This window comes from Sus scrofa, chromosome X, assembly GCF_054392235.1.
Source record: "Sus scrofa isolate SSC_HxYL_T2T_F1_AM1 chromosome X, Sscrofa_HxYL_maternal_Yorkshire_Landrace_v2.0, whole genome shotgun sequence".
NCBI lineage: Eukaryota > Metazoa > Chordata > Mammalia > Artiodactyla > Suidae > Sus > Sus scrofa.
In genome coordinates this window covers 90963819-91035907 of record NC_139401.1, presented here as the reverse complement: position 1 = coordinate 91035907, position 72089 = coordinate 90963819, and the positions used below count along the sequence as shown (strand labels likewise).

The following is a 72089-nucleotide window of genomic DNA, read 5'->3' as shown; positions in this document are numbered from 1 at the left end:
CAGGAGTGGGATTTCTGGATCATATGCTAGTTCATCATTACTTAACCATTCATATCCTGGGTACCTTTAGAGATGAATTATTAACAGTATTCAATAAGGAGGCTGAAGAATTCTGCTGATTCCCTCAAGAGGTCAGGGGAGCATATTTCAAACTGGGAGTAGGGATGTTAAATCTGTAGTAATAAGGATGCCACTCTTTAGCTTGGCCTTATTTAAGATATATTTTACCAGTTGCTAAAATTAAAACATTTATGATATTCTCCTCATGGGGGAAAAAATGGAGTTGGAGATTTTAACATGCTTACTTGTTCCATAATAATAGACTCAAGTTAAATTTGATATGCAGATACAGTAGAAATAAATGTAGAATCTTACACTTAAACTAGCTGAAGAACTCAAAGGAGAGATAATTGCTTAAAGCAACACTTGCGACTGCCCAAAAAAACAAAACAAAACAAAAAAAAACAAAGAATGTAATCTCAGGCTGCATTCAAGTGAAGTGGTAGGTCTACTCTTGCACTACTCTGTGCTAGAATATTGTGATCATTTACAATTACCATGTTGTAAAGGAGACATTAACACTTAGGAGAGATAAAATAAGGTTTTTTTTCAACAATTGTGACACCCAAGGAGTAGCTGAAAAAACTGAGTACATTATCTTGGAAATGAGGGTGGGCTAGACATGTAGAACAGAAATATTTCATTCAAATATAAGGATCTTCAGATAGAAAACTGTCATATCTCATTTCTCCAAAGAAGATATACAGATGGCCAACAAACACACGAAAAAATGCTCAACATCGCTGATTATAAGAGAAATGCAAATCAAAACTACCATGAGATACCACCTCACACCAGTCAGAATGGCCATCATTAATAAATCGACAAATAACAAGTGCTGGAGGGGCTGTGGAGAAAAGGGAACCCTCCTGCACTGCTGGTGGGAATGTAAACTGGTACAGCCACTATGGAGAACAGTTTGGAGATACCTTAGAAATCTATACGTAGAACTTCCATATGACCCTGCAATTCCACTCTTGGGCATCTATCCGGACAAAGCTCTACTTAAAAGAGACACATGCACCCACATGTTCATTGCAGCACTATTCACAATAGCCAGGACATGGAAACAACCCAAATGTCCATCGACAGAGGATTGGATTCGGAAGAGGTGGTATATATACACAATGGAATACTACTCAGCCATAAAAAAGAATGACATAATGCCATTTGCAGCAACATGGATGGAGCTAGAGAATCTCATCCTGGGTGAAATGAGCCAGAAAGACAAAGACAAATACCATATGATATCACTTATAACTGGAATCTAATATCCAGCACAAATGAACATCTCCTCAGAAAAGAAAATCATGGACTTGGAGAAGAGACTTGTGGTTGCCTGATGGGAGGGGGAGGGAGTGGGAGGGATCGGGAGCTTGGGCTTATCAGACACAACCTAGAATAGATTTACAAGGAGATCCCGCTGAATAGCATTGAGAACTATGTCTAGATACTCATGTCACAACAGAAGAAAGGGTGGGGGAAAAAACTGTAACTGCAATGTATACATCTAAGGATAACCTGACCCCCTTGCTGTACAGTGGGAAAATAAAAAAAAAAAACTGTCATATCTGGGTCTAATGGGTAGAGGTGCAATTGTAGAGGAAAATGCACTAGAAAAAAAAGTGAAAGGAACTAGGTTCTAGTGTCAATGCTTATCATGTTCCTATCACAGAGATTTATTTTATGGATGAAAAATAAGGACATTTATCTTGATGGTTAATATTCCTTTTAGCTATGACTTTTTTGATGTCAGAGAAACAATTTATAATAAGAAAGGGTTTTCTAGCATGATGTTTTTCTGAAAAGTAAATGGGCTACTTCAAGTAACAATGAATTCATTGTCACCAGGGAGGTGTTTATGGTAAAAGAATGTTGAGGAAGAGATTCATGGATTAAATAGATATTTGGACTAGATTACCTATAAATTCTTTGTCTACTCTAGAGTTTATAATGAACAAGAAAAGATGAAAATAAATTTGAAAGAATGGTGCCTCCAGACACAATTATACTTTTCTATATTATCAGAACCTTTACACTTCTTACCATGGTTTCAAAACTTTTCTTTTTCCAAGGAGATTGTGATGGCTAGTTTTGTGTGTCAACCACAGAGTGCACATATATTTGGTTAAAAATCTTTCTGGGTGTTTCTGTTGAGGCTGTTTCTGGATGAGATTAACATTTGGATACATATACTGAGTGAAACAGATTTCATTCTTCAAAGTGAGTGGGCCTCATCTATCCATTGAGGGTTTGAATGGAAAAATAAGGCAGAGGAAGGGAGAAATTGCTCTTTCTGCATGTTTTTGAGCTGGAACATTGATATATTGACTTTAAACTCAGATTTGGATTGAAACTTATGCTATCGGCTCTTTTCTTTTTCAGACCTTTGGAGTCAGCTTTCCTCTGTCTCCAGTCTCCTGTTTGCTCACTGCAGATGTTGGAACATATTAGCCTCCATAATTAAATGAGCCAATTCCTTATAATAAATCTCATATATATATATATATATATATATACACACACACATACATATGCATATATACATATACATATACATATACATATGGATTTGGTGTTCTAAGAGAGGTCTCTAAAATGGAGCCAGGAGGCTACTGAGGAAATATGACTTATGCTTGGCTCTGCTTGGATGGAATCTGAACTTTTAGACATTTACTTTCCTACTCAAAATGTTTCCTGACTTGCAGTCAATCACAGTTCTCACTGGGATACTTTGACAACCTTGTGGATTTTGTCTTTATAAGCCCATGACACTTTCTCTTCCTTGGAGCACTCTTAGTTTTACCCAAATCTGAATTTCCCAAATTACAATTCTTAAGCGTTCCAAATAAAGCCCCTTTTTCTTTTCCAACCTTGATATTATTATTCAATTTATATGTCTATATGTCTATAGGTTCAATTTCTTTGGTGAACCTCGATATAGAGATTCTATGAATACCTTAGAACTATAAATGCTATTATCAGGCCATATGGGAAATTGTATATATTGGTATGTTAAGATATAATAGCATCTATACCATTCAGTGACATTGTGTAGAAGGATCAGGAAACCTAGGTTTAAATCCTGGCCTTATTACTTAATTTCTTCATTAACTTTCTTATATTAATTTCCTTATATGTAAAGTGCCAATAATAATATTCACTTTAGCAGAATATACATGGATTAAATTGCCTAGCATACCATCTAGTGTATAATAGGACTCAAAAAGAAGTGATTGAACTTTGAGTACACTTAGTTTAGACACAGTCCATAGTTTTTATAAACTCTGACTCTGAAGAAAGAAATGGGCTTAAATCACAATTATGTTTCGTATTATCTGTTTTATTTTAGTCAATTTGTATAAGCATTCTTAGCCTCAGTCTCCTAGTCCAGAAAATGAAAATAATGATAATACTTTCTTCATCAAGTTGCTATGAATAGTAAATTACATAATGTACATAATGTTCCTACTAATTTTAGGTGTTCCAAAAACTACAACCCATGAATAACATAAAAGTATGTCTAGTTAACAATTTTTAGGTCCATGTTTTAAGTTTTATATATAGACATCACCCAACAATCCTTATCAAAGGGGAAAAAAAAGCATAGATAATAGAAAATAATGAGTGCTCTCCAAACATGTATACTTGTCTGAAAACACAACCAGACATGCATGTTTTCCATCTGTTCTTCTGCATCTGTCTTCTGTCCCTGTTGCTAGCAGCGCAGCAGCCTGGGGGAGGGAAGACTGAAAGGTGAATGTATGTAATGAGGGGTATTAGGGCCAAAAGAAGGGAGGAGAGTGAGGAGGACAGACTGGATGTGAAGAGCTCTGAGACCTCCTGACTTCATCAGTATATGTCATTTAAAGATACTCATGTTGCAACAGAACAAAGGGTGGGGGAAAAATGTAATTGTAATGTATACATGTAAGGATAACCTGACCCCCTTGCTGTACAGTGGGAAAATTAAAAAAAAAAAAAAAGAACATACACATAATTTCAGAGCAATCTTGTCAGGATTTTCAGAGTGAATCATTTCCATTCTTACCATCTTGCATTTCCCAGAATACAGACCAAGGATTTGTGACAGAGGCACAAGAAAGAATGAGAAATATAATGAAGTTCACACATTAACTCTTTCTATCCCCTAGCTTTTTCAAAGTACCTTCATGTGTAATTGGCTGAAGAACCTGTGCAATGAGGAAGGTCAGGGAGTGGCAAAATGAGTAGCAGAAAGAAATCTGCCAGCATTTGAGAAATGAAGCATAAATAAGAGAGTTATGTCAATCAATGTTTCTGGAATTTCTTTTCCCATTTAAAAACCACCACCAAGCAACAAAATACTTCTGAGTTCAGTTGAGTAGATGAGCTATAAATCCTCTCTTCCACACTGGAGAGCAGAAAAAAACTCCAGTCAAACGACTGTGACAGAAGCTTGAATAAAAACACGGTCAAAGTAAGTTTCTTTAAAAAGGAAAATCATTTGCAGAAAACAAGAAACAAAAGAGAACATAAAGAAGTGGACAAATCCATTAAAAACAATATAATCAAAACTTAGCCGCCTCTCACAGTTTTCTTTGTAAAAGAGATAGTGTATGTGAGGCAAGGGACTCATTATCCTGCCCCTAGCCAGTAATTCATAGAGAACAGAAACTGGTAATGGGGAGGTGCTGCCTAGAGAATTGTAAGTCAGAGAGGAATCCTTTAGTTAGCACGACTTACTGTTTACATAATAGGGAGCCATTTGAAAGATTCCCAGTATGTTTTAGAAGACCTTCCACAGCCCACATACTAAATGCACAATTGACCACAGCAGATTTTCCTTCATTCTTATATGCCTTGCATTTCAGACTCTCAAATTGGGAATGCTTAAAGACAGAGATCACTCCAGAAAGGTGCATAATCTTCAAGTAAAAAAAAAAAAAAAAAGGGAAAACGGAAACAGATGGAAGATGTAACATATTAACCATGGCAAATATTTCAATACAATCGAGACCAGCTTTTTCTTTTTTTTTTTTTTTCAGTGAGCAGAAAGATCATTTGAACTCATTTTTCTAGAGGTAAATTGTCCAAAACCCCATATGGGGATCATCCTTTTCAATGACCTTTTTATTTTTTTCTAAATTAAGAAAAAAACTACATCAATAATAGTAACATACATAATGTTTATTGTGTTTAGTAAGCACCTATAATATGTCAATTTTGGGGCAAGAGGATGTGTGTTCGTGTGTATGTGTGTGTGTGTGTGTGTATACACCTTTCTTTATCCTCACAATACACATATGAGGTAGGTGACATCATTATGCTTTTTTTATCATTTACTTGTATATATATTTTTTTCTACTGTACATCATGGTGACCCAAATACACATACATGTATACATTCTTTTTTCTCACATTATATGTTCCATCATAAATGACTAGACAGAGTTTCCAGTGCTACACAGCAGGATCCCATTGCTAATCCATCCCAAAGGCAACATTCTGTATCTATTTACCCCAAGCTCCCAGTCCCCCCAATTCCCTCCCCTTCCCCCTTGGCAACCACAAGACTATTCTCCAAGTCCATGATTTTATTTTCTGTGGAAAGTTTCATGTGCTGTATATTAGATTCCAAATGTAAGTGATATCGCATGATATTTTTCTTTCTCTTTCTGACTTCACTCAGGATGAGAGTCTCTAGTTCCATTCATGTTGCTGCAAATGGCACTATTTTGTTCTTTTTATGGCTGAGTAGCATTCCATTATGTATAGATACCACATCTTCCTCAACCAATCATCTGTCAATGGACATTTAGGTTGTTTCCATGTCTTGGCTATTGTGAAGAGTGCTGCAATGAACATGTGGGTGCATATGTATTTCTTAAGGAAAGTTTTGCCCAGATATATGCCCAAGAGTGGGATGGCTTGGTCATATGGTAGTTCTATGTATAGTTTTCTAAGGTACCTCTATACTGTTCTCCATAGTGGTTGTACCAGCTTACATTCCCACCAACAGTGCAGGAGGGGTCCCCAGGGGTCCCTTTTCTCCACACTCTCTCCAGCATTTGTTATTTGGGGACTTGTTAATGATGGCCGTTCTGACTGGTGTGAGGCGGTAATCTTGTGGTAGTTTTGATTTGCATTTCTCTAATCATCAGGGATGTTGAGCATTTTTTCATGTGCTTGTTGGCCATCGGTATATCTTCCTTGGAGAAATGTCTGTTCAGGTCCTTTGCCCATTTTTCCATTGGGCTGTTGGCTTTTTTGCTGTTGAGTTGTGTAAGTTGTTTGTATATTTTAGAGATTAGGCCCTTGTCAGTTGTGTCATATGAAACTAGTTTCTCCCATTCTGTAAGGTGTCTTTTTGTTTTCTTGTTGGTTTCCTTTGCCGTGCAAAAGCTTGTCAGTTTGATTAGGTCCCATTGGTTTACTTTTGCTTTTATTTCTGTTGCTTTGGGAGATGGACCTGAGAAAACATTTGTAAGGTGGATGTCAGAGAATGTTTTGCCTATGTTCTCTTCCAGGAGTTTGATGCTGTCTTGGCTTATCTTTAAGTCTTTCAGCCATTTTGAGTTTATTTTCATGCGTGGTGTGAGGGTGTATTCTAGTTTCCTTGATTTGCATGTAGCTGTCCAGGTTTCCCAGCAATACTGGCTGAAAAGACTGTCTTTTCCCCATTTTATGTTCTTGCCTCCTTTGTAAAGGATTAATTGACCATAGATGTCTGTGTTTATTTATGGGATCTCTCTTCCATTCCATTTGTCTGTCTGTCTGTTTTGATACCAGTACCACACTGTCTTGATGACTGTGGCTTTGTAATATGCTTTTTTTCCCCACAGTTGAGCATGCTAATGAAGTGAACATAGCTTATTTAATATCCCTGAAACCACACATTAAGGTAATTGAAGACTTTGAATTTGAACCTGTATCTGTCTGACTCCAAAACTCGTGTTTTTAATTACAACTGCCTCTCCAGCCTGGCTGCTGCAGACATCAGTGTTCACATATTAGTGACCATTAACAACATCTTTTCAGCATGTGCGTGCTTAAAAGATTTCATACTTCCACAACACTTTCACTAAAATAAGTGGCTGTCTTCCTTCTCTCTCCTCCTTTCTGCCAGCTCATGTATGTGGCTCATATACTTATTTAGTAATCCAATCTAAAGTTATCCCAATGGGACTTTCTATTGAGAACCAAGAAGGATTTCTCACAATCTCAGCAGTGTTTTCTCAGATCAGCCATCACATATTTAGCTCTCTCACTTAGTACTATGGAAGCACAGGGATAAAGATGATATCTGTATATGGTACTTTTATTTCTTAGGAATTGAGTAGCCTAGCATGATGAATTTATTTCCTTAATTATTTAATCTGTTCCCATGGAGGAACTCATAAATGGAGAGTCAAGGCCTAATTTTAATCCCATCTTGTCTAAAAGACTGTGAGATCTTTGGAGATCAGGAAACATGCCTTATAATTCTTTTATGTCCTCTTTCCCTTACCTGGCAGGATAGCATTGCACAAGGACTTAACTTGGTTGACTGAGAAACAAAATGATAGAAATGTTGTACCAGTTGGCTTTTGCTGCATGAAATCACTCCAGAATTTAGTGACTTCAGTCAACAACCATTAATTTAGCTCATGACTCTGTATGTTTGGAATTTAGGTTGGGCTTAGCTGAGCAGTTCTTCTGATTTCTGCTGGACTCAGTCATGTATATGCAATCAGCGGCTAGTCAACCAGGAAGTTCTGCTTTGGGGGGGGGGGATTGGTTGGCTGTTGGCTCTGGCAATGTGGGTAACTAGGCTATGTATTTATTATTATCCAGTAGACAGTTATGACAGAACTCTTTAAATGAAAATGAAAGTGTACAGCACTTCTTGAGGTCTAAGATCAAAACTAGCTTTATGCCATATTCTATTGATCAAAGGAAATCAAAAGAATAGCCCAAGAACCAGAGGTGCCTGATATTCACATATTGATGGAAAAAGCTGAAAATTTGTAATCTATAAGAAATGGTTCAAAATGATTGAGCAACTATTTTGTGAAAAATACTTTTAAATCTATATTCATTTTTTTCAGAGTTTCTAAAAAGAATTTATCAGGCTTATAGGTGCTACACTGATGCAGACCCTGAGGCCACCCAAAATATGAAAATGGTAAATATGACTTTCATTGGGCAAAAATGCTCCAGATATAAGAAGGGAATTTCAAATATTAGATGGTGCATATGGAAAGATCCCTTCTTGATTGGTCGATGTTGTTTTTTTTTTCTTTTAAATGATTATTTTTTCCATTTTAGTTGGTTTATGGTGTTCTGTCAAATTTATACATTACAGCAAAGTGATCCAGTCACACATACATATATACATTCTTTTTTTCACCTTATCTTCCATCATGCTCCATCACAAGTGACTAGATATATTTCCGAGTGCTATACAGCAGGATCTTGTTGCTTATCCATTCCAAACGCAATTGTTTGCATCTATTGGCCCAAAATTTCCAGTCCATCCCACTCCCTCCCACTTCCCCTTGGCAACCACAAGTCTGTTCACCAAGTTCATGAGTTTCTTTTCTGTGGAAAGTTTAATTTGTGCTGTATATCTGATTCCAGATATGAGTGTTATCATATGGTATTTGTCTTTCTCTTTCTGACTTACCTCACTTAGTATGAGAGTCTCTAGTTCCATCCATGTTGCTGCAAATGGCATTATTTTGTTCTTTTTTATGGCCCAGTAGTATTCCATTGTGTATGTGTGTGTGTGTGTGTGTGTGTGTGTGTGTGTGTGTGTGTATCTTCTTAATCCAATCATCTGTTGATGGACATTTAGGTTTCCATGTCTTGGCTATTGGGAAGAGTGCTGCAGTGAACATGGGAATGCATGTGTCTTTTTTAAAGAAAGTTTTTTTTTCTAGACATATGCCCAAGAGTGGGATTGCTGGGTCTATATTTAGTTTTCTGAGGTACCTCCATAGAGATATATTCATATAAATTCTTCTTAGAGGACTCAAATAACTTGCCCTAATTCACACAAATTAGTGACTCAGATCTGTTTGAATCTAAATACAGTGTTTTTTCCTCCCACTCAATGCTGTCTTTCAATTAAATACTGAGAGTAAGACAATATAGCTCAGTCAACTTGCTCACATATCATGACATATCATTTTAGGCAACACTTCTTTGGCTACCATAGATTAAAACTTAAATATTTTTCTCCATAATTTTAAATGCATTTTACATCATTTTTCATAGCTTGGCCATTGGCGTTAGATAGACCTAGTTCAAACATTGGCTCCTCACCTACTAGTTCTGGGCAATTAACATCCTTGAGTCTTAGCATCCTTAACTATAAAATGGAGACTGTAATCACACATACCATACAAAGCTACAAAACTTTTATAAAAATTAAACTAATGATTATAGAGTGCCTGGTATAGTATGTGACACAGTACTCTCTCTATATACATATATATGTGTATACATATATATGTGTATATATATATGTATATATACACACACACATACTTAAGCAACATCTTCAAGTAATATACTAATGACTTTTTTCTTTAATAACATCAGAAAACAGCCAATCTATAGAATGATAGAAAATCTTAATGATTGGAAAAAAAAGATGTAATGAATAAATGGCATAAGTTTTGCCTTCCATTCACTATAGACTCAGCACTATCAGGGGATAGGAACTCCCCCTGTTAGAGATGGATTGTGAAAAATAATGCCAAAGGAAATGGAGGTTTTATTTAAATAACTGTATTTTCTGCAGTGAGTCCAGAGAAATGCCTTGGGGCTAAAACTTTGACATTTGGAGAAAGCTGCCTTATTGAATAAATGTAAATGTCTTTACCTTGAAAGGAGGGCTCTATCTTTGGAGTACCCCCTAACTTTAGAATTGTTTCTGTTGGAAGGACAGATATACTAAGAAATTATTTTGACTACTGTCTCATTTATGGACTATTGAATTTTTAGGCTATGTAAATGATTTTTTTTCTGTCCAAATTTAAAGGGTAAGTAAATACTTTTAAATAAATATTTGAAATAAAATTGAAATGCTTCAAGGTTTAAAAACAGTTATCAAAAACATCATAGCCCTTTTTAGAGAAGACATTTCTTAATGTGTGAATGTGTTAGTCTTATTTGCATGTAATATCTCAGCAAGAAACATCCTAGGCTGCCAATGTTAACTTTGTCTCTTGGAACCATAATTTTTAGGTTAATTTTTCTGTACTTTTAAGGTGACAAACATTATTTTAAGATTATTGACAATAACATAACATATTAAGAGTTCCGGCTATAATATTTGCTATAATTGTCCCAAATAAATGGGATATTCATTTAAATTTTTTCAAATTATATTTTATAAGAATTGTTCAAGTAGCCTTCAAAATTCCTCTTATTTTGAGTCTAGTCATGTCACAAGAAAAGCATAAAAAATTTCAAATATGAAAGCACATAATTCTGAGCATCTTTTTGTTACGACAAACATTCTACAACTTCACAAAGAAGAGCAGCAAAATAAAATTGGAGAAAATGATCTCCTAAAATGTGTAAGTTATTCTTGAAGCCCTTCCATATCCACCATCTCATTTCACCCTCCCCTGTATAGTTAATAAAGAAGATATTGATATATTATTATCTATATTTATTCATTTTAATCTGAAAGTTAATATGGAATTTCTAGGTCAAATCAAATTATTTTTACATATATTACTAACTGGATTTGTTCTCTTTTGCCTCAAATATTTTCCTCCCAGTGAAATACAATGAAGGGCCGATGTCACCCTGAACATAATGGAAGGGTATTCTGAAAATAACAATCTGGAATCTTATACACATTTTCCCCCTTATCTGCTGAGAAAGGGAAAGAAATTTAATCTTCCTAATGTAAATAATTCTACTTAGCACTAGGTTTTTGCACTATGAGATATAAATAAATATCTACCAGTGGGGAAGGTAAAACAAATGTCTCATGGTTGAAAACTCCTGGAGTGTCTCCATGACTCTGGGTCTGATCCTTCTTTGAAGTGTAAGCACATATCTTTGAGGAGATAAATTTTTTACTATTTATTCAGTCATCCTTTAAGTTACATGGCATGTCCTTTAACTCGGGTCACAGTAAAATTTTTCAGAAAGCCCTAACTGTGTAATAACATAAATGTATTCTCCCTACAGTCCCACAGGCATTATAACTCCCATTTTGTGGATGGGAAAACAGAGAGGCAAAGAATTTAACTGACATTTCCAATGCCTCATTATTTAGTAGTGAGAGGAAAGGACGTTTAATAAGGGTCATTCTGACTCCAAGTTTCATGGCTTTATTAGCATACTGGGATAAGAAATTTCTATAAAATTTTTAAGCAGTTTGTAAATGGATTGTGAACCTTTCATGCCTATGTTTTATTAATGAGTCAAAATGCTTTCCCCTTAACCAGCAAACACTACAGATCAGTTGTAAAGGCAAAATTGAGAGATCATGGGGTTTGATTGATTTGATGTGAAGAAAAGGGGTTTGAAGTTCATTCTTCAAAGGGTGGGTAGAAATGAGTGGGACACATGTGGAGGGGGGAATGCTTAGAAAAGTGAGAAAAGGAGTTTGCATTGTGTCTCAGCAGTTAGTGAACCTGACTTGTGTCCATGGGAGCATGAGTTCTATCCCTGGCCTTGCTCAATGGGTTGGCGATCCGGCATTGCTGAGAGCTGAGGTGTAGGTAGCAGACACGGCTTGGATCCTATGTTGCTCTGGCTGTGGTGTGGGCTGGTGGCTGCGGCTCTGATTCAACTCCTAGACTGGGAAACTCCAGGTGCCGCGGGTGCGGCCCTAAAAAGACAAAAAAAAAAAAAGAAAAAAAAAGAAAAAGAGAGAAAATATGCACCTATGTTGGTAGAGAAGATTGTAGATATGAGAGAACATTTGAAGACATGGAAATGTTCTCCTAACAAATTTTGCTCACTTTACCATTTTGCCTATAAACAGCCATGCCAATGAAGATCACCTTTGTTAATATGCATTCTATGATTTGCTTAGCATCTGGTAAAATTATGCTATCCATTGATATACTCCTTCAAAAAGCATAATTTCAGGCAATATTATATAGCAAAATAAGCATTTATCAGGAAAAAATTACTGTGCCGATATTTAATATCCAGGACACCACTTCTGTATGTAGAATATGTCAATGGTTTCCACAATTTCGTTCATATACCTCTTTAATTTAACAACAAAAAAAACCCTTTTGTTAATGCATTCACACTCAAATACATGTCTGTTTCTCATTCATTTTCATTCATGTATTACTATGTGTGATTTTATATATATTACAAAAAGCAAAAAATAAAAAATGTTATTAATTAAGTTTAAAAAATAAATAGGAGTTTTAATATTTAGTGATTGTCCACCAGTGAGTTATCCTGTATACCATATAGGCAACCAATGTCCACTTTGAAGATTACAAGAATGTATAATAGTATTTACTGCAGTCCAAATTAAAATATAACATGTACTCTGAATCACTGTCTAAGCTTTTATTTTCTCATTTATTCCATGTGTCTCTTCTACTCTTTCCAGCATTTTCCACCTAATTTTCCTCTCTGGGCTTTTCTATTGAACTGTCTTCCAGTCCACCAATTATCTTTTGCTGCTTTAGTCTTCTATTAAACCTAACTAAAATGTCTTTAATTTCACATACATTACTTCTTTATTTTAAAATTTCCACAGGAGTTCCTGCTGTGGTATAGTGAGTTAGTGATGTGGCTTGTCTCTGTGGAAGTGCTGGTTGAATACCCGGCCTGGCGCAGTGGGTTAAGGATACAGTGTTACGGCAGCTGTGTGTAGGTTGCAGCTCTGGCTTGGATTCGATCCCTGGCCTGGGAACTTTCATATGTGGTGGGGGTGGTCAAAAAAGGAAAAAAAATAACATTTCCATTTGATTTACATTTTTAAGAGATTAAAATTCTATGGTGTAAATTCTCCATATTTTCACCTATTTTTTCCTTTTTGTTATTGGATTTATTAGCCATCATTACTTTGTAGTCTTTTTCTGCTACTGCCAATATCTGCATCATCTATGGGTCTCTTTCTATCATTCTCTTTTGTCCTGGATTTTAATGATTTGTTACTGTTTCTGAGCATGCCTTTTACGTTTTTGTTGAATGTCAGACTTTGTATATAAAAATTTGTAGGTGGGAGGTCTTTCTGTGGCACAGTGCATTAAGACTTCAACTTTAACATTCTATGATGCCACCATCACCCTCATTCCAAAACCAGACAGAGATACCACCAAAAAAGAAAACTATCGGCCAATATCATTGATGAATATACGTGCAAAAATTCTCAACAAAGTCATAGCCAACCAAATCCAACAATATATCAAAAAAATTATACACCATGACCAGGTAGGGTTCATCCCAGGTACACAAGGATGGTTCAACATATGCAAATCAATCAACATCGTACACCACATTAACAAAAGAAAAGTCTAAAATCATATGATCATCTCAATAGATGCAGAAAAAGCATTTGACAACGTCGAACATCCATTCATGGTCAAGACCATCGCCAAAGTGGGTATAGAGGGAACATTCCTGAATATAATCAAAGCCATTTATGATAAACCCACAGCAAATATAATACTCAATGGGGAAAAACTGAAAGCCTTCTCACTCAAATCTGGAACAAGACAGGGGTGCCCACTCTCACCACTGCTCTTCAACATAGATTTGGAAGTCCTATCCACAGCAATTAGACAAACAAAAGAAATAAAAGGCATCCATATAGGAAGAGAAGAGATCAAACTGTCACTGTATGCAGATGACATGATACTATACACAGAAAACCCTAAGGACTCAACCCAAAAACTGCTTGAACTGATTAATAAATTCAGCAAAGTAGCAGGATATAAGATTAACATTCAGAAGTCAGTTGCTTTTCTGTATACCAGCAATGAAATACTAGAAAAGGAATACAAAAATACAATACCTTTTAAAATTGCACCCCAAAAAATTAAATATCTGGGAATAAACCTGACCAAGGATGTGAAAGACTTATATGCTGAGAACTATAAAACTATAATTAAAGAAATCAAACAAGATGTAAAGAAATGGAAAGGTATTCCATGTTCATGGATTGGAAAAACCAATATTGTAAAAATGGCCATACAACCCAAAGCAATCTACAGATTCAATGCAATCCCTATCAAATTACCCAGGACATTTTTCACAGAACTAGAACAAACAATCCAAACATTTATATGGAACCACAAAAGACCCAGAATCGCCAAAGCAATCCTGAGAAACAAAAACCAAGCAGGAGGCATCACTCTCCCAGACTTCAAGCAATACTACAAAGCCACAGTCATCAAAACAGTGTGGTACTGGTATCAAAACAGACAGACCGACCAATGGAACGGAATAGAGAATCCAGAAATAAACCCTGACACCTATGGTCCATTAATCTTTGACAAGGGAGGCAAGAACATCAAATGGGAAAATGAAAGTCTATTCAGCAAGCATTGCTGGGAAACCTGGACAGCTGCATGCAAAGCAATGAAATTAGGACATACCCACACACCATGCTCAAAAATAAACTCAAAATGGCTTAAAGACTTAAATATACGACAGGACACCATCAAACTCTGAGAAGAAAACATAGGCAAAACACTCTCTGACATCAACATCATGAATATTTTCTCAGGTCAGTCTCCCAAAGCAATAGAAATTAGAGCAAAAATAAACCCATGGGACCTCATCAAACTGAAAAGCTTTTGCACAGCAAAGGAAACCCAAAAGAAAACAAAAAGACAACTTACAGAATGGGAGAACATAGTTTCAAATGATGCAACTGACAAGGGCTTAATCTCTAGAATATATAAGCAACTTATACAACCCAACAGCAAAAAAGCCAATCAATCAATGGAAAAATGGGCAAAAGATCTGAATAGACATTTCTCCAAAGAAGATATACAGATGGCCAACAAACACATGAAAAAATGCTCAACATCGCTGATCATAAGAGAAATGCAAATCAAAACTACCATGAGATACCACCTCACACCAGTCAGAATGGCCATCATTGATAAGTCCACAAATAACAAGTGCTGGAGGGACTTGGAGAAAAGGGAACCCTCCTGCACTTTTGCTGGGAATGTAAACTGGGGCAGCCATTTTGGGGAACAGTTTGGAGATACCTTAGAAATCTATACATAGAACTTCCATATGACCCCGCAATCCCTCTCTTGAGCATCTATCCGGACAAAACTCTACTTAAGAGAGACACATGCACCCTCATGTTCATTGCAGCCCTATTCACAATAGCCAAGACATGGAAACAACGCAAATGTCCATCAACAGAGGATTGGATTCGGAAGATGTGGTATGTATACACAATGGAATACTACTCAGCCATAAAAAAAAGAATGACATAATGCCATTTGCAGCAACATGGATGGAACTAGAGACTCTCATACTGAGTGAAATGAGCCAGAAATACAAAGACAAATACCAAATGATATCACTTATACTTGGAATCTAATATCCAGCACAAATGAACCTTTCCACAGAAAAGAAAATCATGGACTTAGAGAAGAGACTTGTGACTGCCTGATGGGAGAGGGAGGGAGTGGGAGGGATCTGGAGCTTGGGCTTATCAGACACAACTTAGAATAGATTTACAAGGAGATCCTGCTGAGTAGCATTGAGAACTTTGTCTATATACTCATGTTGCAACAGAACAAATGGTGGGGGAAAAATGTAATTGTAATGTATACATGTAAGGATCACTTGATCCCCTTACTTTACAGTGGGAAAATAAAAAATAATAATAATGAAAACCGTAGCAAATTCTAAAAAAAAAAAGGAAAGAAAAAAAGAAAAAAAAGAATTCAACTTTAGTGCCTCAGGTGGCTGCAGAAGTGTGGGTTTGATCCCTGGTGTTGTTGCAGCTGCAGCTCAGATTCAATCCATGGCCTGGGAACTTATGCCATGGGTGTGGCTATAAAAAAATGTGTGGGTGACCTGCATGATACACTCTTCTGAAATTACTCATTCTTTACTTGCAAGGAAAATGGACTAATAACAATCCCATCACAGATTGAGCTGCCTTGGGGCTATGTTGCCCTATGTGTAACACTCAAATTACCTCTGAATCAATTGTCTTGTAGCCCTCTGTTGGTCACCACAGATAGACAGTGGTTGACAGAACCCTCTCCACCAAATATGTATTTTGTCTCCACAGTACCACAAGATCCCTGAACACTCTGGATTGATTTTTCAGAGGCTTTTTGCTTAGCTACTTAATTAACCTCTTGCCTCCACACCTTTAGAATTTGGCAAATGTTATTTTGGTTAAACCAGCATCATGGCATTTTTACTGGGAATCTGGACCTCAAGTCTCCACTTTTTTTCCCTATAGTCCATTAAGGTTACCAAAAACTTTGCTGTTTTGTTCTGTTGTCTGCCTTATAAGAGAAGTTCTTTACTTGGGTAAAGGATAGAGGAGTGGAGGTCCATAATCTTACCTTTCTGCCTTGTGTCTAGTATCAGCGAATATCTGGAGGAGAAAAGTGTGGATGCAGAAGGTTACCTCACCTCTATGTGTATTCTTCTTCTGCAGAATCTTATCCCTTAAAGTTCTGGTTTCCTCAATGTCTCTCTGATGCAGATTATCCATCATCTATCTATTTATCCATTTATAAATTTTAATTTAAATCATAAATTATATATGTAAATATATAATTGTTTACATAAATAAATATAATTTTAAATATATTATATATATTAACAAAGATTTTTAATAGCTTTTCTAGTTGTTCTTTGCAGGTAGTTCCTGTTCCAGAAGTTGTTCCATTTTAAAATAAATCAGCATTTCTCAAACCTACAGATGTCAACATAATCTTGAAAATCTTGTTTTAAAATACATATTTCATAAACCAATACATACTCATAAGCCAAATGAGTCTGTAAGTCTTAATATGGGACTTTGGGGAGTGGCTACCTTAAGAAAAAAACTTTGGATGACATGTATGACTCTATTCCGAGACTAGCAATTGTTTACCAGTGGGTTCGATGACCTCTGATGTCATTTCTAGCTCCAACATTTAATGGTTTTATTGCAATATTTTATTATTAAGATGAAGTTCCCGTCGTGGCTCAGAGGTTAATGAATCCGACTAGAAACCATGAGGTTGCAAGTTCGATCGCTGGCCTCACTCAGTGGGTTAATGACCCAGTGTTGCCATGAGCTGTGGTGTAGATCGCAGATGCAGCTCGGATCTGGCATTGCTGTGGCTCTGGCGTAGGCCTGCGGTTACAGCTCCAATTAGACCCCTAGCCTGGGCACCTCCATATGCCATGGATGTGGCCCTAGAAAAGACAAAGAGACAAAAAAAAAAGATGAAGAATAATGAAACTTAGGAATTCTGCTATTTGCACATTTCGCTTTGGGTCAGGGAAAAACTTCACCTTATTTAACTAGCCCTTTCTAAAATATAAACGAACTGTCTTTTGTTGTACTTGATTTTAAAGTCAAACAAAAATCTATAAAGCATTTGGTTTTATCAGTACATCTGCTAACATCACAACCTGCAGGGGTTCTTAGTTTTTGTGGTTATTTCCCTTTTATTTACACATAAGTGAGAGAGTGCAATTTTTACATAATGGCTGCAAAGCATGAACTCTTCAGCAGATTAGCAATTGTTTTCAGAAGCTTTGGTGATGATACTTCCTCAGTAAGCTTTCAGTGATACACAAGTCTCAGTTTCGTCTCTCTGTATGCATTTTTCTCATCAATGAAAACTTAGGTGATTAAGATACCATAAGGAAGAAAAATTCATCTCCCAGAAGGCAAATATTATGCCTATGTGCTTATCATAGTATAGTGCATAGTATAGCACAACACCATTTGCTGGTGCTAAATAAAGGTCTTCAAATATTTAGTGTTTATAGCACATCAATCATTTGACAATATGATGCCCCTCTGTTGGATATTCTAGTCTCAAATGTTTCTTGTAATTTGAGGAAATGGGGATATGTTTGGGTGCTGCCCTCCAAATCGATGATTCTCATGCTTCCAAATTGAAAGAAAAATTAGTTTTCCAGAGCAAAAGGCATAAGACTACAAATTGAGGTGCTATAATAAAAACCTTGTATATCAGTGAGTGTGTGTGTGTGTGTGTGTGTGTGTGTGTGTGTGTGTGTGAAAGGGAAACAAAGAATGTAATAATTATTTGTATCTAATTTATTCTTTCTATAGGATAAAAATCTAAGGTCCCCTCTAGATTCATGATCTAACAGTGTCTCTACTGGACAGATTCTCCAGATGAAGAAACAACTTTCAAAATTTTAAGAGAATAATTCAAAGAAAACTTAGGATGATATCTGATTGATAGATTGGTTGGTAGTGAAGTTATATTTTAAAACCTAGTCCTCAAAATCAAAGCAAAGGTAAACAAACAAAAAACAGACAACAACAACCAAAAAAAGCAATTATCTAAGAAATCTATATAAAATTTTGGCATTCACTGATCACTTTGACTCAGTCAGTCACCAAGTATTCATTGAGTGCATTTTATCTGCATTTATTGTACTCCTTAAGGGAAACCTGGACTGTTTCTGCTCATATGGATAATGATGATAAGTGGGGTCTATTGATCAGAAATATCACATAATCTCAGTTTTAGAGGTATGTAAAAGATTGTCTAATCTAAGCATCATTAGTTGCCTGTCTACAATGGAGCATGTAACACACTTAAAGAAGATTCTTCTATTAAAACAAAACAAACAAAACCCTCAAAATTTTAGAAAGCTATCTTTATAGGCTTCACTATAACTTCCATCTCTTAGCACTAATTCCATATTGTGGCTCACGAGTAGATATTGTTTAGAGTTTTGTTTGCGATTATGCAAACTTCAGAAGTTGGAATACAAAGATTGTGCAGCTTTCATTCAATTTGTAGAAACAGTCCTATGCAGTCCTATGCAGTATTGCTTTGAAAAGGGCAGAAGCCAAGACAATATCAATGTTAAGAGTTTAAATAAGTGTCCTCAGATGGAGTTCCCATCTAGGAACCATGAGGTTGCAGGTTCAATCCCTGACCTCGCTCAGTGGGTTAAGCATCCGTCGTTGCCATGAGCTCTGGTGTAGGTCGCAGACGCTAGCTTTGCTGTGGCTGTGGTGTAGGCCAGCAGCTACAGCTTTGATTAGACCCCCTAGCCTGAGAACCTCCATATGCTAAGGGTTCAGCCCTAAAAAAAGACAAAAGACAAAAAAAAATCCTCAGAGATCAAAAACTAACTTTGCATTGGCTGGCAGGGGCCAGTTGGAATAATGTTCTAATTTATTAAATTTATCTTCCCGGGAAAGATAAAGCAGTTGAGCCAAAAGTCATAAGATCCTTTCTAATTTTTCTGGGATTTAGGAGAAAATAAGCCAATGAGAGATAAACCACTTATTCTAGTATAATAGCTTCTATAAATAAAGACAAGTGCAAAGCCAGTTGAGAAAAAATGTGAAAATTTGGAATCTTTCTTATAAATAGATTTATTCAGATATAATCTATATACCATATACTTTCCCAGTTGAAGTGTACAATTTAGTACATTCACAGTTGTGCAACCATCACCACAATCTAATTTTAGAACATTTTATCATCCCCCAAAAGAAACGCCATATCCCTTAGCATGCACCCTTATCCACACCATCCCCAGCCCTAGACAATCACTAACCTACTTTACTCTCTGTGGATTTGCCCATTCTGAACATTTGCTAACATGATCATACTATAGATGGCTTTTTAAATCTAGCTTCTTTTATTTAACATGATGTTTTCAAGTTTCATCCATGCTGCAACATATATTGGCATTCTTCTTTTATTGTCAAACAATATTCCATTGTAAATATATACTACCTTTTCTTTATCCATTCATCAATCAGTTAGTGAACATTTTGGCTGTTCCCACTATTTTGGCTGTTATAAATAATACTGCTATCAACATTTGTGTTTAAATCTTTTTTTTTTTTTTTTTTGTCATTTTGGTATTTCTTGGGCCGCTCCCACGGCATATGGAGGTTCCCAGGCTAGGGGTCGAATTGGAGCTGTAGCCACCGGCCTATGCCAGAGCCACAGCAACGCGGGATCCGAGCCGCGTCTGCAACCTACACCACAGCTCACAGCAACGCCGGATCGTTAAGCCACTGAGCAAGGGCAGGGACCGAACCCGCAACCTCATGGTTCCTAGTCGGATTCGTTAACCACTGCGCCACGACGGGAACTCCTGTGTTCAAATCTTTATGTGGATGTATGTATCCATTTCTCTTGGATACATACCCAAGAATGCAATTGTTGGGTCATATGGTCACTTTGTGTTTAAGTTTTTGAGGAACTGCCAAACTGTTTGCAAAGGGGTTGCATAATTTTCCTTTCGCTCTAGTGGAGAATGAGTATCCAATATCACTACATCCTTACCACTATTTATTTTTAGGGCCGCATGTGCTGCATGTGGAAGTTCCCAGGCTAGGAGTCAAATGGGAGCTGCAGCTGCCAGCCCACACCACAGCCACAGCAACACCAGATCCCATCGGTGTCTGCAACATATCCTGCAGCTCATGGCAATGCCAGACCCTTAACCCACTGAGCGGGGCCGGGGATTGCACCAGCATCTTTATGGATACTAGTTGGGTTCATTACCACTGAACCAAAATGGGAATTCCTATTTATTGTCTTTTTTAAAAAACATCCTAGTGGTAATGAAGTGATATATTATGTTTCATTTCCATTTCCCTAATGATTCATGATATTGAACATCTTTTTATGTGCTTTTTATTGATCATTCATATATTTCATATATCTTTTTCTGGCAAAATAGTATATAACATTGCCCATTTTTGATTGTTTCATTTATCTTCTTATTGAGTTGTAAGAGTTTGTGTATATTCTGGATAAAAATTTTATCTGATATGATTTACAAATATGTTCTCCCCTTGTATGGATTATCTTTTCACTTTATTGGCAGTGTCACTTTCATCACAAAAGTTTTTTCTATTTTGAATTTTTTTTAATTAATATATTTTTTTAATTTTGTCACTTATACTTTTGGATTCTTATCTATGAAATAATTACTTAGCCCAAGAGCAAGAAGATTTACTACTATTATTTTATTCTGAGAGTTTTAGCGTTTTAACACTTGAATTTAGGTCTATTACCTATTTCAAGTGGATTTCTTTTAATATGATGAGAAGTAGGGGCTCAAAGTCATATTTTATGTGGATATCCAGTTATCTGAGAACTATTTGTTGAAAAGGCTGTTCTTTTCCAATTGAATTGCCTTGGCATTCCCTTATCAAATATAAATTGACTATATATGTAAGGGTTTATTTTTAGTTTATTTTAATGAAGTACTTTATATTCTACTTCATTAATATTCTTATGTCATAATTGTAGTTGTTCTGTCAGTTATTGCTTAATTAAACCAACTATCATATTTTAATTTTCTATTTCTCCCTTCATATCTTTCAGTTTAACATTCATGTGTTTGTGGTATTATTTGTGCCATATGTGTTTATAACTGTCATCTCTTTCTTATAATTTGACTCTTACCATTATAAATCGTCCTTTGTTTTTAGCAAAAATTTTTATCTTAAAATCCATTCTGTTTTATATACAACTCAACTTCTCTTTTGGTTTCTTTTAGTATGGCATATTTTCCATCTTTTTACTTTCAAACTGTCTTTGAATCTAAAATAGCTCTTTTGCACATAACATATAATTGAATAATATTTTAATCCATTCTTCTAATATCAACCTTTTGGACTGGAGTGTCTAATTTATATTTAATGTAGTTATTTTTAAGGTAGAATCATGTCCACCATTTTGCTCTTTGTTTTCTTCATGTCTTGAGTCTTTTTTATTCCCATGCAACCACCTCACTTGAAATGACCTCAACTCCATGAGCACAGTGATGCTGAGCTGAGACCAGCAGCACCTACTCCAATTTCTATCATTTTTATTGATATTCTCTATTTGATTAGACATTCTTCTCATAGTATCTTTAGATAGGATTCATTTAGTTCTCTGAGCATATTTATAGCACATAATTTAAAGTAATGGTCCAGTAAGTCCAACATCTGGGGACTCTCACTAACAGTTTCTACTGATTCCTCTTTTTACTTGTATTTGGCCCATAATTTCCTGTTTCTTTTGTGTTTCATAATTCCTTTTAAAGGACTGAACATTTTATATATAATATAACATGGCAACTTTGTAAATCATATCCACTCCCTCCAACCATGTTTTTTGTTGTTGCTAGTTTTTTGTCTTTTGATTTTTGATTTTATGTTTTGTTTTTTCTTTTTCCATTGTGTGGTGTTCATTTCTTCAGAACTTTTCTGGATGAAATTTCTGAAGTCTGTATTCCCTATAATCTGAGATACCTGAAGTCTCTGCTTGGTTATATAAATGTTTAACTAATGATTGGTCAGGAATTTTTTTAAGAGCCTTGGACCAACAAGTTGTGTACACAATACTGATCAGTGATATATGTGTTTTTGTGTGTATGTCTATGTGTATTATGTCTTTAATACTCCAGCAGGAAATTTACAACATTATCTTAAAGGTCACTTACCAGTTCTCAAGGACAGCCAGGGCTGAGATCCTTCTGGATCCCTGGGAATATGTCAGAACTTTTCAAAGCCTCCATGGACACCTTGTTTCCAGATCTTCCTTTTACTTTTCTTTTTATTAAAGTATAGTTGATTTACAATATTTCAATTTGTTTTACAGAAGATTACCCAATCACACCAGTCCCTGTACTGTACAGTAGGACCCCATTGCCCATCCATTCTAAATGTTAGTTTACATCCACCAACCGTGCACTTCCCATCCATCCCCCTGCCACCACCAACCAGCAACCACAGGTCTGCTCTCCATGTCCTCAATCTGTTTCTGTTTTGTAGACAACATTATCTTTGCCATATTTTAGATTCCTCATATAAGTGATATCATATAGTATCTGTCTTTTTCTTTCTGGCTTATCTCAGTTAATATGGAAATCTCTAATTCCATTCATGTTGCTTCAAATAGCATTATTTTGTCGTTTTTATGGCTGAGTAGTATTCCATTGTATATATGTACCAGATCTTCTTAATCCATTCATCTGTCATTGGACATTTACATTGTTTCCATGTATTGGTTATTGTGAATAATACTGCAATAAACATAGGGGTGCATGTATATTTTTGAATGAATGTTTTGTCCAAATATATGTCCAGGAGTGGGATTCTTGGATTGTAGAGTAGTTCTATATTTAGTTTTCTGAGGTATCTCCATACTATTTTCCAGAATGGTTGGACCAATTTATATTCCCACCACCAGTGAAGGAGGGTACCCTTTTCTCCACACCCTCATCAATAACAAGTCATTTGTTGATTTGTTATTGATGGCCATTTGGACCAGTGTTGAGGTGTTACCACATGGTAGTTTTGACTTATATTTATCTAATAATTAGTGATGTTGAACATTTTTTCATATGCCTGTTGGACATCCGCATGTCTTCTTTGGAGAAATGTCTATTCAGGTATTTTTCAATTGGGTTTTTTGTTGTTGTTGTTGAGTTGTGTGAATTGTTTACATGTTTTGGAGATTAGCCCCTTGTCTTTTGCTTTGTTTACAAATGTTTTCTCCCATTCTGTGGATTTTTTCATTTTTTTAATTGTTTCCTTTGCTGTGGAAAAGATTTTGAGTTTAATTAGGTCCCATTTGTTTATTTTTGTTTTTATTGTCATTATTCTAGTAGGTGTATCAAACAAGATGTTGCTGTGATTTATGTCAAAGATTGTTCTGCCTATGTTATTCTCTAGGAGTTTTATAATGTCCTTATATTTAGGTCTTTAATCCATTTTGAGCTTATTTTTGTGTATGGTGTTAGAGAATGTTCTAATTCCATTCTTTTACATGTAGCATTCCAGTTTTCCCAGCACCATTTATTGAAGAGACTATCTTACTTCCACTGTACATTCATTCCTCCTTTGTCATATTTGCTTTGATCATAGTTGCTTGGGTTTATTTCTGGGCTTTCCATCCTGTTTCTTTTATCTATACATCTGTTTTTGTGCCAGTACCATATCTTTTTGATAACTGTAGCTTTGTAGTATTGTCTGAAGTCAGGGAGCAGGATTCCTCCATTTCCATATTTCTTTTTCAATATTGCTTTGACTATTTGGGGTCTTTTGTGCTGCCATACACATTTTATTTTATTTTTTATTTTTTTAGGGCTTCACCCATGGCATATAGAGCTTCCCAGACTATGGGTCAAATCAGAGCTATAGCCATTGGCCTAAACCACAGCAATGCCAGTTCCAAGCTGTGTCTGTGAACTACACCAAAACTCTCGGCAACACTGGATCCTTAACCCACTGAGCAAGGCCAGGGAAAAAACCTGCATCCTCATGGTTACTAGTCAGATTCATTTCTGCTGAGCCATGATGGGAACTCTGCCATACACATTTAAAATTTTACTGTTCTAGTTCTGTGAAGAATGTCCTTGATAATTTGATGGGGATCACATTGAATCTGTAGATTTTCTTGGGTAGTACAGTCATTTTGACAATATTGTCAGGTCTTCCTTTTAAATGTTTGAAGGGGCCCTCATTTTCCCCAACTAAGAGCTAACTTTAAGGAGCTACAACATTAAAGACTACACTTAGTTCTTTTCAAAAACACCCTGAGAATAGGGATTTTTCCCTTCGAAAAAATTCTGAGTCAGACCAAATAACAAGAAACCCTATGAATGGGGCTCTTGCAAGGAACTGCCAAACAGGACAAGTTGTGGCAATGCTCTGGAGACAGGACTTTTCCAAACATACTCTTCCTCCTCCAGTAGCTTAAAGACTACTTTTTTTCACAGCTTATGTAGAAGCAGGAGGAGAGACACGTGAGTGGGCCAAGTTAAAAATGCCATAAATCCTGCTATTTTTACTGAAGTCAGTAGTTTTTCTTGAATAAACTTCCTTTAGATGGTTGTAAGACTAATTTCCTGAATCCTGAACATGTTGATTTTTGTAATTCAATCAACATTTTCAAGTCTCTCATGGAACAGTAGATTTAGAGAGTTCCTCACACCGTATTTCTGAAAGTCATTCCTTCAGTTGGATTTTTAAGCCAAAATATTATGTTTTATATTCTTTATATCTTGTTACATTCATTTCATTATCTCAGACCATTAAATTTTCTTTACATGTTGATTGTATAATATATTAACTCATCCAATCATATTCTGAATGTCTTTATATGAACCTTTAATTAAATTATTTGATTTACCTTAGGAAATTTTAAATTGGCAAGATCTGCCGGACACTACTAGAAATGTTAATGAAGAATTATCGGATTTCAATTATCCATGTACTTTTGAAATTTACTCTTTATCATACCTGTTGTCCTCACTCCTGCTTCTCAAAGATAAATATCTAAATGTATATTGTATTAATTTCAGTTGAACAACATTTCATTAATATAGGAGCTCTTCAATTTATAACCTCCTATGTATATTGGAGTTGTGTTTTTTACACACATAACCTATGCATATGCAATTATATAAGCCCTCGTTGCAGAGTTGGGCTTAGACAACAGAGACTTTAAATAGAATGGACAATTATGCTTGCTATTCTACTCAATGAGCATATGCCTTGGAATGATCATGAGATGGTATATATGACTCTGCTGTCCTCAGTCTAAGTTTCAACATACCTCTTATAATGCAAACATCTTACCATGCGCAGTGTGCTTCTTAATTTTTAAGATATGTACTTAAGATATTTATTTTTCATGCAATATGGTCCCTAAATACAATCCAACTATTTCATTTGGTGCTCAGCAGAAGACAGAGCAATCTATTCCAAAACAAGAAGGAAAACTGGCTATGTTGGACTCACTGAGAGAGAGTATGTAGCTCTCAAACATTGCACTTCCTTATAAAAATTATAGCTATATTCTATTTATGCCCCATGAGCCAACTCTATAATCTATTTCTACATTCTCCACCAGGATGCATCTATGCCATATAGCAAACCTGGATCATTACAGGAAAATTTTGTCATGATCAGTAGCAATAGCTTCCATTTCTTATTTACTTTGCAGTTTATCCCTTAGTGTTGGTGAAAAAAACATAAGCCACACAACAGACATAGAAGGAACTCTGCCCTGTAGAAACTGAGTTTATCTCTTTTTCATCGGTGTGTTCTCCTTGGAGATGTGTGAGATATTGTCCTTTTGGCTCAGTTTCATTAGACTAACCCACATCTTGCCAATATGCTACCATCAAATTAGAAACTCATATTGGTGGGCACTCAATAAAGATTGATTAAAAATTGAGCATAAGCAAAATAAAAGCTGGTCTGTCTATAGTACAGCATTTTTTGGCAACCCAGAGTGAGAGTCAAGTTTGTGCAATGACCTTGATGCTAGGAGTTTAGTGATAGTCATGCTATCCGATGTGGTTCTCCAATTCTTGTTTAACAGCTGCAGATAGGCAGGTCTACAATTTCTAAAAGATAAGTTTCCAAAAGTTGTATAGTCAGGAAAATTACTTGTGGAAATGAAATATGTTTGCTGAGTGATGTAATTCCTTTTTATATTTTTATAACTTTATTACTTGAGAGTATTTGCTACCTTTAAAAAAACAAAGTCAAAGCATTTTTTTTTTCTTTTTCTATTGGGTACTGTTTTTAGGCTATACTGTTTAGATGGCCTAGCTCAGAATTACCTAGAATATTAACTAAAAATGCAGATTCACTAGCCACATCAAGTTTCCACTCATTTCTAAGATAGGCCCAGATGATTATATATAAACTATAGAGTGAACATGTAGCTCCAAATAATCTTAATATAAGCTACAGTTTGAAAACCACTACTCTGGGCATTGCGGCTGAGTTGTTAAGTAAGGAGTGAGAAAAATCCCCCACACCCTACCATATCTTGCTATTCTTTACTTTGTTAACAATGAAAGTTTATTTTTACACATTAAAAAAAAAGCTTGTATTTTTGGTATTTCATATTTGGATCAGTTTCACCTTCCTTATTAGTGTCCAAAGAATGCTCTTTTATCACCCTGTAGTGAGGCTCAGAGAGCCTGCTTACTGGGAAGTGCACTACCCTTGCCTAAGAAACTTGACACCTGGTCTCTGGGTTGTGGTTAAGAATAGTTCCATCTGAACTTGGTGTAGAAGAGGACTGTGTGCTGGCTGCAGGGCCACTATTGATTTCAAAACTGTGTGGCTTACCTTCCAAAAGAGGCTGGCTGCCACTGTGTTTATGAATCACTTTATTTTAACATGAAGAGGAAATGGAGATGGAATTGTTTTGAAAGATTTTGCTCTACTAGCCCTTTCATCTCCATCAACTTTTCAGATGATCAGTGCAACCGTATCGCCATTGGAAGGAAATGTTCATTCTTCTAGAGACTTGTCCGGGTGTGATTGGTTAGTTAACGTTCTCCATCAGAGGGGTACTGATGGGTCACCAAATGCCTTAGGTGAAACATGTTTATGGCTTTTAGGTAAGTTTTCCTGATTCTGTACGCTACTGTTCAACCTACAAATGTCTCTTTGAAATGCAAAATGGATGCATGTTATAGTATAGGCAATGAGGCAGGTTTTTTTTTTATTAGAATTTTACTCCATCTGTTGTGTTACTGTGTTTAGAGTAGCAAAAATGCATCATAGAATTCTAGGATTCAAAAGTGTATTGGGAAATTAGTTAACCAGCTATCTTAGGTGCTCTGTCTGTTTACATTTATTTCTTCTCTTTTTCCTTCTCCATGCCTCTCAACTGTTTTTGACTTCAGCCCATTCTTTATTTTCTTTCTGCCTTGCCTGACTGAAGACTACCATTAGTGCCAATGAAACACAACAACATTACCTATAACCTAATCTAGTTCGTTTCTCTTCATAGAGAACCATATATTCCTTTTTATGAATGCATTGTGGTGTAGAAATAACTACTCAGGCTATTAGGACAAAGAAACGATTTTAAATTTTGGTCACACAGGTAGCAATGTGACCTTAGACATTGGTTTTCAGCCTATCACAGCCTCATTTTTTTTTTCATGCGTAAAATAGGAGTCAGGATTTCTGTATCACAGCTTTAAAGTTGCCACTGTTCATGGAAGGCACTCAGTAAAATTGCCCTTAAAACTGTTTAATTCTTGAGAGAATTAATTACTTAGCTCTACATGAGCTCATTCTTTATAAGACCAGGAATAGAATGGAAGTTATAAAATGTCTTCTGTGTTTGGTAAGGATTAATACAATATCACAGGCACAGTGTCATGTATGACATTTATTATATGTTCATTGAATGTGTTTTATGCAGATTAACAGAAAAATGTTACTAGTAATAAGACTGTTTTGAATTTATTCAAGATGGACTATTTGAAAAGAGGACTGTAACTATATCTCCTGAAAAAAAATCACATAAAGTACAATATATATTTGTGTACTAGCTATGTCTCCTGGACATAGACTAAATATCATTTATTTGATCCCTATGCCCAATTTTAGATTGGCTCTAGTGATCACATTAGTTTCTGAGAATCATGTAAAATGGAATAATAATTTTCCTAGGGCTTTCTTGACTGCTGCAGCACTATTCAAGCTCCAGAGGCAGAAAAATGGTATAAAGATAGTGAGCTGGAGGTTAGTCTCAAGGAAGAGACAAGATACCAGTCTACTCTGGATATACCTTCAGAGCTCCATCCTGAATGCTGATATCCAAATACCTCTAAAGGAGTGTTCAACCAAAAGGTAAATGCCTTTAAATAGCCTCTACTGTTTACTAGTAGAATTGCTAGGGAGGCAAAAAAAAATTTTGACTAATGAAGATATTTTACTTGTTAATTATATTAAATGTATTTCACTCAACAAGAAATATTTAAAACTGTGCCCTGTTATTTGATCACCAGATTGTCGATTTAAAGAAAATTAGAGAAATTTGGAACTAAATTGAATACACTGCCATTTATTTCTCCTTTCCTTCCCTTTCATTCTCTACTTCATTGACTACCATATTGGATATATGGAGTGGAGAGAGAAAATATGTAGGCTGAGATCTGTGAGCCTCCAATAAGAAGCAGTTAATATGTGTATGGGAACATGTTCCAAACAGGATGCCCATGATACTATGTAAGCCTGAGAAAGGCTTCATATAACATGGACAATTGGGACAAAAGACAACAACATGTTCTGAAGGCTTTTTTAATTTAATAAAATGTGAACATTGTCTATTAAAATAAAACTATCTTAAATTAGAGATTTTCATACATTTTTTATCTTTTTAACATCTCTGTTTACATTTAAAATGTTACCTAGTTAGGCAAGGATGAGACCATAATTAAGCTATTATGTGGTCAAATAAAATAACCTACCTGAATCATAAGATTTTATATTGTTATGAAAACTCAGATAACTGTTACCAATTCTATATATTCACCTGAATGAAAAACAAAATGAAAAGGTAAAACCAAATTTAATTGTGAAGTAAGCATATTTATTTTTGAAAATAGCAATGAAAATGAAGTAGATACATAAAATTAATGCTGTGAACAAACAGTGCATATTTTATTATTTTTCTAAAGTTAAAGTTATGAGGGCAAAGGAGCAAAGATAATATTGTTTTTTGTTTGTTTGTTTGTTTTGTTTGCTTTTTTTTTTTTTTTTTTAGTTTGCAGGAAGGAAAAGGCCCCTGCCTTTATTTCACCTTATATTGATTTAGTTCCTCACATAGAAGTTCAAAACCTCTCCTCCCTCTTTTTTTTTTCCCCAAAGAATTTTTTTCTGGCAATCTTGTTTTCTCAGCAAAGGTTTCTTTCAAAGGAAGAAAAAAACCCCTGATGGTCACAAAGTATGATAGAGGATAGCCTGTCTTTTTTGTCTAGGGGAAAAATAATCTATTTGCAAAATAATTGAGAAGTTCAACCAAAAGGTAAATTTTTCCTGGACAGGTGAAAAATATCAAGAGCTAGTATAGGAAAGAACTATATTATACCAAAGGAGAATAAAGAATCTAGGGGTTTTCAAAGGTATATAGTTTTTCCCATAAATGCTTTTGACTTATAGTAAGACTACATCAGCCATATATTCAGAATGTGTGCAAAAAAATCCATGCCTCCTGAAACATCATGTCTATACTTTGATATCAGATTGATACCTGGATGATACTTCAAAAGTTAGTTATATATGGAAAAAATCAACCATATTTGAATGAGGAAGATGGAAATCAAATTTCCAACTCAGCTGAAATGATTGTGGTCTCTCCTCTGTATCTCTATTACAGAAAAACTATGAACCTGGAACTATCTTTTTGAACAAATAAACATAAAACAAAACAAAAACCTAGTGATTGCAGTGCACCAGGTTGACAAATCTTTGATAGATACAATCACAGTGCTATCTACCAAAGCAGCTATGAGTTCACTTAACCTGAATGTTCATTGTAGGTGTTCTGGTTTCTTATGTGGTTCTTCCTTGTGATTACTGCTCCTATCAAATTCCTAGAAATATAATAGAAGATGCCCAAATACAGTTCACAAACATTTATCCCTTCAAAAAATATCATTGACCATCTGCTAAGTAACAAGCACTGTGATAAATGGATACAAGGGAAAACAAAAAAAGGAAAGAAAAAAAGAGAGGGAGTGAGATAAGGAGGGAAGCAGGTAGAAAAGAAGAAAGGAGGGAAGAGCATGGAGAAAGGAAGAGAAGGAAAGATGCGACTTTTGCCTTCATGAAGTTTGCAGGTTAATTAGAGTGACAAACAACAATAGAAAATAATAATAATAATAAATTCTAATTAGCAAATATGATAAATGCTAGAAGTAAGGGCTATATAATGCAATGAAAGAATACAATAGGGAATTGTGATTTTAGGGAATATACGACTTCCCTTATGTTTTAATTGAGCAAAAGGCATAAAACATGAACAGTGAAAAGTAGAGAAGGGTGTTTCTGGGATTTCCTTCTATTCTGTATACCTGTCCAAATCCCTATCCTTGCAAACTGGGATGAACCATGGAAAAACCATAATAATTACCTTTACCCACCTGTCTGAAGCCTCTTTCAGAGCAGGAGGCAGCCCTAAACTGTCTGCATTGACATCCTTTCCTCTGTGTCATTCCCAGTCTTTACCCCAAAGTCTAGAAAGACCGCCTTACTAAAAGAGTTTACTCCTGATCCAAAATGAACTCATCCTCATGCAATAATTTTCAGGAGAAGAAGAAAAAGAAATAAAAGAAGACTTTTATAATCCATTTATTCTTCCTATCAAAAGGTGATAATTCTTGATATGTGAAATAGTTTTTAAGTTTTGCGAATAGCTTTCAAGTTTTGAGTTTAGTTATCTCCCTCTCTTTATATTACTAAGATACAACCTCACTAAAATCAATTCTTGCTTTTCTTGATAGTCTGGCCCTACTGTACCACCATTATATATTTGAACAAAGGCACACATATAAAAATAATTAAGCCAACAAATTTATTTTTGAACTCAATTTTTTAGATAATTGAGGCATAAAGAATGCTTCTCCTAATATATTTAAATATTTGTTAAGCCCAAAGACATTTGGCTTTTTATCCCCTCTGAGTATTTATGTGACATAACACAGGTTGAATTATTTTAGTCAATAATAATATTAAGACAATATTATTTTGTTTTATTATTAATTTTTTAAAAAGACATTTTAGATGCGGAAACAAAAGTATCAAGAAATTAGCTATAACTTTCCAGAAATATCATAATTTTATATTCTTTTAAGTCTTAAAAAATGTGCACTTGAAAACAAAGCTGAAAATGGGACTTAAATTGTCAGTTTCTACACAGCCAGAGATAAAAATTAATGAGTACTGACATTTTAAAATTTATATAGTTTAAGTGATTATTTTCATTAAGATCTAGACATTTTTAGCTTAGTATTCTGCCATCCATTTCTCTACTAGACCTGTCAAGGATTCAATGCTTTATTCCCCTCTTTCAGTATGTATTAGATACTCTTGCTTATGTTCCTTTTGTAATCTGTCTTTCTTTGACTATCAAACGTACATAATTTAGGTATTCTTCTATATGCTAATAATTTGTTTTCTGTTTTCTGCGGCTTTCCCATTTGTATTTTATTTTCTCACATAGATTTTTAACCGATTAATTGCTCTCCTTTCTTTTTTTTTGGCTCTATTTTTTTAATGTTCAGAAACCTATGCTATTTAGAAGTATATCATTACATAAAAATCATCAGAAGACATAGGTTGATTTATTATAGGAAACAAAAAATAATATGAATATTAAAATATAGGCATAAGTTTAAGTAAATGATGGAAACTTTACTCATTTGGCCATAATGTAGCAGTTAAAATGATATTTCATAGAGTTTATAAAAACAGTGTGGATGCTTATGCTACCATGACAAGTAGAAAAGACAAGCTACATTTATTTGATATACAATATTATGGACTTATAGATACAAATTAAAAAGCACTTTATATAAAAGGTATAGAAAGTAAATAAGTGAAGGGAACAGTGATTATTTCCTGAGAGTGGGACTATGTATATGTGACTATTTTCTGTTTTTTTTTTAGGGCCACACCCGTGGCATATGGAGGTTCCCAGTGCTAGATCCGAGCCTCATCTTTGACCCACACCACAGTTCACAGCAACCCTGGATCCGTAACCCACTGGACGAGGCCAGGGATGGAAACTGCATCCTCATGGATGCTAATAAGATTCGTTTCCACTGAGCCACGATGGGAACTCCTGTTTTTCTGTATTTTCCAACTTTGGAAAATAAACAAGTTTTTAATGACAATTGTTTTTTATTGCCTTCTCTAAATATGGGTTTTGCTGATCAAAGCTTTAGAAATACAGAATGACAACTTTATTTCTTTCTTGTGGTAGCTAGCTTCTAAGCTGATGTCAATGATGCCAGATTCCTGATATTTAGGTCCCTGTATAATCACTTCCCCTTGAATGTCTGCTGGACCAAGTGAATTGAATCTAATAAATAGGATACAGCAAACAAGAGGTGATACCACCATCAAGATTAGGTTAGAAAAATTGGGGCTTCTGACTTACAATTTTTTCTCTGGCCCTCTCTTCTTGTTCTGTCTGATGAGAGCTGCTCTGTGGGAGGGTTTACATGGCATGGAATTAAGGGTGGTCTCCTACTGACAACCAGTGAGGGAGCAAAGCAATCAGTTGAATATATTTTAAGAAACTGAACCCTGTATAAATGAGCTTGCAAGCAGACCTTTCCTAGCATAGGTTTCAGATAAGATCCCAGTCCTTTCAGAAGCCTGATTTCACCATCATCATGAGAGACTGAAAATCTATACCTGGACTCTGACAACTCTGACCCATCGAAACTAACTTTATAATGTTAACCTGTTAAAATTTGCAGCAATTTGTTCTGTAGCCATAGATAGCTAATACAGATATGCTTTGACACTTCTAAACATTTTAGATTTTATCTCACCCAAATAGTCACAAAAAGACAATTGTGATTAAAGGGTGATCTAATAATAAATATAAGGTGGTAGAAATCTGTAGCATAGAGTAAATAAAAATCATCTAAAGATAATTCTAATCTTTTGAGACAAATGATTGTTGTCTTTAACATTTGGCTGTAACCTAAATCCCTAAGACGAGGACTGTCACAGAACTGACTGAGAATATAAGGATTGCAATACATGAGACAGAGTAAATAATAAAATGAATAAGAAGAAAAGGAGAAATCCATGACTTGTATGTAGTCTTTGGAAAAGGAAATCTCTCTCCTCTTAACTGGCACACTGGGTCCTCCAAGTTTACTCAAAAGCAATTAGTAATAATAAGATTGAACAGGGCTTCCCTTCTGGATGATCGTCTAAGAAGGCAAGAATAATGACTAATTTCATTACATATCACAACGCAATACACTGTTACCCCTAAGTAATTTTTGTTCAATATGTTAATGGCCTTTATTAGAGCTTTTAAGAGTCAATATAAATGAATCTCACAAATATTTAAAAAGCTTTAAATAAGGAAGCATAAAAGATAGTGAAATTTATACAAAAATTTAAATATTATACATTAAAATGTATACAATACTGCAGTGTTTAGCTAGATAAGGATATACTGAATGTTTGAGGAGACACATGATAATAATTTACAATAAATATAGAATAATGTATTTACAACTAATAGAACTCACAGTGACCATTTCAATCAAATGATCAAACTTTGTATCATGAATAGTAGCAAAACCTAACATTACAGACAACCTGACATGATACAGTATGAAATACCCAGCATCACTTATGACTTTTTGACTAAATGATTTAGCCTGATTTATATCCAAACTTTATGTGCAACTTCCAATTTAAAGGAACTACAAGGGATAGAGGACCAGGTTAAACAATACTTGGAGGAAACAATCAGATCCAGAATGAGGGTGCTGTACATAACAACTGGCCTGATGTTTTCAAAATGTCACTGTCATAAAATAGAAAAAGATAAGAGAATAGCTCTTTATTAAACATTTAAAAACTTCTAATACATTTAGTTTTCAATTTAAAGACTCATTGGATCTTGCTTTATTTGTTTTAAAGCAGTTATAAAGGACATTTATGCATGAAGAGAGATACAGGCCAAGCAAATGTAGCAGTAGTTTTAGCAATTGGTAATAGTTCCAATTTAACACCATAATACTTATTCAAAATCTGTTTGAAAATTTTCATAATAAAAAGTTCAGAAAGGATGCATTATTTTTTCAGTAAAGGTTACTGAAATAACTGACTATCTATAAAAAATTGTAGATTCTGGGAGTTCCCGTCGTGGCGCAGTGGTTAACGAATCCGACCAGGAACCATGAGGTTGCGGGTTCGGTCCCTGCCCTTGCTCAGTGGGTTAACGATCCGGCGTTGCCGTGAGCTGTGGTGTAGGTTGCAGACGCGGCTCGGATCCCGCGTTGCTGTGGCTCTGGCGTAGGCAGGTGGCTACAGCTCCGATTCAACCCCTAGCCTGGGAACCTCCATATGCCGCGGGAGCGGCCCAAGAAATAGCAACAACAACAACAACAACAACAAAACAACAACAAAAAAGACAAAAGACAAAAAAAAAAATTGTAGATTCTTACTTCACAACAAACATTTAGAGGAAAGTGTAAATGAATATATTCATGGCCTTGGGGTAGAGGAGAATTTCTTAAACCTCTTGCAAAAGACAAACCACAGAGGAAAAGAAGTACAAAGTGATTATATTAAAATTAAGAACTCTGATATATCAATAGACAACCCTCTTACCCAAAAAGAAGAGCATGACACAGAAGCTTATGAGTAAGTTCTTTATCAGGGTACATGATCTCAGGGAGAAGGAATGAGGGGCAAGGAAACCAAAGCAGGAAATGTGGAGAGCCAAGACAAAGGTGGATTATCAATATGACAACATTTACTGCTTTATCTCACAGGAGCATCTGATTAGCCACATGAAACACATCTCAGAACTCTCTGTTTAGGGGGAGTTAGAGAATGGATTACTCCACTGACCTCCATACTGATGGTCAAAGTTTTCCCTCATGGATTATTTACTCTTTCACACTTCCAGGTTCTACCTGCTTAAAACCTGAATGGGCTCTTGATTGTTTCATGGCCATAGCAACAACAGAGTGATGTGAGCCTGAGGTAAGAGCATTGTCAGATTGCACCTTCAGACAGACAACTCGTCAGAGCTGGCACAAAAATGGTATCCTCAGCAGTGGCTAGAGTAACATACAAGTGAGGCCCAGGGGAACTGAAGATGTGCAAAGAGGTATCTGATACAGTCTACTGCTTCCACCTAAACACAAAACATAGGATAGTGATTACAGCTAGAGAAGGAAGTATGGGAAATGAATTCAGGAGTGTAGGAAGTATAGAGGAGTCTTCGAATATATATGCAATATTTTTAAGATCATATGTGAGGCAAATAAAATGTTCAGATTTGAAAAAGCTGGGTGGTACATAGATGGGTTATACTATTTTTGATATTATTCTCCATCACATTCAATGCAATGTATTTCAATATAAAATTCTCAATCCAAGGCTAGTGTTTGAAGAGGTAAATAGTGTTATAAATTCATGTCTCAGCATAAAGTTATTCTTATCTTTAGGGTATATTATAATATTTTTATTAAAATTCAACCTTATTTTGGAGAGATGATTATTGGGTTGCTACTCTTTGTATGACATAAAACCACTGGACATCTAATACCCTCATGGTTTTTCACAGTTGTCAATAGTAAAAATGTAAGTTTATAATGTCAGTTTTAGTGACTGCCTTCTTTCTCTATCAACTTTGCAAGGTGCATTCCCTCACTTCTTGTGTCTGCTCCCCACAGATCTCTTCTCTTAGCATTATATATAAAAGAACAAGCCTATAAAGTTTTATTTCCTTATTCTAATTTTTATTCTTGGTAGCCAGTTAAGATGTGTATGTGTTTATTTTGTTTCATGTAATTAGAATATAAGTTCTATGATAGCAGACTGTATTTTTTTTTCTTTTGTTTTTTTAGGGCTGCACCTGTGGCATATGGAGATTCCCTGGCTAGGGGTCAAATCAGAGCTGTAGCTGCTGGCCTACACCACAGCCACAGCAACACAGGATCTGGCCCGTATCTTCGACCCACACCACAGCTCATGGCAATGCCGGGTCTTTAACCCACTGAGCAAATCCAGGGATTGAACTCATGTCTTCATGGATACTAATTGGGTTTGTTAACCACTGAGGCATGATGGGAACTCCTTTTCTTTTTTTGTTGATAGCAGACTATTGTGTTAACCTCTGTGTGGCTAAGATCTAGGAGCATTCCTGGCATATTTTAAGTATAAAAAATACTTAATCAATGAATGAATGGAAAATAAATTACTTTTTAAAGTCTTGTTACACAGATGTCATATTTATTAATATCCTTCATTATTTTTCACATGAAAGTGGAGACATAAAGACAAGACCAAAGGTGCAAAAAATAGAACTCATATCTCTGCGTATAGATATAAATACACACACACAATGCACATGCAAATCAGTGTTTGTTTATACACGTTTATACATCTATAAATGTGTGTATACACACAGGTAATACATATATACTCATACTTTTTTTCAGTTAGAAGGACATGGACTCCTTTTTGTTCTAAAGAAGAGAAAAAGAAAACATTAACAATATATATTTACGTTATAACAGCTTCATCTCTTGAATTTTAAATTATCTGACTTTTTAGAAAAGCAGGAACTTTTCAAACTTACTTGAGTAATATATACCTTATTATAAATCAAATCAGAACCTATTTGAAAAACTAGACTTTTTGGACCATGAATTCCAAATTATTTAACATTTAATAATAGTTATTATAAGAACCTATAACAGAAACATTTCTGTAGTTAAAAATAATGTGATTTTTATAGGTTCTTCATTGTATTTGATTTATTTTATATTATTTAATTTGTGTTATGCTATAAAAAAAAAACTGAAAACATTCTTGCTTAAGATTTAAACAAAGTAGGAAGGTGGGTTATTCAATCCGTATCTCTAATACTGTAGACTTTTGGAGCATTGAATTAAAAGCACATACTCTTTTTCCCAGAACTGTTTTACTTTGTTAAGCTCATTTTTTGAAGCTACTGCTCCTCCATTTTTGCCTCATTAAAGTTACAGTGAATAAATTTATCCTGGGTTAAGGATCCAGTGTTGCTGGGAGCTGTGATGTAGGTCACAGACATGATTTGGATCCTGCATTGCTATGGCTGTGGCATAGACCAGCAGCTACAGCTCCAATTCAAACCCTAGCCTGGGAACCTCCAAATGCTGCAAGTGTGGCCCTACAAAGCAAAAATAAATAAATAAGTAAATAAATAAATAAATAAATTTCTCCTGAGATGACATGGAACTACTATCAAAGGTACAGGAAATAAACAGAATGTATCACCCTCAAAAAAAAAAAAAAAGTAGGGTGGTGGGCCAAGATTTTGACATAGGAAGACTCTGATCTCACCTCCTTCCATAGACATACCAAATCCCCTACTACATATGGATTCATTCCCCAGGAAGAAGAATTGAAATGTTGCTGACAAGCTTTCTCCAAGGCAAGGGATAAGCTAGACAGGTAGGAGAGGCAGAGATGCAGTCTTGCCAAAAACCCCACCCTGGCATGCCAACACACAATAACCAGGGATTTTGTGGGCTTGGAGCTTCTTTCTGAGGAGCATAGCATTTGTGCCCTACATTAGACACCCCAGCCCTTGGGACCTGCACCAGAGTGACAAGGCCCTAAAAATATATGGCTGTGGAAACCAATGAAAGGGGCTTACATCCAGGGGACCCAGAGAGCTGTGGAGCTCTCATACTCCTTTTGAGGGGCTTATACACAGACTCACTCTTTCCAAGAACCATTGCAAAGACAGCAGTTTGAGAGGTGACTGCATGATATGTGAAGGAGGTTCAGTTGCTAATCTTTGTTTTTCCTTTTTTGTCATTTTAGGGCCGCACCCTCAGCATAGGGGAATTCCCAGACTAGGATTGGAATTAGAGCTGGAGCTGCCAGCCTACACCACAGCCACTGCAACATGGGATCTGTGTCTATGACCTACACTACAGCTCAAGGCAACTCAGATCCTTAACCCACTGAGTGAGGTCAGGTATCAAACCCACGTCCTCATGGATACTAGACAGGTTCATTGCCACTGAGCCATGATGGAAACTCCTCAGTTGCTAATCTTAAGGAGTCTGCCAGAGGGGATTACCTGGTATTTTCCTGAGGGACAAAGGCTCTGAAGTGCATTGTTGGCACTTTCTCTTTGCCTTGTTAGTGCAAGCCAGTGCACATGGATTCGACCTCACTAAAGCCAAGGGTGAGTCCCATCCCCAATGCTCTGTCCCTGGCTTCCCTAAAACCACAGGTGTGCCCAGCCACCAGCGATCTTTTCCGGCATTGCTAAAACCAAAGAATACCCTACCCTAGCTCTCCTCCTAGGTCTCACTAAAGTCATGGGCATGTCCCATCTCCAGCTCTCCTTTTCGGCATTGCTAAAACCATGAGTGTATCCTGTCCCCAACCTCTTTTGCAACCTCGCTAAAGCCACTGGGTAAGCACAGTCCACACAGAGGATGTCACTTGATTGTCTGGATCTGATGACCAGAGGGCTTATGATTCTGGGCCCCACAGTGCTGTGACAATCAGAATAATAGTTGTGGGCAGGATACTACACCTGGGGTACTACACAGAAAACTGAAACACACTCACAGTCTGCACATGAAAAATACCCAATTATTTGTCCTGGAGCTTCAACCTGAGGAACAGGCTTCATATTTGCTCACACATCTAAAGACCATAGGGGTGCTCTCAGGGAACAAAGGCAGGGAAACACTATCTGTGAGCCCTCCCTCGACCTTTCCACAGCTTGCTGGTACCTCCCAGAAAGGAGCTTACATGCTCATCCAAAGCCCCAGTTTTTTTCAATTGTCAACCATGGGATACCTCCTGATCTCCTGGTCTGGAAGTCAACAAGCCTACAATTGCAGTCCCTCTGGACTATATATATTTGCATAATTTAAAAGCTGCTGCCTCAGGATCTGGCTTTCAATAGCCTGAATTTCAGTGCTGACTGAAATCATTCCCTTTAGAATACTGACAGATCTTCACACACCCTCAACAACTGAAACCCAGTAAGAGTAAATTTGGAGTTTCTGTTGTGGCTAAGTGGCTGAAGAACCCAGAATAGTGTGTCATTGAGGATGCAGGTTCAATTGCTGGCCTCTCAGTGGGTGAAGAATCTGGTGTTGTCACAAGCTGCAGCATAGGTCACAGATGCAGCTCAGATCTGGTGTGGCTGTGGCTGTGGTGTAGGCCAGCAGCTGCAGCCCCAATTCAGCCCCTAATCCTGGGAACTTCCGTCTGGCTACTCAATCAAAAGTTTCAAGAGATGGCCAAGGGACTTGGGGTCAAGGGTGAAAGAAACAAACATGAATATCATGCTGCTTGCTATCATGTTAAAAAATCATCCTAAGCCTCTGAACTAGAAGTCTCATGTTTTTTGCCAGTACCTTTGAAACTGTGGAAGGTTAACTTCTTAGATGGCAAGTAGAATAAAATCTCAGACCCTTAACTGTCTTTGATAGATTTTGGTTACAGGGAAAGGACACCATCAAAGAAATAGCCTCTGGAAGAGAAAGTATGAGGGCCTTGCAAGCCAGGTTTGGGATATGAAATGACTATCCAAGGGCCAGTAGTATATGATATTACACAAAAGGTGGGGGCAGGTGGTGAAAGTCTCCCACTGTCCTACCTATTTACTGAGTGTTTAGAGGCTGAGAAATGAGTTTAGGATTGAAATAAGCCACCCAAGTTATTTTTTTTCCACTGTACAGCATGGGGACCAAGTTACACATATATGTATACATACTTTTCCCTCCCTTTGTTGTGTTGCGATATATCTATACATAGTTCTCAATGCTACACAGCAGGATCTCATTGTAAATCCATTCGAAGAGCTGTTCTCGCCCATTAACGACCCCCCACTCCCGCCCCCGGCCGGGCAGCCACAAGTCTATTCTTCACGTCTATGATTTTCTTTTCTGTGGAAATGTTCATTTGTGCTGTATATTAGATTCCAAGTATAAGCGATATCATATGTATCATATGTCTTTCTCTTTCTGACTTATTTCACTCAGTATGAGTCTCTAGTTCCATCCATGTCACCCAAGTTATTCTAATTATCCCTATTCTCCTCCAAGTGACAGTTTGTTCAATAAGTGATTCTGAGAAAACTGGACAGCCACAGGGAAAATAATGAAATTAGAACACCCCCTAACACCATACACAGAAATAAACTCCAAATGGATTAAAGACCTAGATATAAGGCCAGACACTCTAAAACTCTTAGAGGAAAACATAGGCCAAACACTCTCTGACATAAATGACAGCAACATCTTCTCAGATCCACCTTTTAGAGTATGGACAATAAAAACAAAAATAAACAAATGGGACCTAATCAAACTTCAAAGTTTCTGCACAGCAAAGGAAACCCTCAACAACACAAAAAGACAACCCACAGAATGGGAGAAAATCTTTGCAAGTGAATCAACTGACAAGGGATTAATCTCCAAAATTTATAAACACCTTCTGCAGCTCCATACCAAAAAAACAAACAACCCCATCCAAAAATGGGCAGAAGATCTAAACAGACAGTTCTCAAAAGAAGATATACAGATGGCCAAGAAACACATGAAAAGATGTTCAACGTCACTCATTATTAGAGAAATGCAAATCAAAACCACTCTGAGGTACCACCTTACACCAGCCAGAATGGCCATCATCCAAAAGTCTACAAACAATAAGTGCTGGAGAGGGGAGAAAAAGGAACCCTAGGACACTGTTGGTGGGATTGTACTGTGGAAAACAGTGTGGAGATTCCTCAGAAAACTAAACATAGAACTCCCATTTGATCCAGCAATCCCACTCCTGGGCATCTAATCCAGAGAAAACCACGACTCGCAAAGACACATGTACTCTGATGTTCATTGCAGCACTATTTACAATAGCCAAGACATGGAAACAACCTAAATGTCCATTGACAGAGGAGTGGATCCAGAAGAAGTGGTACATATACGCAATGGAATATGACTCAGCCATTAAAAGGAACGAAAGACCAGCATTTTTAGCAACATGGATGGACCTAGAAATTATCATGCAAAGTGAAGTCAGTCAGACAATGAGACACCAACATCAAATGTTTTCACTGACATGTGGACTCTTAAAAAAAGACAGAATGAATGTCTTTGCAGAACAGATACTGACTCACAGACTTTGAAAAACTTATGGTCTCTGAAGGAGACAGTTTGGGGGGTGGGGGGATGTGCTTGGGTTATTTGATGGAAATCATGTGAAATCAGATTGTTATGATCATTATACAACTACAGATATGATAAATTCATTTGAGTAATTTAAAAAAATGGAAAAATAAATAAATAAATAAATAAATAAATAAGTGGGAGCAGGAAAGGATTTTATCATGACAATAGAGAGCAAGCCTCTGGGCCCCAGCTAAAGGCAATATGGCTATAGAAACTGAGCCAAGGAGTCTCCAAAGGTAAATTATATGATGTCAACATTTATGATATAGAACTTCAGGTGGATCTAATGCATTAGAAACTCATTTAGGCTAGCCATGAACATCTTCCTGGCTTCTCAAAGCTGAGACTGTCTTGTTTACTTGCATGGAGCCACTTTCTTTCCATGTCCCTTGATCCTTCCTTTTTGTTTACTCTAGTCTCAGTTTCTTTAAGCACAAAGATAATTAGGACTGGAACTTATCCTCAAAGAGCACCAAAAGCTATATGCACCCAAGTATAGGATAGTGAGAAATTTAGGGAAGGGAAGGATTGAAACTTTGATGACTCTGTTGGCACCCAAGTCACCATCATTCCTGGTTTCATCAGAGGAGGGTGGACTCAGATTTAACTGATAGCTTTTGTACTGGGTTCACAGTATGGAAGCAAAACTTAAATGAACTAGTGAGTGGGGTCATTTAGGTTCATTTCATGTTATTTTTGCCTCTACATCTAAATGTACAGTAGAAACTGATGTTACATGCTTCTCTTTTCTATTTTTACCAGAGAAGATTATCCCGGTTGGGAAAAAAGATGGAAGTGCTATGCATTTAGGACCCATAACTCTATTGACCCCTTGGAGATACAAGTTTCTCTGACTGATGATTTTTTCCCAATCAGAATATCTGACAAGGGGAAGCAGTTTCCACCTGGAAGCACCCCTTGAAATTTTGGACTCATTACCTCTTTTGAAAATCAACTTTTAACTTGCCATTGGGGCTTTTGCCAAAACTGAACTTCTAACCTAAAGAGGCCTTATGACTCTCTTGTCTGATATATCCAATTGGGGGTGGATCAAATAAAATTCAATGACTAATATGTTGAGAAAGATAAACAAACCTCATTTTTTAAATGGAAATAGTATATTCAAGAATATAGGGGATTTCCCGTCATGGTTCAGCGGAAACAAATCTGACTAGCATCCATGAGGATGCAGATTCCATCACTGGCCTTGATCAGTGGGTAAGGATCTGGTGTTTTCATGAGCTGTGGTGTAGGTTGCAGATGCATCTGGGATCTGGTGTTGCTGTGGCTGTGGTGTAGGCCGGAAGCTACAGCTCCGATTCTACCCCTAGACCAGGAAATTCCATAAGCCACAATGTGGCCCTAAAAAGACAAAAAAAAAAAAGAAAAGAAAGAAAAAAAGAAGAAGAATACAGGAAACCTGGTCTCAGTGGCATCTTGATTTTATGTGAAAAAGTGGCAGCTATCCCTTTGGGAGAAAATGTATCACTCACTCACTCTGCCACCTGAAACAAAGCTGCTGATTCAATGCAGCCTGCAATTAATAGGTTTTCCTCTCAAAGTCCCTGCCTGATTCACTGATAGTTACACTAATCTGAAACAATAGTGTCCACTGGGCAATGGACACTATTAGACCTAAGCCCCAGCTATACAAAATTGAAAATGGGCATGGTCACTCTACTCAGAGGACAGAATTCAAGGCTGTTGTCATGCCTGCCTCTGGCCAATATTCTTCTTATTATATATAAGTTATATTTTTATTACTGCCGGTGGCCTAAATCTTCAGATGCCATTTAGAAAACTAGACTGGCAGATTAAAGACTTCCCTCTTTGGGGCTGTAAGCTGTGGCTAGTAAATGCATTTGCATTTACTATCAGAATTATGCATGTAGACGCCATGTGAGGGCCCATTCTTATGGGACTGACTGGAATCAAGGTGTCACTCAGGTCTGTACTGATCAAATTGCCAGCCATGTTGCCTGGATCTGTCACCAGCTGCACATGGCAAAACATCCACCATCATAGACTGGGCACAAAGTAAAGGATCTATGTTTCTGATGCAGACACCACAACTGGATACCAGATTTGTGATCCCTGCCAAAGGTTTACTTGGTTGTCTCATGATGGGAGAATCAGCAAAGCGTAAGTCACATTGCCTTGCTCACTTCTGGAAGAATGATTTTACTGAACTTTAGACTCCTTCAAAAGTTAAGTGTATTGTCTCATGACTGTTGACACTTTTTCAAACTACAGTTTCTGTTTCAGTCTGATTAGCTGATTCTAATCAGGCCACTGTAGACCTTAAAACTAATGTATGTCATTTGTTCAACTTTCTGAACAAGTTATAGTCTGACGATGGTTCACATTTTATCACAAAAGTGACTCAACAATGGATTGATGGGCACTTCATGCTTCTTACCACTTACAGATATCTGTTACTGATGACCTCTTCAAAAATCATCTTAGAAAGACTTCTCACACTATCTTTCTTACCTCCTCCTGATCTACACATCTCAGTAAGTTTTATTACTGAATTTACCTTTTTCCACAAAGGAATCACCGCCTCTCAGCAGCTTCCTATAAAATCATCAGGACAAAAGGAGTGGGAGTCATTATAATGCCTTATATTGGAAATTCGCATTTTGCCCTGACCATTTCTGAGCATATTTCCCTCAGCAATTGCCAACCCTAGTGAATACACTTTCCAGATATAGCACAGACTAAAGGAGGCCTAGTAGATTCAAATTTAATTCTAATTAAATTTTGCTAAAATGTCCTGGTCCCTTTAGCATCTGACTCTTCTATATGAAAGGTCTGGGTGTGAATAGGAGATGACTGGGGGAAAAGGTAAAGTATGGTTGCTCTAATAGAATACACTAATATTGTGAAGATTGAGGAAGAGGAAAACCTTACATCCTAGGGTATATGGGGAAGTAAAGGCTACTAATTAATTTTGTCTTTCACCTGGAGACTTTTCCACAAAGAAAAATGTCCCTGTGTAGCTCTCCCAAACTCTTGTTCACAGTTTAACTGACTACTGTGTCTTCTATGGCCTACTAGCTACATACAACCACAAATTAATTACTATTCTCCTTAACCTTACTGAGAAGCCTATCAGAAACAGTAGGAGATGGCTTCAGCTCCTGCACCTACCATGCATAGTTTCAGATGTTCCCCTTTTACAGTCATTCTGTTGGGAAGATGATTGCTATCTTGCTGATGATAGTCATGTAGCACATGTTTAACTGACTGCCCTCAGGCAGACCCTCCAAAAACAAGGACTGTATTCAATTACTAAACTGAATCTGGAATGTTAAGGTTTACTCACTGGATGAGGAGGTTTCATTGGAGGCACTATACACCCATGCCCTCTGATTATGTAGGTGCCACTGATGGTGCCCCATCCATTATCAGCAATGCTTTCTTTCCAGGGGCTTCGTGTACACCCTGTACTTCCTGTGTAAAAGTCAGGCATCAAATTGCCTCTCTGCAGAAAATCTAGTGATATGCACTTTAGCTAGGCATGGTTATAAAAGTCCTTCAGGTATTAAGGAAGCAGTGCATTAGCCCTGGAAAACATGCAAGTCTGTCTTGATTCACTGGCCATGGTTGTTATGAAAGCTAGACTTGTCCTAGATTTCTTCTTTATGAATCAAGGTGGATTCTGTGTTATCAAATCCTCTTGTAACTGTATTAATACCTTGGGTCAAGTGAAAAAGTCAATTAAAAATACTTAAGGATAAATATACCTGGCTTTCTGTTATAGACTGAATATTTGTGCCTCTCCTGCTCCCTAGATTCACATATTGAATTCCTAACACCCAATACAATGGTAGTTAGAAATAGGGTCTTTATAGAAGTAATTAAGGTTAAAATAAGTCATAAGAATGAGACTATGATCCAATAAGATTAGTATCCTTATAAGAAAAGACACCAGAGAGCTTGTGTTCTCCTCTACCATGACGCACACAGAAGAAAGACCATGTGAGGACTCAGCAAGAAGGCAGGCATCTGCAAGCCGTAAAGAGAGCTCTCACCAGAAACCAGATTGGCCAGAACCTTCATCTTGGACTCTAGCCTCCAGACTGTGAGAAAATAAATTTCTGTCTTTTACATCATCTACTCTGTGGCATTTTAGTATGGTAGCCTAAACAAACTAAGACACTTTCTAAGGTAGATCATGAGTGGGTTATGGCATTTGTTCAACTGATTAGATTCAGTAATTTGAGATTGGGGAAGGTATATGGTTGAAGGCAATATACTATATGATGTTTTCATCCTTATGCTTGGAGCCTTATTGATAGTAATATTTATTAAATGCTGCATGATACAAATTGATCACAGTCCTGTTGGTCAGATTAATCTGAGTAGTTACATACTTATGGGAAAAATTGACAGATGCCAAAATGGTATAGAAATGAGAGATGGATATTGTTGGGAGATAATTGATCAGCTCCTTGTTTTGGGAAAATCACAGTGTTTCAAATATTTTGCTATTACAACAATGTTGCAGTGAATAACCTTATCTATCTATCTTTGTACACATGTGAGTGTTTCTGCAGGAGAGACTCCTTATAATAGAAATGTTATTTAAGACATATTCATTTATACACCAAAATGCTGTAATCATTTATATACCTGTCAATATGTCCTGAGAATACCACTTTGCCTATAGTTGAAAAATTCTATGTTGTTTTAATTTTAATTTCCTGATTGCTGGTGAGAGTGATTACTTTGTCATGTATATTGACTATATTTCTTCTATAAATATTCTTTTCATGTGCATGCTAAATTTTCTATCAGATAGTTTTATTTTTTATTGAGTTATAAAAGCTCTTTATATATATGGATTTTTAGTTCCCTTTGTTGTGCATTATGAAAATATACCTTCCGATTATATAACTTGTTATGAAGCTGTGTTAATGGTGTTTAAGCCATATAGAGATTTGAAAATTTTATAATCAAATTAGCTAATCTTCCTTTACAGCTTATAGATTTTTCTTATCTTGTTTAGGAATTCCCTTATACTCTACATTTATTTTCCTATATACTGTTCTAATTTCTTCTAATAATTCTCAATTTTTCTTGTCTATTCAAGTCAATAATTTATTGCATTTGACCACAGCCACATGTAAATATCTATCATGTGACATTTTAACTTAGCAGTTACTATCTACTCAAAATTTTATAATTTCTAATCTGTTAAATGCCATCTGTTATTTCTATTTTAGTTAGTTATCCGTGTTTATTGAAAGGTAAAAATATAACATTCTTATGAATTTATATATCACATTATCCTCAGGGCAATGGAAATTCTGTTTGATCTTTCACAGAGATATTCTAAAATTGACCCAGAATGTATTGTGCAACTATTTTTAGATGGGCATAATATAGCCTATGTAGGTGAAAACTCTTGTCCAAGGTCATAGTCCCAGTTATTATACGTTTGTATGTATATGCTTGTGTTTTCTGACTGAACCACATTGACTCTTAATTGAGACCAAAAAAGGAAAATGTTTATTGAGAAATATGTGTGAATGTTACAGAAGAAAGATTTTAATCAAAATTATGTATTTAATTTTTCCACTTCTGTTACCCAGCTGGAATCCAAGTTCTTCCTCATTCTACTGTTTTGGATGAGAACAGCTGCATGTGATGACATCGGCAGTCTTCTCCAGCCTTCTGCTTCAGGCAGCAGTTTATGACTTTTTCTTTGAAATTAGCTGGAACCATTTTAAGCATTTTCCATTTCCTCTAGGCACAAGCAATACTGGGATAAGGATTACAGCATCTGTCCTTCTCAAAATTATACGAAATTTTTACAATGTGTTTTTTTTATTATTATTTGAGGGCCATCAAATTAAGAAGGTGAGGAAAGAAGTTTGTAGCTAGAGTAGATCAAGAAATAAAAACAGATGGGAAATGGTCAACATTTAGAGTGTAGGGGAGGAAAAGAGCACTTGGGAGAAACAGGGCTATTTCACATAAAAGTCGGTCTACATTGAGACAACCAGGTGCCTAAAAGATTAAACTTGATGTGTAATAGACACCACAAAAAGAATATTCCTGTGCTGGATTGGTAAAAGAATCTGGAATGCCCTGGAATTTCTTGCTGCATGAACTCCTCTGAGGACTGTTTTTGCTCATTCAGCCTCTCAGATCACATTCTAATGGAATCTTCTCCTTTTCTAGTCAGCCTGCCATTCTTCCCACCTGGCCACACTCAGAAAAGCCTACTAATATTCTCCATTACCAATGGTCTTATACTGCATGGATAGAAAGAAATCTCTAGAAGTTTCCTCAGAGAGAATTTGGCTGGAGGTAGACAATTAAGGAAAATAAGCAAGGCACAAACATAATGATAGAAAGAAGATTTTAGCAATACCAGAGAAGAAAAATACAAGTCTACCACAAAATACAGAAAGGAATTCCATCCATAGAATAGAAGAATAAAAAGCCTTTCCAAACACATGTGCATGTGCACAGACACACACACACAACACAGCAAAAAAGGTTGTTAAGTTAATGGTGGGAGAAAAATAATGCTTTGGAGTATTGGAAATTTAGATTGATTCAGTTGCTTTTGCATGAGATATGATGCTTCTTAAAATTAATAGTACGAATCCCCTTGCCAATAATGTGATAAAGTGTCTGCATACTGTAAGCCTGAACCACAGTATGAAGGAAGTGATGTCATTTGTATTTTCTTATTTTACCTCATTACCCTCAGATTCTACTAGAAGTGTTCTGTCTTGTAAGGCCTGGCCCTCATTTGGAACCAGCTATTCCCCATTATAGTGCTATGGGATTATACCTTTCCCCAAGCATTGACAATTTTCAAATACCTGCTCAGCATTCAAAAGCCAAATTCTCCATGAAGACTTTCTTCACTTCCTTCCTTCACAGTCAGGTTAGTTATTTCCTGGTCCTGAGATCTCTTACAAGTTCTGTGTCTCTATTATTGTACTAAAAACACTGTGCTATAATTATCACCATCTTTGTCTCTTCCACTAGATTGTGCTCTTTTTGGTGGTAGAAGCCCTATTTGTTTTGTAGCTCCAGATCTATAACTATACCTGAAAAAGAATAAAAACTAAGTAAGGTTTAAAGGAATCATTATCCATTTTTATTATTATTGCTTATGATTTGTGGCTTTTTCTCTCTTCAGTGTTCTCCCCCAGAGATGTGATAGCCTAAGGATTCTGATCTTGTCTAATGTGCAAGTTAGTATGGTATGGCCTGAAAAATTGGGCACTATTTCTGTGTAGTTTTTATTTCTGATAAAGGGTACTTCATCATTTTATCTGAGAAACATCTAAGCTTGCTTTCTCTCTCCATTATACTTTACTCTTTTCTTTAAGGTCCCATTTTCTGAATCACTAGGTATATTACACCAACTACTTGATTGCTAAATGTGTTTTTGCTATGACAGATGATAACACTACTTTTCCATTTTATTGTATGTTTACATTTCACATTATAGTCCAAGGACTTGAGAATCAATATGTGTTGTAGAAAGACCTACTGCAATAGTATTTTAGTTGTGTTGATTTCTTTCATGTGAATTGCATGATAAACATGTAATAAGACGTATCATTAAATGTTTTTACTATACTGAAAAAAATTAAGATATGAGACTACTGTCCTGATTAGGGGATAAGTGAATGGATTTTTATTCTGGAAGGGGGAAATATTCTTTCAGAAATTGCTATGATTACCAACTCTTTCTATAGCACTGGCTTTGGTGAACTACAGAGAGTTCTGGTACATACATATTTTACACTACTATGCTATCCAACCTGCTTTCCTGATTTTCAAAGTGTATGGAAATATCTAGAGAGACAATGTTCCAAATTCATGTAGTACTTGGTAATGAGAAAACCCTGGGTGATTAGACAGCCCAGGATGGCCCTGAGCTACCTTCCGAAGTAGGTGATGCCATTTACATTCTTTCATAACCATTATGGTGTTTATTACCATCAAACTCTAGAAGTGTTCTGTATCCCATTATTCCAGGCTCTGGGTTTTGGTTAGCTGTCAACTAATCCCAATTATGGTGCCAGGAGATGATGTCCTAAGGAGTTTTATTCACAGTGAGGTTTGCTGATGCCTTGCATTAGAGTTATCTCTAAAATGCAACTCCATTGGTCTAACTCCAGAACTACTGAATCGGAAGATCTAGAGATGTGGATCTGCCTCTTTAATAGGCTCCCCAGATAATTCTGATTCAAAATCTTGTTTGCAAACTACTGATCTATGATATTTTATTTCCTCACATAATCAACATCTAAAGGAGTCAGCCCCTAGGGATAGATTTACAGGTACCATGGCCCAAATTGGGAGAAATAATCTTTTGGTGAGATAGTCGATTCTTTCCATCATCTCATAAATCTTTCTAATCATATAAAATTATTTCACACTTATAATAAAGTACTGATATGGACCTAGTATACTTGCTTATAATGTTCAAATTCATACCATCTTACTCCCATTGAAGCTTAAAAGAAAACATGCCCCATATGAAGATAGAAGAGTTTTAATGTAATGACTCAATTGTGGACCTAAGAAATATCTGGTATCACTATGAAATTGCTTCCAGGATAGGTGGTTTAAGATCTACTTTTTGCAAAGATCATCATTTTTGGTAGGCATTTCCCAATACTCAATTGGCTTATGGATAACCACTCTATACAACAGCTTTCTTCGGTTAACTAGGATTATGTTTTGCAAGCATCCAGTCTTAGGTCGCCAGAGAATAACATCTCTCAAGTTTTATGAGTGTTTAATCAATTTCAGTTTGTAGATAAGTAAAGTATTTTGTTATATCCTGTTTTTAAAAAATCAAGCTTATAAATAATAAGGAAATGCACTATAATACAAAATTTTGGAAACTTGACTGCTTGTTCTTTTGTGGGATGGAACAAACCTTAACTATTTGGAGAGGAAATCTTATTACTTCATGCAGGCACTACCTTGATTCACTTTTGTTAAAAAAAATCAGTGAATTCATCTTTAGGTAAGTATCCTCAATTTTATTAAGAAGGCTTAGACTCTATCCTAGTTTCATTGATTATTAAAGCATATCTGCCTATATCAAAAAAGCATTAGAGATTAGCTTCACTCCTAGACTTGCCAGAGAGTATTATCTAAAAGCCTTTATCATGAAATACATGTCAAAACTTAGATGAGAGACTGTCTCTGGAAGATTGCCTGAAAGAACTAAAGGCAATCTGTTCTTCTAGATAATCTTCAGTTTGACTTCAGTTCAAGCCAGACATGGACAATATTCCTTGCTCCATTACCCATCTCATCTATAGTCTCAAACATAAGCAAAATTTCTTTTATGGAACTAAGTTTAGGTATAATGGCATAATACCAATTTTATACCTTGAAAATATTATACAACAACCTGCTGATATTGGTTGTTTAAGTTGTTGAGAACATATTCACTGCATTATATAATACACATGAGGAATCACAATAAAGATTTTTCTCTAGTTGAATTTCTGAAAATAATTTTAATTCTTTTGAACATTTTTAATAGAATAGGCTACAGCTCATGCAAAAAGATTTATTTTTCTATACTACACGGCATGCAACCTCTGGTTCAATTTTGCTTTACTAAATTTTCTAATTCCTTCACCACAATTTCCTCATTTATTTAAGGAAAGTCTTCTTGCACTGCTCATATTTGTGTATACTCATATATATATATATGTGTGTGTGTGTGTGTATTCAGTAAAAATGTGGCATATAAATAAATATAATAATCATAAAGCTGATCCTAGAGAAAAGTAAGAGGAAAAGGCAAAGACCATAACATCAGCTCTCCAGGCATCAAAACAGACAAAATGTGGAGAAATTACTATTTATTTCCTAGATCTATCTTGAATCCTCAAGAGTATCCTAAAGATTACTATACTACCCATATTAGGTAAGGAGATTTACAGACTAGAGATTACACTTAACCAAGAATTTTTGTTGTTGTTTGATATAACCCCTGAGAAGATTATCTGAGTAGGCCACCTCTTTGAGATCATTGTGGTTGTTATGTGCAAGGCTGAATGGTTCAGTTTTTGACACTCATGAATGTATATTTTGGACATACTTGAAACTTAGCCTAAGTGGAGTTTGTTCCCATAATCTAGTCAATAGTATTGTTGAATGTTTCCTCTTAACTTTCAAGGAAATAACTGCTTTCTCCTAATCACCCTTTTTTTTTATTGTAGAGCTGCTTATTGAACTTTCTTCTGTAAGACAGACAGACCACCGGCTAGTCATGATCATTAAAGGGAAAATGATTCCCAGGAGTGATGCAATGTGAAAACATAAAGCATAAACATTATAAGAACTAAATTGGAACTGAAACTCCCTCTTCAAGTTTCCTGCTGTGTCTCAGTATGAGATCAAGTCTGTTATGGATACAGGTGGCCTAATGTCTTATAAATCAATATTGGTCCTTTTTCAATTTATATTCTTGGAAAGAAGTTAACCCATTACTGATCATTAGATCATTTTCCTCTATTAATATGGAGAAAAATACTTTCAGTTCTTCTGTGAAATATTGCATCTTACCAATGTGAAATTCGGCAATTATCCAGTAATAGAGTGTAAAACTGAGACTAAAAAAGGAATAATAAATGTTGGGGGGGGGTCCAGCACTCTTCAATTGTATTTCATTTGATGTAGAAAAAAAAATCACCTATCCAAAGACACATGTCAAATTTGAAACCACGGAAGTGAATGAATTCAATTAGAACAAGAATATTTATTTAAAAGAGCAGAGGGCACACAATTGAGTCTTTTCAATCTGCTTGCCTCTCTGCTAGCTCCCCAACATGACACATACCTTTTAATGAGAAATAAGCATTTGTTGCTTTTGTCACAGATCAAAGCTCTAAGGTAGAATAAAACTGATTTCTTTGCTACTGTGGAGATATGAGAGAGGGAATGATCCTATGTCAACATCATCTGTGGCTCATCCAAAAATAATAGACTGTCTTCAGTCACTATTTTTAAGATATTCTGCTTACTCAGGTAGACTCCTCAGGATATTAGAATCCTCGGTGCAGTTAGTCGGATCTATCTGGTTCAAGTATTTCTTTGTCTTCACCAAAGCTGAAGCAACTTTTTGACTAAGAATTTCATATAAATTACAATGAGGACTTTTTGTAATGATAGCAGAAGACAATTAATCATTAATTCATTTTATAATTAACTTAGGTTTCATTAAAATTAGATATAGTTACAGTGTAAATCTCACATAAATGTTAGTTCCTGCTCATTAGAGAATTAAATATTTCGGTATGACCACAGAACCTATTTTTGTTCTACCTCTGCCTAAGTTTTTCTCCCTTGTCTGTCTGTTTTGTGTGGTCAGTTGACCATATTCTGTGTTTAAAATACTGATTCATCTCTTACAGGTTTTCCTATCAATTCATGTTAGATAAATCCACCTCTCTGTTTGCAAACTGTATACAGTTTTTAAATTAAAATAAGAAATCTCTTGGTTGTCTTTGCACAATTCCTGTCATTTATACTACTGCACAAATTGTTCAAATGTTAAAACTTAGTCAAACTCATTTTCTCAAAACACTTTCTTCAAAACATCCTGTTGTAGCTGTTTGCTGATATATGGAAGATAATACATTGTAGGGCTCAGGGAGACCATGGCTAAAGTTAAACAGAGCACATTTAAATCAATTAACATAGTGCCTGCCACATAGTGAATTCTCAAAAACAGTGAACTGCTATTTATGATAATTCTTCCAGTACCAAATTCCAGCTTCATTTGTTGTGTGACTTAGGGTGAGTTTCTTAATCTATCTGAGCAGTGAATTTCCATAATGATGTCTATGTTGATACAGTACATCAACAGGACACATTGGCACAAAGATGAAATGACTCATCTGGTAGATTACTATATCTAAAACTTGGTAGACTCCTTAGCTCTACTTCCTGTGCTACAGAACTTCGTATGCCTTTAGTTATGGTTTTATCATGCAATAGTTTAATATCAATTTAATGTGTGATCTATATGAGCATAATGGTAAATATAGTCCAGGTGCTTGGTGGACTGTGACTAAAGTGAGTTTCTAAGACAAGTATGTTGTTAGGCAAGGCAGATGTCAGTTCTTAGGTAAAATAGAGGCAAAACAACTTCTGAAGTATGGCCAGTGAGGTATGCTTGGTTTCTACTAAGAAAAAAATGAAGAGTAGCTGGAATGCTTGCCAAGATCCTAAATGTTGATTTGGTTTAATGCTTTCTTCCCTGTGTACTCTAGGATTTTCCCAGAGGAAGAGGATGAAACTGGGAGGCATACAAATTGTGTTGACCTTCAGACAGGTCTCACAAAGGGTTAAAAGGATAAAGGAAAGGAGGCTGGTTCAGGCTGAACCCTGCCCAGTATTAACAGTCCAGTAATTGTGTAAATTTCCCTCTTACTCTAATAATCACTACATATTTTATTGCCCTGTGTATACTTAATATTGCACTAAAGAAGACTGGAGAAGTCCCTGACCTTAAAGAACTTATAATTGACTTGGGGTGGTTAAATGCATATCATTGAAATAACAGTGAGAATTATAAAACAACATATAATTGAGCATTATATTTTGTAGTACAGAATACAGGTAAGGTTTCAGAAAGACCATAATTTAGTGAGCAGTGGAGTGGCAAATGAAGAGTTGGTTATATAAGAAGTAGGGCCTGAGTTAACTGATAGAATTTTGATGAGTAGAGGAAAAAAGTGACTGTTTCTTCATTTTATTTATATATTTAAGAAATAGTTAAGTAGAACTTATTATGTGCCAGGCATTATAACAAGCAGCTCACTTAATCCTTATAACAAACGTATCATTTCCATTTTAGAGATGAAGAAACTGAGGTACAGAGAATTTCTAGATGGTTGGTTCTATGTGCACAGAGATATGAAAATGAGAATATATATTCCATCTAACAATATGAAAAAGTCTGATTAGATGTGTTATGAAGCACTAGTGGAAAATAAATTTCTACAGGAACATGTTAGCAAGTACCTTAAAAGTCAAGCAAAAAGGTTTCTGTTGGCCAGTTGGAATCAATTACGATTTTCCAGCAGGGAGTAACATGATGAAAAGTAGGATGAATAATAGGGGACACTGTCTAGTGGGGAGAGTTGTTAAAGTGGAGAAGGATCAGTCAAAGAAGACAGCTAAATGATTAAGTAGTCCATGCATGAGATAACAAGATCCTGTATTAGAGTGTTAGTGGAAAAAGAAAGTCTAGTGTCAGTAACAAATAAAGAGAAAATCAAAAGAATTTGTTTTTAATAACTTCAGTATGGCAGAGGAAAAAGACAGGAGTCAGGAAATGGTTTTGAGTCTTAGTAACCAAGAGGATGTTAGTTGTACCTCTATCAATGGAAAGGATGTCAAAAGGCATTCCATTGTTTAGTAATTCATGTGCTGCTGAGATGGACCCATATGTAATTTTCTCCCCCTGTGTCTGCCTCTCAAGCTTTGCCACCTGAGTAGGTTTTTTGGAGCTGCAGCTTTCTCAGCTATATTGCACTGGTATTACGGACTTGAACTTAGAGGTAGGAGTATCCTATAACCGCAGAATTCTCAAAGCTGGAACCATGGCTTTAGGAGCACATTGTGTAGCTGTACACTGTGCCATGCTACTGGGATCCATTGAGCACATTTGTAATGGGCAGTATTAGGTTCAAATTGCCAATTAAAGCAATGCACTCGGCCAAAGTAGATCTAACTTTTACACTTTTCTACTTGGATTTTTGCCACATTTCACTGTTTCCTTCAGTCTGTTAATTGGCCCATGCTTCCTTTTTGGATTCATTTCCCCCCATGGGTGGCAAAGGCAACTTAGCTATTTGTTCCCACAAGGAAAAAGGCTTTGATAAATAGCATCACCTATGTAGTTTCATTTCTAGCAATACAATGAGTGAGGTTAGTTCATTTAAAAAATGGGCTTTTAAAATGTGTTTCATATCTAACACACACTGGGGAATGAATGACTTAGAACAAAGGCTCTGAAAACTGCTTCTCCATTCTGCAGACCACTTAGTAAGAGACATTTTCTTATGGGCAGTTTTGTCCTCTGCTCTTCTCTACCTGTGAACTTCTTTCTCACATCATCTACAATGCTTGAGGAACTGTATGCTTAACTAGCACATGGGACTTTTGGGTTGCATTTTGCGCAAGACAGATGACCTCTGTGTCAGCTGTTGACTGCAAAAAGAACATTAAATAAATTAATTCATAATAAATAAACTGAGAGATAGATGATAGATAGATAGATAGATGATAACTAAAGAACAGAGAACTACAGGACAAAGTATTTGTCTTATACAGCTAGGTTACTCACATGAATAAATGTAATAGCAAGTACTACTCTGAGAACTCTGTCAGCAATAGCTTGGGATTGGGACTACATTTTTAAATTGATGATAGTTATTTCACTGATTTTTTTTCAAGAGCTGCTTAAAGAGACACAAGTGAGATGAAAGGCTTATATTTAAAAGTAACCCTGCCTATATTATTAAGGCAGGTATACTTTAAATCAAAATAACTTCCTATTTTACTCTCTTTTTAGGCTGGATAATGAAATAAAATGGTCTATTTCACTTTGATGTTTTCCTTTTTGATTTCAGAGCCCACTTGGTTTGATGCCATTAAGTTTTGGTTTCTCTACAGTGATCCACACTGATTTGTTGAGATTTAAGAATAAAATATCACAAAAAGATTTTTATTCCCTTATATAACCAATTCCTTACTTGCCTGTAATTCAGAGTCCCTATTCAAGCTAATGGATGAAGATACCTAAAATATATAAATAATGGATCTCAGTAGAATTGGTAAATCCCTCCTTTTGATAGTACAATTTGATTTAATAAGTCACATTCAATTTGTTGTTGAAACTGAGAAGATTCCTGCCCACTATCAAGAAAAGTGAAAAGAAAATGTTACTGTCCTGAGGAATATCAGCTAGGGTCTCTAAATCTTCTGTTTTGAGTGGTCTATAGTTGAGATAGATATTTTAGAACATATTCTCATTCTACCCCTCTGTGAAGCTCTCTCACTTATGAGACTGGTCTACTCCATTTAAAATTTTCTCTTGTACTAAGGGGAAGAGTGAAGTCTTTGTTTAAGCATAAAGTGGAAAGGATGTGACATTTAGATCCCCAATCAGTAAAAGGATGAAAACCAAGCCTATTGCCAACAAATGCATTTGGAATGCATTTCTCCTCAAGTGATATTTATCAAGTGTCCATATATACACGGCGCCATGCTAAGTACTATACAATACAAATTAAATAGATGTGGTCCCTGCTATCTGCCAGTTTACATCTTCCTTTGATTCAAATGCTGTAGCAGAGTGCTTAAAAGGGCCAAATCAGATCATGAAGGTTATATCTCTCTCCCTAAAGGATAGGTTATTGAGGTTTCTCTTTATATGCTAGGCCGGATGGGGGATGCAGAAGTAAATGGCAAGGTCCCTCTCTATGCTTTCCATCTGGTGATTATTCGCCAAGGTGTCTAAACATCAGAGGCTTTAACTAGAAATTTCATAAATTGTTTCTGGTTAGCACTAGCAGCTAAGAGAAGGAAATATCCATCTTTCTGGAAGGCCTAGAGCTGACTGCTTGAAAAAACAACTTCTCAGGTGCATTTTATCCTAGAATTTTTGATATAGATTTCTTTACCTCTATTCAAAACCAAGTGATAAACATAGACATGCTCTCTGCTAATCCCAACAATGGATTTAGGAGTCCTGCGGACAGTTTTTTTTTTTTTTTTTTTTTTTTAGGTTACTTTGAGTGGCTATGACGTACGGTATGATGGGGAAAGCTCAGACTTAAGGTTAAAAGCCCTGGATTTTAGTGCTGGCTCAGACATTAAATAGCTGGTTAAGTAGGGCAAGTCATTTTACATCTGGCATTTGGTATCATCTATAAATTAAGGTAACTGAATGAAATACTTTTCCACTTCAATATTTCATGTAACTACATGTGAACTGACCTCTATGTGGAAGTTATGCAGTCATCTAAGCATAAGGAGAGGGAATGTCCACTTATTTACTCTATGTTATCATTGTTTCTGAAATTTATTCTGAAATATAGGTGATACCCATTGTTGAAGTCAAATACTGAAGAAATCAACTAGTGTTCTAATTAAGATTGAAATAAGTAGCCTAGAAACCCGAGAGAAAAAAGTCTTTTGCTTGAGAACTATGTCTAGATACTCATGTTGCAACAGAAGAAAGGGTGGGGGAAAAATGTAATTGTAATGTATACATGTAAGGATAACCTGACCCCCTTGCTGTACAGTGGGAAAATAAAAAATAAATAAATAAATAAAATAAAATATCATAGAACACACACACACACACACACACACACACACACACAAAGAATAATAATTGGGGGTTCCCGTCGTGGCGCAGTGGTGAACGAATCCGACTAGGAACCATGAGGTTGCGGGTTCGGTCCCTGCCCTTGCTTAGTGGGTTAACTATCCGGTGTTGCTGTGAGCTGTGGTATAGGTTGCAGACGCGGCTCGGATCCCGCGTTGCTGTGGCTCTGGTGTAGGCCGGTGGCTACAGCTCCGATTCGACCCCTAGCCTGGGAACCTCTATATGCCACTGGAGTGGCCCAAGAAATAGCAAAATGACAAAAAAAAAAAAAAGAATAATAATTGAAGATACAACTGGCTAGATAGGATCTAATCCTACATTCTACACAAGTAGCATAATTTCAAATGTAAAATTTGGGGGCTAGGGTATCTGTCCAAAGTTTTGGTCTCAGGAAGAGGAGGAGGGAGACATGTCTGACTTCTTTTTCTCCTTCTCTTTAGATGTTACTGTTAATGGCAAATGGATAGAGCCCAGTTGAAAGACTTCCACTAAGTCTCAAAGGAAAACAACAAGCTTAAGATAAGGGAATATGGACTAGCCTATTTCCAGAATATAGTAATATTTTGTCTTTACCTTTTTTTAACAGAGTAAATGTTTCTGAATACTTTAAATGAGGAAAACATACAATTCAGGAAGTAAATCTTTAGTAAAATCTGTTTTCTCCTCTAAAAAACTTGACTTTCCCAGCATATGTCTCTGCAACTTTTTTTCTGTTTATTTTTCCATCCATTAGTTAAAAATATAATCAAAGGATATCAGAACTCATAAGCATCTTAACAATCACATAGTTTAAACTTATTTTCCAGATGAGGAAGTACCATCAAGAGAAATGACTTTCCCAGGTTCCTACAGTTTTCATTGGCAGAGATAGGGTGAGACTGTAGTGTGAACTGTGAAAAATGGAGGAAGGACAGGGAGATAGGATGACAAATAGGAAAACAAAGGGACAGGAATGAGAGAGAAGAAAACTTAAAATGTCCAAATCTTCATCTAAGATAGGGGTCAGCAAATTATATCCAAATTCAGTCTGTTATCTGTTTTTGTTCTGCTCTTAAGCTAAGAATGATTTTTACATTTTTAATGGATTGTTTTTTAAAAAAAGAATATGTAACAGAGGCCATGCATGGCTTAAAAAACCTAAAATATTTACTATCTGACTCTTTGTAGAAAATATTTGCTGACTCCAAATTAAGACACTGCAGAGACCACACACATTTTATAGCTAAGCAAAACCCAGTGACCTTCAGAAAAATCCCACAGTGACTGGATTCATCCAAGAAGACTTTGCTTTATCCATTTTCCATTCCAATCTACTACATCCAATACTCTGACCACAAAGACCAAAAGAAGATATTCTTTTCAGAAACCACCAAAATCTTATTCTCAGTAAGGGTATAATGTTTAGACTAGGTCTAAGAATCAGAAGAAAAATATGGATTCTTTAAATGTTCCCCTTCCCTCCTGGAGTTTTCATTTTCACATTTTGAAGAACTGCCAGATTCCACTGTATTTATTTTCCTCTTCTACATCTCTGAGGAAACAACTATTATGTTGAACCATATAAAATTGCCAATATTCAATCAATTTTGACTTATAAAATGGCAATGCTCATGCTTAAACCTAATGTTTTCCTTTCTGGTCACCTTCACTTCTTAGAACTTTTGCCTCTCATCTATTTGATCGATTTTGCCTTATTAGTGATTCTTTCTTTTTATGGTGGCAGATGGTTTATTGACCTGATCCTTAGTATAGGTGCTGGGGCTTGCTCATGGTGCTCTTAATGTAAAAGCCCAGATGTTCTGTCATTTTTTCTTGAGCAATGACACCAGGAAGTTGACAGCTAAGTGGATGTTGTACACAAGCTCATCATCTGCCATCTTCACCTGGACAACAGCCACTGCTAGACACAGCACCTTCTTCATCTGGAACTTGATTGTGGACTTCATCAACTCTAGCCACAATATTCTCATTGTGGGTCAGCAAGGAAGGGAACTTGCCAGCCTTATTCAGGCCAGGGCCCAGGATTAGTGGAATCTGTTTGATTAGAGACTCCAAAGCAAAAGAGGCATCACACTTCTTGGCCAGATTCTTGACCAGTTTCTTATTCTTGTTGAGTTTCTTCATTGCCTTGATGTCCATGTGCGGGATATCCACAGCCTTGGCCTCATCACAATGCTGCTGGTCTCTCAGAACACACATGTAGACTTTAGCCTGACAGTGCCCAAGAAACGTTTGTCCTTCTGAGGGTCATAGTTTTTCAGGCTGATCTGAAGCTCTACTATTTCCAAAAACTTTTAGCGCTTGCGCTGGTTCCAATGCAGAACCTCCCGCACCACCTCGTACAGTGTGTAGTGAGAAACTTTGCTGCTCATGATGCCTGGAGCAGCGATAACCGGAAAAGTGCCTTATTAGTGATTCTTTATCTGTGCTTATCCAACACCCCAATTGTCTAGAGTTTCTTCATACAATGAAAATTTAAGTCCTAAGTTTACAGACTGCCCTTTGCAAGATCTTAGTTGGCTGAAGCTGCTCTGAATACTTAAAGTGTACTGACCTAAGTGTTACTATCAACAGGCAGACACAGTGATATCAATTCAGTTCACTAGCTTCTATTGCCAGTTTGGGATCGTCTAGTACTGTGCAAATGCATAGTCCACCTAGAAAAGTGCCTAACTTCAATTTTCAGAAGGTGAAATTGTGGAGGGACAATTTGGATATTTTAGCACCCAAGTTTTACCATCCATGGCTGTATATGCTATAGGCTTGTATACTGAATTATCAACCTTCATCATTCCCATCTTTCCTTTTTTAAAAATGTTATTCAGCCAGGCTTGCAGAAATGAAGCTTACTGCTAAGAAATGAAGTTAAGTGTAAATGGAAATGCTCTTTCTTGCCCATATATTAAGCATCATGATGCAACAATGCAGGACAAAAAGGTCAGTAAGCATAGATTCCTTTTCACACAAAGAGCTTAGTGAATATAGTTATGGATTATGCCAATGTATTTAAAGAGAAAGGAAGAAATGGAATTTAAGAAGCAGTATAGTTTAAAAGAGGGCTGTTTAGTTTACTCTGATGGTTTAGAGCATGCAATTTGGAATCAGATCAAACAAGATTTGAATCCCAGCTCTTCTTACTAGTTATATATAACATTGAACTTTATTCCTCCCTATAAAATGGAAATATCACCTATCTCATAGATTTCTGGTGAATATTTTAAAAAGTAATATATGAAATATAAATAGTAAATTATAGACTTGTTATTAATATTAGTAGAAATAGTAATCGTGATAAGTTAACATGAATGATAGTAAAATGGATAATAATCCCCAAGTTTACTATGATCTGAAATGCTATAGGAAAATAAATTAGATGAGGTCACTAAAATGTTAGCATAAAAAACAACTCAAGAAAATGAATTCAAAGAAGATATACATTGCCAATTCAGTGATTGACATAAGCAAGAAGGGACTGAAATTTCTATACATTTACTTTATTAATATGTATATTCACTCACTTTTATAATATGTTTCTTTGAGTACCTGCAACTTGTAAGGGTCTGTACTAACATGGGGAGAATAACTTATTATATAGGAGAAAGTTTATACACTTAGAATGTTGTAATCCAGAAGTTCCTACTGTGGCACAGTGGGTTAAGGATCTGGCATTGTCATTGCTGTGGCACAGGTCACAGTTGTGACTTGGATTTGATCCCTGGCTGGGAACTTATGTATGTCACAGGTGCAGCCAGGAATTAAAAAAAAAAGAATGTTGTTATCCAGAGGTTTGTTCAAATTTATAAAATCATACATACATACAATTCTGATTGAAAACAGAAAAAAAAGGAGAATTTCTTTGGTTAAATAGGAAGTGAAGGAACATAAAATCATACACATTTAGGGTCACTCTTTCTACAACCCATTCCATGGTGGCTGTTGACAACTCCTTTAATCCTAAATTTCATGAAACACTGTTTGAAAAACCACTGATCTAATCTGTTATAAAGATGGTATGCACAAAATCCCAGTTTTAGGGTTTATTCTTTTTTTATTGTAATCAATTGTTATCTACCCAATATATTTTTTTCCTACTGTACAGCATGGTAACCCAGTTACACATACATGTATATATTCTATTTTCTCACATAATCATGATCCATCATAAGTGGGTAGACATAGTTCACAGTGCTACACAGCAGGATCTCATTGCTAATCCATTCCAAAGGAAATAGTCTGCATCTATTAACCCCAAACTCCCAATCCATTTCACTGCCTCCCCCTCCCCCTTGGCAACCACCAGTCTATTCTCCAAGTCCATGATTTTCTTTTCTGTGGAAAGGTTCATTTGTGCGATATGTTAGATTCCAGATATGTGATATCATATGGTATTTGTCTTTCTCTTCTGACTTACTTCATTCAGTATGAAAGTCTCTAGTTCCATCCATGTTGCTACGAATGGCATTATTTTGTTCTTTTTTATGGCCAAGTAGTATTCCACCTAAATAAATTAGAAAAGAAAGAACAAACAAAACCTAAAGCCAGCAGAAGGGAGGAAATCATAAAGATCAAAGAGGAAATTAATAAAATAGATATTCAAAAAATAATAGAAGAACTCAATAAAACCAAGAGGTGGTTCTTTGGAAAGGTAAACAAAATTGACAAACCTCTGGCTAGACTCACTGAGAAGAGGAGAGAAAAAACCCAAACAAACAAAATAAGAAAGGAAAAAGGAGACATCACAATAGATACTACAGAAATACAAAAAACCATGAGAGAATACTATGAACAATTGTATGGTAACAGATTTGACAATGTAGAAGAAATGTACACTTTTCTAGAGACCTACAGCCTGTCAAAACTGAATCAAGAAGAAATAGATCAGGAGTTCCAATCATGGTGGAGTGGAACTGAATCTGAGTAGGAACCATGAGGTTGCAGGTTTGATGCCTGGCCTTGCTCAGTTGGTTGAGGGTCCAGCGTTGCTGTGAGCTGTGGTGTAGGTTGCAGACGTAGCTTGGATCCCATGTTGCTATGGCTGTGGTGTAGGCCGGTAGGTGTAGCTCTGATTAGACCCCTAGACTGGGAACCTCCATATGCCTCAGGTGCAGCCCTAAAAAAGACAAAAAAAAGACAAAAAAAAAAAAGAAGAAGAAATAGATCACCTGAACGGACAGACCACTAGAAATGAAATTGAATATGTCATAAAAACACTCCCTACAAATAAAAGTTCAGGACCAGATGGCTTCACAGATGAATTCTACCAAATACAAAGAGGAACTTATACCCATCCTCCTTAAACTTTTTCAAAAGATTGAAGAAGGAACACTCCCAAAGGCATTGTATTACACCACCATCACCCTAATTCCAAAACCAAAGATCCCACTAAAAAAGAAAACTATAGGCCAATATCTTAGGAATATAGATGCAAAAATTCTCAGCAAAATTTTAGCCAACTGAATACAGCAACATATAAAAAGATCATACACCACAACCAAGTGGGATTCATCCCAGGTGCACAAGGATGGTTCAACATATGCAAATCAATCAATGTCATATACCACATTAACAAAAGAAAAGTCCAAAACCACACGATCATCTCAATAGATGCAGAAAAAGCATTTGACAAAGTCCAACATCCCTTCATGTTAAAAACTCTCACCAAAGTGTGTATGGAGGGAATATTCCTTAACATAATAAAAGCCATTTATGACAAACTCACAGCAAATATAACATTTAATGGATAAAAGCTGAAAGCTTTCCCATTAAAATCTGGAACAGGACAAGGATGCCCACTCTCTCCGCTGTTATTCAACATAGTATTAGAAGTCCTGGTCACAGCAATCAGGGTTTATTCTTTATTCCAGAACTCTAGTAGCCCCTCTAGATGCATATCTTATATTAGAAGCATAATAGAATAGGCTATTTTCCACTCCTATAACCATAATTACATTACCTAACTATTCTTCTGTCAAGGACCACTGAAAGACAAGACAGAAGAGTAGCACATTTTGAAAAATGTTGATAGTGTCTAGGAAGTCAAGGCTAGAAAGCTCCAGTATAGGGAACATAGATTGGATGTGCTAACCAGGAAACAAATACAAATAGAGAAGGAAAAGAATGTTTGAATTCCCTCAAAATAATTTGCTGTCCTATATCTTTTCTTCTGTCAACTTCATTATGAAAGAAAATTCATTTTTTATGTATTTCAGATACTAAGAAAGGACCCTAAATTGGCTTAAGTTGAAACCATGTGCTTGGCTTATGTCACAAAACAAAAATACATCTGAATAGCATATGAAAAAAAAGAGAAGATGTTAGAGAAGCCATCTTAGATTTGATCAGTCCAAGAGACAAGGAAAATGGCAACATCTCAATATACAGGGAGGAAAAGTTGGCAGCAGGTTATCCTAAGGGGCTCGCACATGTTAAAAAGTCCCAATTTTGAGCAGTTAACTCTTAGAAGTAATTTCTGTAATAGACAATATACCACCTAGTATAGGTATAATGGGTACATTAGACATAAATAATAAATATATGCCTCTGAATTCTGCTAGACACAATACTCTGAGATGTCAGAATAACCAGAAGGGGGCATTTTACTCCCTGTCAAATTGAATAGGACAGGGCAAGATCTGGTGCTTTCTCCCCGCTATTCCAAGACTGCCTTCTCAGCACAAACTTAGCCACAAACTAATACAGTGAACATTCCTTGTCTTTAAACTTTATGTGTCTGAAACACCTTTTTCCCATTCCTATTACTAATATTTGCACCACCCTCAGTCCTAGGTTAGACTTCACCTTCGAACAACGACAACAACAATAACAACAAAAAGTCCTTCTTTGGCTGCCTCCAGTCTCCATGTTGCTCCATGTCCAAGCCGATTGCATTTCCCATATGCTTCCTTTTATTGTCTCATAGCCCTTCCCATATAATAGTATAATTGCCTTTTGCCATTCCATACTAGACTGTAAGTTCATTGAGGATAAAAAGCATATCTGTTTTGATTATCACTATATCCCCAAGCACACAGAAAGGAATAAATGGAATGAATAAAAGAATGAAAGAATGAATGAACAAATAGTTCCACATATCAGTGACTGCTTTGTGTGTGATATGATTTGAGTGATTCTAGGACAAATCTCTTCTCTAAAATAATTCCCTCACTGCTTTTCTTCTGATCTGAGTTTCCACTATTTAGAATTCAAATTTATTTAGATTATGAAGACCATTTGTTATTCTGATAGTTCTCTTATTATTATGCAAGTGTATCTGGGTAAAAGTAATATGTTAACACACTCTGTTTCCACCTTAAAAGAAAATATGAGTCAGGAGCAATGGCATATACAAAATAAGATTCTAGGTCAGCATTGTCCTGTAGAAATTTTTGCAATGGTGAAAATGTTGCTAGCACAACTGATAAAGTGAATTTTGAATTTTATTAAAATTTGATTAATTTTAATTTTAATTAAAATTTAATACAATTTTAATTAGTTATATTAAATACAGTGGTTACTGCATTGCACAGTGTAATTTTGGAGGAGATAATACACCAAAAAGAGGAAAAGAGTAAATGGAATGCAATATGGAAGCTTCAAAGACCACCCCATAAGGCTTACAAGTCCAATTCTAGTTCAGGGATAATTTGGTTGGACAATACCTGACAACAACAAAGCCAGAAAGGAACCACAACACATGTAGAACTGTGAATGGAGAATATCATTATTTTACTATCCCTGTATTCGAGAAGCCTTTAAGACTGGCCAAATCCAGAAAGAATAACTACATTTTCTCAAAAACTGAAATCTCGGAGTTCCTGTCGTGGCACAGTGGTTAACGAATCCAACTAGGAAACATGAAGGTGCGGGTTCGATCCCTGTCCTGCTCAATGGGTTAAGGATCCGGCGTTGCCGTGAGCTGTAGCGTAGGTCACAGATAGGGCTCTGATCCCTCCTTGCTGTGGCTCTGGCGTAGGCTGGCAGCTACAGCTCCAATTAGACCCCTAGCCTGGGGGAAAAAAAAAGACTGAAATCTCACCACAGTGCACACAAATCTAAATGTTCATGTCATTTGATTTAAGTTAATTAAAATTGGAGTCTCAAATTTATTGAACATTTTTTCTTTTAAATTTAATTCATCTTTTTACTTGTCCTTGTTTTTAGCATTTGTAATGTTGTTGAATCATAGCATGCTGACATTTTCCATAATGCTTAATGGTATATGATGACTTTGCAACCAGAAACACAGACCATTTAGGAGGCATTTAATGAATGGAACACTCACTGGAATCAATAAATGCACTGGTTCATTTCTAAGTTTAAGATAAATCTTTCATGTGTGCAAATAACTAATCTAATAACGTTACTTTTTACTATTGGTGCAGAAACTTGAGATAAATATGCAAATCGTGATGTTCTTTGACTTTCTGTAATTTGGCATCATTACATGTGCTTAATGTCCATAATTTATGACTGTGTAAATGCTCATAAAATATTTCATCTTTCCTGGCTGCCAAATGTATGGTTGAAACTTATAAGAGTTAAAGGTGGTAATGAATTCAAATAGAATGAACTAAAACAAAGGTCATTCCTACTCTGATACATTTTAAGGACTAGTTTTAGCATTTATATGGCTGCTTTTGATATATAACCTTTTCATATAAGTATCAGAGTAATTTGCCTGTTCTATGTAGATAATTATTACAAATTTGTCCACCCAAAGCTGAAATACCAATTGATTTAGTGACTTGGTCAAATAACCAGTCAGTTAAGCAGAGAAAGAAAACATCATTAAACCAATAGTTTGACTCTAATGACTGAGTGACTGAATTGACCAGTTAATTGAGTCAGAGATTTTGTTTCAGAAGCCTGAGATAGAATAGACTTAGTATCATTCCTTTGGATAAAAAGAACAAAGCTGAACGAGGACCATTTTTATTTGTGATTTTATATATAGATATTTCATATCAATTGCATTAAAACCTGACTTGAAATTGTAGCCATGTCAAAAGTGTGTGAAAATGAACAGAATTCTAAAAGTTAAAGCCGCCACTGTTCATATGCCGATAAAGTATTTTAGGTTTAGATTTTTTTATCATATTCTTTTGTCAAATTAATCAACATGGCCTATCTTTCTCAATGCAAGATCAGCCGAAAACCCAGAAATACTTTCTTTTTCTGCCATGCTAGTATGTTGAGAAACTGAGCCGCTCAGTTTATAAAATATTGTTTGGAAACCTTTTCCATTCCCCCTTGTCTCTGGGGCCATGTAGATGCAGGCCCAATTCAAATAGGCTGAGATAAAGAAGTAAAATGAGCATCCACCTAAGCCTAAATCTAAATCTACTTTCAAAGTTCAAAGTGATTCTCTGGAGAATCAGTTATTTGCCAGGTTCAATTCATCATCACCCATCTCCATGTCCCTGTAAGTATAGTAAAGTTCATGTTTACAGATTACATTAGGTTATCAAATATCTCCTAGTAAGGCAAGGACATGATATACTGACCATGAATTTTACAGTTACTGTATAAACCAGCTACAGTGAGGACAGAAACCATAGCAGGCTCATTAGCCTACCTACACCCAGTTTATGCCAAGGTAAATTATTTGAATAAACATGATCTAGTGGCTAGAGAATTACATAAATTCCAACCTAGCCTCAAATCGCATTGCCCACTCAGTAGCCATAGGACTTTGGTCAAGTTACACAACTTCATTTATTTTTAAAAAGTGTGATGTATCTTAGTTAAAAGAAAAAAATTAATTAGATACACACAATGACATTTGCATATGAAATACATGTTTTTGGACTTCTGGGCAGGCAAAGCAACACCTAGAGACCTGTCAGGGAACTTTCATATCAGGATGACTTCTCCCCAAGTTTTAGTGCCTTCCCTCAATCCGTAAATATGCCCCCCAAAGATGTACCCAAATATCTAAAAGTTGAGACAATTTACTACATAGATGTCCTAACACTTTCGCTTCATCAAGCAAGGTAGCCTTTATGCCCCAAAATTATTTCTTCAAAAATCACCTAGAAAAAAAATTGAGAGGATTAAGGAATCCATTAAATGACAATGTCACAGGACTGTAGGGAAGAGTAAATGAGGAACATATGTACATATTACCACAGTGCTTAATACATTGTAAGTCTTCCATACATAATTTCTTTATGCATCCTATCCTATTACTTTTCTGAGCATGATTTTCAGATTATAATGGCATTGGGTATACATGATAACTGAACTTATATTTCAGCTATTTTATATTTTAAAGGGCAATAATAATAATAATAATAATAATAATAATAATATGTGTGTACTTCATGTCAGCCACTCATCATTCTGGTAGAGAGCCCATTAAAAGTCAAAGTTTAGAATTTTGTGACTTATAAGTATGGATCTCTGAAATTTGGCTTTCTGTATCATGACCTCCTGTATTTTACTTCCTTATATTTACTAAACCAATACTTTACCGTCACCATGACTAAATTCCCTTTAAATCCTTCTGATTTTCTTAGATAACACTCCACTTCCACATTAATTTGCTTCCCTACTTATTCTAGAAGCCATGGTCAAACACTTGAACAACATTTTACACAGCACCTTAGAATTCTTAGCCTCCTTAGCTTTCTGCATATTTGCTGCATATAATCATAAACTCAGAAAAATTCCCAATGTCTATTTGCTCCACACATTTATGCAGGCCGCTGAGCATTACTGAAGCAAGTCAAGAAACTGCACTGATTAGGTTTACCTTCATTTGGTCCTCTGCTGTTGCTCAGCAATTCTTTCATTTATCTTTCCTTGATGCCCTTCTGTAATCTCTGCAACAGTTACTCTAAATCATGTCCACTCTCCTTAAGCCTTCAGCCACAATTCTACCTCTTCACTCAGTAAATAACTTAATTTCTTACTTTATTGAGGGGGAAAAAAAAAAAAAGGCCTTGCATGAACTCCCTTCCTATATCCTCCTCCATCTCAAAGCTTCTCTAGATTTTCCTTCATTATCTGTTCCCTTTATCTTGTCAGTGAGGAAAATGTGTCCCTCTTCCTTTCCAAGATTAATCCCTCCATCCTCTCCTTCTGTTCTATTTTGGTACCAATATTTTATACATTAGTCCCTTCTCTCTTACATCTTTGGTATCTTCCTACGCCCACTAATATATTCTGGTCTAGGAAAAGCCAAACGGAAAACAAACAAAAATAATGAAGCTAACAAAGACTTTTTCTATTCACTGAAGGTTATATATCTGGCCTTTCTTCCATAACCAATCATTTAAAAAAATTGAATCTGTACCTGCTTCTATTTAGTACCATCTGCTTTTCAACCCACTTGCATTCAAGCTATTTTTTCACTACCCCCCATTGTAACTGGGTTTTGAAGGTTACTAATAACCTCCTAACCTCTATATTTCAGTCTCTTCTTAGCCCTTACTCTGTTTTACCTCTCTGTAACATTTAATACATTACATTACACTAATTCCTCTTTATTGAAATTATCTGCCCTCTTGGCTTGCAAGATTGCTCAGCCTTCTGAATTATACTACTGTTTTGGCCATTTGTCTCTGTGTCTTCTGCTGACTCATTTTTTTTTTCCATTTCCTGCATTGTAAGTATTACCTAAGATTCTGTATTTCCTACTATTCAATTATTTTTCAATAATCTCCACTATAACAACTTCATCCATAGGTGTGATTTCAAACATCATCTCTGTTCAAATGATTTTTCCTAATTTATATCTTCAATAAGAACTTCCTTCTTTAGTATCAAAACCACAGTTCCAAATCCTGAATGAACATTTAAATGTTTTCACTTGGATAATACCTAAAATTCAAAATATCCAAAATTTGACTAATATTGGTATTTGCAGATTTTCTCCATTTACTTACTTATATTTTCCAAATCCCCTAGGTTCATAAATCCAGAAGTCATCCTTAAAGTTCTCACTCTCCCTCAAGCCACACTACTCCCTCAGAATTTCTTAACTCTATCTCTGTAGTCTCTCTCTCTCTTTTCTCCTCTCTTATTTTCATTCTCACTACTACTATTCCCATTCAGCTTTCTAATTCCTCACATCTATATTATTCTAATACTTTAGCCACCTCGCCTCCAGTATGTGCCCACTCTACTCTGTTCAGAGTTACAAAACTAAAGCTTTAGCCATTTTGATCAATAGCACGAGATATTTTATGTGGTTTCTCCTAACCAAACAGAAGAAGTCCAGCTTCCTTAGCTTAGTATGGACGTTCTTGTAGTAAGACCCTACTGTACATCTTCTAATTTTATCCCCAACTGCTTCCCTTCCCATACTCTATGCTATAGCTAACCTAGACTACTTTTCTGCCTACATTGTTTTTCCCTTTGGGAAGACCCTTTCTACATCTTTGCTTTTTGAAATCCTGAATACTCCTTAAGGTTCACATAAAGTTTTCTTTCTCCACATAGCTTTCCTTGTTTCTCCTTGGCAAGAAGTGATTGCTACTTTACTTGGGCCCCCATAATGCTATTTTTATCCCCCTTATCTTATGTGCCCCATATTGCCTAAATAACAGTTATTCATATTTGTGAGTGGCCCTGCAACTTAATCGTTAGTCCCATGAATAGAGGAGTTTAGGCTTATTTATTCCTATCCTTCCATAACACCTGATAAAGTACTGTATATAGTAACAGCTCCAAAATATTTGTAAAATGGATACCTAATTACAAATGGATGGAATATTTAAATATAGAGCTTTTTTCTGCAGAGCTTCAAACTCTCTGGGAATTATCTCACATCTCAAAAACATTCTTGGGAACAAAACAAAGGACCGTGGCCATTATTTCTGTGAAGGACTAAAGTAGCAAAGCAATTTACTACAGTTGGTAGCAGAGCTGCAAATCCAAAGTGCCTGACTACTAGACAAGTGCTCTATCCCCTCGACCATGCTTGCTCTCAAATTAAATTAATTCAGATGAATTTAGAAGTAAATTTCCATATCTTTTGTTTATCCAACAGTTAGCTTTAATAGCCACATTTCTCTGGGTGGATTGTTGTTCAGAAGTCCAAATCACCTCACTTCCTTTACCCTCTGGCCACTGGCAGATCTCACTCCTCCCGTCACTTGTGTGGAAATACAGTCTGGTTTGGTGTCCTTTATTCTGGATATTTTAGTTTCATCGCACCAACAATCAGTAGGCTTGTTCAGCTTCTTTTCTGTGGTCATTCTTCGAGTGAGCTGAATTTACCTGCACTAAATTTTACATGTCATAGTTGGCCTCACATATTGGAGGGCAGAAAATGGCTCCAGCTGAAGGGAAGAGAAGGGAGGATAATGACTCTATTTTCTGCAGAAAGAGATGAGATCATTTTTTAAAGATGTCATTTCCTTTTAGATATAGACGGTTGTCAGACTCCCCTTTATGCCCTTTTACTGTTCAAAGTCAAGAAGAAAGTAGGAGGAAGTTACTTCCTGGGATCATAGTGAAACTTGAGCTGTGAGACATTATTTAGGCATAAAGATCATGAAGTACTTTGCTAACCGCCAGTGTAACCAAGATGTCTGTGGGCTGGATCATGATAAACATTCCACTGTGGCAGCACAATACATCAGCTTTAGATCTAGTAGTAAAAAATAGGAATTGGGGAGAGACAGCCATTATTTGACATGCCCAGTCTTGACCACACTGTTACTGTGTGTCTGTTAGTAATGGTCAGATGGATTAGTATGTGTGTGTGTGTTTAAGACAT

At 36.1% G+C, this 72089-nt stretch overlaps 1 protein-coding gene and 1 pseudogene across 4 annotated transcripts; one reads left to right on the top strand and one right to left on the bottom strand.

Moving 5' to 3' along the window:
• The first annotated feature begins 27259 nt into the window (after nt 1–27259).
• On the top strand, nt 27260–53460 carry LOC146394713 (uncharacterized). 4 transcript variants are annotated; one of them, XR_014835580.1, is made up of 8 exons: nt 27260–27600; nt 28667–28846; nt 35667–35743; nt 44013–44091; nt 44378–44465; nt 47550–47817; nt 48680–48859; nt 52179–53460. XR_014835580.1 is itself a non-coding variant. In XM_085008321.1 (6 exons), exons 3-6 carry the CDS (start codon nt 44070–44072, stop codon nt 52203–52205), a joined length of 339 nt encoding a protein of 112 aa, XP_084864447.1. In that variant the 5' UTR covers nt 27265–27600; nt 28667–28846; nt 44013–44069; the 3' UTR covers nt 52206–53460. The 4 variants fall into 4 exon arrangements, 1 of the variants encoding a protein (XP_084864447.1); XR_014835582.1 differs by having other exon boundaries at nt 27265–27600; nt 47708–47817; XR_014835581.1 differs by lacking the exon at nt 44378–44465 and having other exon boundaries at nt 27265–27600.
• A 6646-nt stretch (nt 53461–60106) lies between these two features.
• Nucleotides 60107–60764, bottom strand: LOC100514556 (large ribosomal subunit protein uL1 pseudogene; annotated as a pseudogene).
• Between the last annotated feature and the right edge of the window lie 11325 nt (nt 60765–72089).

What these genes read in the sequence shown, in the direction of transcription:
- LOC146394713 (XM_085008321.1), top strand. Translation starts at nt 44,070, where the DNA reads ATGATGGGAGAATCAGCAAAGC. An exon ending in AGGGCCATCAAATTAAGAAG is followed by an intron (nt 47,818 to 48,679) that starts GTGAGGAAAGAA and finishes CATTACCCTCAG; the next exon opens with ATTCTACTAGAAGTGTTCTG. An exon ending in CTTCCTTCCTTCACAGTCAG is followed by an intron (nt 48,860 to 52,178) that starts GTTAGTTATTTC and finishes TTTTTATTGTAG; the next exon opens with AGCTGCTTATTGAACTTTCT.